This window comes from Phocoena phocoena, chromosome 8 (assembly GCF_963924675.1).
Source record: "Phocoena phocoena chromosome 8, mPhoPho1.1, whole genome shotgun sequence".
Taxonomy (NCBI): domain Eukaryota; kingdom Metazoa; phylum Chordata; class Mammalia; order Artiodactyla; family Phocoenidae; genus Phocoena; species Phocoena phocoena.
Window position 1 is genome coordinate 89,295,734 of NC_089226.1, and position 72,089 is coordinate 89,367,822.

At 34.7% G+C, this 72,089-nt stretch overlaps 2 pseudogenes; both read left to right on the forward strand.

The window, feature by feature from the left end:
- The first annotated feature begins 36,471 nt into the window (after positions 1-36,471).
- On the forward strand, positions 36,472-37,009 carry LOC136126994 (dynein axonemal assembly factor 11 pseudogene; annotated as a pseudogene).
- Positions 37,010-37,026: 17 nt separating this feature from the next.
- Positions 37,027-37,814, forward strand: LOC136126995 (dynein axonemal assembly factor 11 pseudogene; annotated as a pseudogene).
- Positions 37,815-72,089: the final 34,275 nt, after the last annotated feature.

The following is a 72,089-nucleotide window of genomic DNA, read 5'->3' on the forward strand; positions in this document are numbered from 1 at the left end:
CTCAAGTCTGTTCTCTACATCTGCGCCTTTGCTCCTGTCCTGCCCCTAGGTTCTTCGGAACCATTTTCTTTTCTTTTCTTATTTTTAGATTCTATATATATGTGTTAGCATATGGTATTTGTTTTTCTCTTTCTGACTTACTTCACTGTGTATGACAGACTCTATGTCCATCCACCTCACTACAAATAACTCAATTTCATTTCTTTTTATGGCTAATATTCCATTGTGTATATGTGCCACAAAGAATGAAATTAGAACATTCCCTAACACTATGCACAAAAATAAACTCAAAATGGATTAAAGACCTAAATGTAAGGCCAGACACCATCAAACTCTTAGAGGAAAACATAGGCAGAACACTCTATGACATAAATTACAGCAAGATCCTTTTTGACCCACCTCCTAGAGAAATGGAAATAAAAACAAAAATAAACAAATGGGACCTAATGAAACTTAAAAGCTTTTGCACAGCAAAGGAAAATGTAAAAGAAGATGAAAAGACAACCCTTAGAATGGGAGAAAATATTTGCAAATGAAGCAACTGACAAAGGATTAATCTCCAAAATTTACAAGCAGCTCAATATCAAAAAAACAATCAGCCCAATACAAAAATGGGCAGAAGACCTAAATAGACATCTCTCCAAAGCCTATATACAGATCCTATATTCTTAAACTCTGAAGAGACCTCCCTTAGGCCCTCAGAGATTTTTTTTTTTTTTTTTTTTTTTTGCCTGTAGCAAGGATTATAACTCTAATTAAGCAACTGTATCACCAAAAGTCAGCCAGGGTCAGAAGGAGCTCACTCATGAAATGGCTGTTCCATCAGATAGAAATGCATGCTGGGTCAATCAGTGTGTTCACTATGGGGCCTCCGGTCTGGAGACTTGAGTTCAAGTTCCACATCTGCCCCTAATTATCTGTATAACTTTGAGAAACTGATATAACTTTCATGAACTTCAGTTTCTTCTTCTGTAAAATTGAGACTAGATGGACCGTAAATTTCCTTTTATCTCAAAAAACACTCAGATGCTATTTCCTCTCCAAATGCAACTACCATATTCAGTCAAAATCTATTATAACACATTGATCTCCTAACACGGTTGGCGGCTGCTACTTATCTGGCTGGAACATCCTTACCTCAAGCACCAGTATTATAAAGGGATTTATATACTGTGTTATTCCTGAGAAGTGTGCCTTTGGTAGAGGGGAATAGAAACTGCAAAGCAAAATTCGGTTTGTGCATATTTTTTTCTGGAGAAAGAACACCTCTCTTCCCCAGCTTTTAAAATTTAATTTTTGCCTCCACTAGCTAAAGAAAACTAAACATGGTACAATTATTCAGTAAAAAGACAAGGGTTGAATAGAAAAACCTGGACAGTGTCATGATTTCATAAAATACAACTTTTTTATAGACTTAAAGAAATATGAATTTAAACTTAGGACAGTATCTGTAGCATTTCAACAACATAAACATAAGCTGTGCTTTGTCATAAACACATAAATAATCTCTTTTATGTTACTCAACTTTACATCTGAGTTGCAAAGATATGCCACTGTACTGGTTATACTAGTGGATGTTTCTGGGCTACCTCAAAATTGAATTGACTATAAAACGACTTTGATTCCCACTGCCTCTGTTTTAAGCTTTCCTACCTTAGGAAATGACACCACCATATCCCAACTACTCATGCCAGAAATCTAGGAATTGTTAAAATTAAAAATATAAATTGAGACTGGACTTGAGAATTCTCTGAGGAGACAAAACTGTTTAAGCCACATAAGCAAAGCTAAATCTAGCTTAATAAACTAGGACAGAAGTGAAACTTAACTTAGGTTATTTCTTGTCATGCCTCTGATAATCATAAGAGAAACTTAACTCATCTTCCTAAAAATGGTATAAGGTACTCACTTTTAACCAATCCCCCGCCATCTGGCAACCGCCACTGCAATAGCCAATCACTGTAAAGATTAAACAACTTTTTTATTTTCGCTTTATAAGCCATCCTGTAACATCAGGCCCCTGAGCTTCATATCGGTTTTAAATGGGAAAGCTCCCAACAGTTTGTGAACTGTTCTTATATGCACAATAAACTCTTACAAAGAACTATTTATTGAGTTGGTGGTTTTAATTTTGCTACTTCTGGATTTGGGGGGAAAGTTTATCAATTTCATTTATTTAATTATTTTATTTTCCTCAAGTTTACATACAGTCCATCAGCAAATCTTATGAATTCAACTTCCAAAGTAGGTCTTGAAAGGGTCGTCCTCTCTGTATCTCCCATTATCTACTATTTAAATCCAAACCAGCATTTTCTTATAATGTTCGTTTCTTATAATGAACTACTCTCATGAACTACTCTTATCCAAATCTCACCCTCCTCTATTTACCACTTAGTAGCAAGAACTCATTTTTAAAAATCTAAACGTATGTCAATCACTTCCTGCTTAAATATTTCCATGCTCTGCTGGAAAATAATCATGAAATTTCGTCCCTAAACCTTAAATCTGACCGGTCCTTCCTGACATGATCCTCTGTGTTTCCAAACTTATGCTGTCTAATGTCCACCTTCACTCGTGGACTACATCCTTACTGATCTTCTTTCAGATGTGAGGTATACTAAGCTCTTTCCTGGCTCAGCAATGGTTTACCTGATGTTACCTCTGCTTGGAAGGTTTTTACTCTCTGTTTCTCTGTTTTGCTTTCTTCTTTTTCAGCCTTAATGTTCCCTCTAACTGAATTTTAGTGAGCCCTCACCTGAATTAAATCTTGCCCAATTTATGTCATTATTGTCTATTCTAGCTCTTTGTTTTCTTCTTTATAACATATATAACCATTATATCAATAATCTATTCGGTTATCATCTATTGTTGTCTCTCGAACGTAAACTTCATATGGTTAGATTATACTTCTTTTATTGTTGTAGCTCCTATGCTAAACCCATTGCCTGTTTGGTAGTAGGCGCATAAAAAACATTTTTTTTTTTTGAGTGTTGGATAAATTACTGGACCTCACAAAGGTTGTGGAGTATTCATCCTGTGATGTTTTTATCTTAATATGTGGGGTCAGGGGACAGTGAGAGAATGGTTCTGCAGCAGACAGAGTGTGAAATAAACAACTGGAATTACGAATGCCAGGGCTACTATTTAACATACTAGAAGACAGAGGGCTGGATGGTACTTTGCAACACCCTCAGGCTATCTGCAAATCTGGTGTCCATGCCTAAAATGAGAAACTCACCTCTCTAAAGCATGCCAGCAACCACTATCATTTATCACAGACCATTCTTTCAAAGTTAGATGTCAGTAATAACAGCCGAGAGGGAAATGACACAGAAGACACATCAGCTTCCTCATCAGTATAAACAGACCGACATTATTTACTGTTTATGGTGTCAGAACAAATTTCCTCCTCAGTTTCCATTTGCACATTTTACTGACAGCAGAACAATGTGAACATTATTCCCAGAAGAGGAGAAAATGAAAGTGGGTATTTGACACACAAGGCATTGGTAGTTAGAAAATAAACTGGCTCGGAGAGTTGATGGCTATTCACAGTTCACATGCCCTTTGGAGAGGATTCAATCTATGAAAAGAGGCTTACCTAGATTGCAAAATCTTTTATACTGTTCCCAGGAAATGAAGGTGCTTGACCACCACCCCCTGTTGGAGAGTTTCGCCTCTTCTTTTCAGTCATCCACAGTGCTCACCCCCTCCAATTCTCTGGAGCCTCTGTGAATAGAAGAATGTCAGAGGCCGGTTTCATAGAGTTTACATGTGGTATGGAACTGTGAAGTGTTCTGCATTCTCCAAGCATGTGGTGTATAACCTCCCTCTACAGCTGATTGTCCAAGATCTGAGCGCTTTCAGTCTAATTACCACTGCATTCATATTAAGCTGACCCCTACCTCAGCTGAGGGCTGTGCTTCTTCCCCTAACCACAATTCTGAAACTATAAGGAATATAAGATCGTGTTTGAGTATGTAAGTGTGCTTCTGCATTGTGTTCGGATATACACAGGAGCAGTGAAAGAAACCAAGACAAGTACTAATTAGGTATACTGCTTCCCTTTTACTCATGAAGATGACTCTAAGAATGGGCATTACTATCTTCTCAGGAAACTGAGGTATAAAGTATATTGTACATTTACATAATAAAAAATCTTTAGTCTTATTTGACAAATTATAACATTTATATGTTTTAAACAAAGTAATAGTCTCAGAATCTGAAAAAAATATGTATATGTATGACTGAATCACTTTGCTGTACATATGAAACTAACACAACATTGTAAATCAACTATACTTCAATATAAAATAAATAATAATAATAATTATAAAAGGTGCTGCCTTTTTTACCTTTCAGAAATAAAGTAATAATCTCTATAAACAATTCAACGTCAAGTCTGAATGTTCATATCCTAGGAAACCTATTGCATATTAATTACTTTCATTGGACTGATAGGATTTAAGATATTTGCTCACCTCTTTCAAAATCCAAGTGATTTTTTTCACTTTGCTCTTTACGGAAAAAATAAATGACAGTTTTTCTTTTTCAATTACCCTTTAAAAGATACATTGGTTGTTTCCAATGTTGGGCAATTATAAATAAACCTACTATCAATATTCATGCACAGGTTTTCATGTGGACATAAGTTTTCAACTCATGTGGGTAAATATCAAAGACTGTAATTACTGGATCATATGGTAAGAGTAGGTTTAGTTTTGTAAGAAACTGCCAAAGTGTCTTCCCACCAGCAATTGAATAATTGTTGTCAGTATTTTGGATTTTAGCCATTGAAATAGGTAAACAGGTATGTAGTGGTACCTCATTATTGCTTTTATTTTCAATCTCCTAATGACATATGATATCAAACATATTTTCATATACTTATTTGCCATCTGTATATCTTCATTGGTGAAGTGTTTGTACAGATATTTTGCTTCTTTTTTTTTTTTTTTTTTTTTGCAGTACGTGGGCCTCTCACTGTTGTTGCCTCTCCTGTTGTGGAGCAACAGGCTCCGGATGCGCAGGCTCAGCGGCCATGGCTCACTGGCCTAGCCGCTCCGCGGCATGTGGGAGCTTCCCGGACCGGGGCACGAACTCGTGTCCCCTGCATCGGCAGGCGGACTCTCAACCACTGCGCCACCAGGGAAGCCCTGCTTCATTTTTAATTAGGTTTTTTGTTTTCTTATTTTTGAATTCTCAGAGTACCTTATATATTTTGAATACCTGTCCTTTATCAGATATGGGTTTTGCAAAGATTTCTCCCAGTCTATGGCTTGTCTTTTCATTCTCTTAAGAGTAACTTTTACAGAGCAGAGGTTTCTAATTATAATGAAGTCTAAAACTTATCATTTTTTCTCTCATGGGTCATGCTTTTCGTGTTGTACCTAAAAATTCATTACCAAGCTCAAGGTCACCTAGATTTTCTCCTATGTTATCCTCTAGAAATTTTATAATTTTGCATTTTACCTTTGGTCTACAATCCATTTGGAGTTAATTTTGTGAAGGGTGTGAGGTCAGTGTCTAGATTCATTTTTGGGTTTTTTTGTTTTTTATTTTGGTGGGAATGTCCAGTTATTCCAGCACCATTTATTGAGAAGATTATCCTTGCTGAATTGTATTGCTTTTGCTCCTTTGTCAAAGATCAGTTGATTATATTTGTGTGGGTCTGTTTCTGGGCTCTCTGTTCTGTCCCATTGACTTGTCTATTCTTTCACCAATGCCATTCTGTCTTGATTACTGTAGCTTTATAGTAAGTCTGGAAACTGGGTAATGTCAGTCTTCTGGCTTTGTTCTTCCTCAGTATTGTATTGGCTATTGTGAGTCTTTTGCTTTTCTATATAAATTTTAGAATCAGTTTGTTGATATCCACAAAGTAACATACTGAATTTTTTATTAGGAATGCTTTTAATCAAGAACTGACATGTTGACAATATCAAGATTTTTAAATCCATAAACATGAAATACCATTCATTTATTTGGTTCTTCTTTGATTTCTTTCATCAGTTTTGTATTTTTCCTCGTATTAGATATTGTACATATTTTGCTAGATTTTTATCTAAGTATTTCATTTTTAGGGTGCTAATGTCAATGGTGCTGGGTCTATTTGAAATTCCAATCATCCATTGCTGGTATACAGGAAAACAACTCACTTTTGTATATTAAACATATACCCTCTGGCCTTGCTCATATTGCTTGTTAGTTCCAGGAGTTTTGCTTTTTGTTTTTGATTCCTTGGGATTTTCTACATAGACAATCATATTATCTGCAAACAAGGCAGTTTTATTTCTTCCTTCCTCATTCAGTATACCTTTTGTTTCATTTGTTGTTTTTTTTGTTTTTCTTCTCTTATTGATTGAGTTAGGATTTCCAGGTACAATGTTGCATAGGAATGGTGAGACGGAAGAACCCTACTTTGTTCTCAGTCTTAGGGGAAGGACATCTAGTTTCTCATCATTAACCATCTTGTTAGCATGAGGCTTTTTTGCAGATATTCTAGATGAAGTTGAGAAAGTTTCCCTCTGTTCTTAATTTGCTGAGAGTTTTTAACATGAATGGGTGTTAGATTTTGTAAATCCTTTTCCTGCATCCATTAATATGATTATATGACTTTTCTCCTTGAGTTTGCTGATGTGATTGATTGCATTAATTGATTTTCAAATGTTGAACCAGACTTGCATACTTACAATAAATCCCACATGATCTTTTAGTACAATTCTTTTCATACATCGTTGGATTCAATTTGCTAACAGTTATGGAGAATTTTTGCATCTATATCCATGTGAGATATTGGTGTGTAGTGTTTTTACCTTGTTTGGATATTAGTGTAACACTGGCTTCATAGTATGAGTTGCAAGTGTTCCCTTTGCTTCTATTTTCTGGAAAATTTTATACAGTCTTCCTTAAATGTTTGCTAAAATTCACCTTGAAACCATATGGGACTGGTACTTTGTGTTTTGGCAGGTTATTATGTATTGACTCATATTGTTATATATTCATAGTTTTAAAATATATGATATTATACTTTCAAAACCTTTTCCAATAAGAAAGCAATTGTAATGGAATTTTAAAATGTAAAGAGAAACAAAAAGTCATTATTTATGAATTTATAAGAAAGAAATACATTCCCCCTACTGAAACACAAATGTCCTTTGAAAAAAAAACAAACAAAAAATGAATATTATGAACACACACAAATACACATGCATATAAATCACCTCAACTGAACCCTCTGATTCAAACCTCTCAGTGCCTTCTGCTTGTTTATAGGAAAAACACAATATACTTACCATGGCCTATGAGTTCCTACATGATTGGCCTCCTGCCACCTTCTTAAATTGCATTATGGATAGTTTTCCTCTCTTTCTAGCCCCATGCCAGTTATCTTTTATTCTCTCAAATCCACCAATACCATTTTACAGGGCATTTAAAAATATAAGTTTATAGAATTTCTGCACATAAAATGAACTTCTCCTGTCTTTCTATTAGCATCCACTTATATCCTTTGATGTCCTTTATTTATTTATTTTTGGAGTAAACTTTCTCATGTCCTGATCAGGCTCCTTTGTTAAAAGCTCCTACGAAAATGACTACTCTTCCTTCATAGCATTTTCTGCCATCTGTACTTACATATATCTGTGATTATTGGATGACTATTTGTATACCCTGCCAAAGAATAAGACCGCAGGAGAATAAGAGGAATATATCCTATATTGCTTATTATCTATCCAGGATCTGTGTAGCGCCTAGTAGAACACATTAGGCTTTTAATAAATAACTGTTAAATGACTGAAAAAGTGAAGAGATATTTCATGGGGAAATGTACACAGAGACAACAATAATATAAATCACCAGTAACTTTCATATTGGTATCATAGCAATATTACTTTCTTAATATCATAATTTGCAAAAAGAGTAAATCTTCTAAATCCATGAATGTATCTGTAGAAAATTCAACACCTAATGATGTTGAAGAGTAGAGCTTGTTAATAAAGCAAATAATTGCATGTATGTATATGTACATATTTATGTTTTGTGTGTGTGTGTGGGTGAGCTTCACCTCAATTATTATTACCCTTTTCTTGAATTTCCCATTTCTTCCTCTGAAAGTTTCAGTTCTTTTGAGGAGCATTTTGAATCGCTTGCAAGAAGAGTAGAAGTAAAAATGAAGCTGCATCTGAAGGGGAAAACAATCAAAATCCCTTTTTGTTAAAGACCAAAAAGTGAAATAAAACTTGTGAGGCATGCATCAGTAGAAAAGTGTATTGTAACAGACACAAAGAATCCAAGATCACTTCATTTGATATTAAGCTGTAGTGTTTCTCCCATTGTGTTGAGGTTTAAGGTTATACTATAGGTATAGGTATAGGTATTCTTGGCAGAGGCTGACATAAAACAGACAGTAGAAACATTTTCAGAATTGCAGTGATGTTTGTTAAGCAGTCTTAGGCCCATCAGAGGGTATTTTTCTTTCCTAAATCATACAATGCAGTTGGCTGAATCAGTACATTTAAAATAAGAAAGAAATGGTGGTTTGCCACAGCTGCTCTCATCAACCTGACATATCCACTGTGGATGTGGTATCAATGGACTAGATCAATAAGAAAAATAATGGGGGATGTTAATTCTTTAGTGAATATGCAAAAAATATATAGACAGACTGAAAAAAATCTGTCAAAATACATGCCTGGCCCTAAATTATATTAATAGAAAAACATATATTGTTAAAAGACTGAATAACTTCCTAATCAACTGTGGTGGTTTTTTTTTTTTCCATGTTAGTTGTTTCAGCCTTATGCTAACTTAGTTTTTTTTAAATGTGATTCCTTCATAAATCATGCAGCTATACTCAATAGGTAATATGAATTTCATCTTTCATTCATTTCGAGAGGAAACTTCAGTTGAAGTTAAATCGACTGGACTGACAAAATTCTCTGAAGAGTCTAGTGAAGCTAAAGCATATATATATATATATATATATATATATATATATATATATATATATAACATATGTATTATATGTAACATATATAAATATATATATATATTTGTAGAGCAGCAAGAAACCAGCTGCTAAAGTACAGTGCTAATACTGTCCTTGAACTTGTTAACACCCTCTATGTGTTAAAATGAATAATTAGTGTTGTTGTAAATCCAAGAATCCACAGAAAATCCTTTCACAGTAAAAAATGATATCAGAAAGTTACAGTCCATTTGCTCTAAAGTGGAGTTGTTGGTGGAAAAGAATTACATCAGTTGATGTATAGTTCATCTAAGTTTATTAGGTGTGATTATTCCCATTTTGAAGATTAAGAAACTATATTGGGGGGCTTCCCTGGTGACGCAGTGATTAAGAATCCGCCTGCCAATGCAGGGGACACGGGTTCGAGCCCTGGTCCCGGAAGATCCCACATGCTGCGGAGCAACTAAGCCAGTGTGCCACAACTACTGAGCCTGCGCTCTAGAGCCCACTAGCCACAACTACTGAAGACCGCAAGCCTAGAGCCCATGCTCTGCAACAAGAGAAGCAACCGCAATGAGAAGCTCACACACCGCAATGAAGAGTAGCCCCTAGAGCCCCTTTCTCTATTTGCTTGCCACAAATAGAGAAAGCCCACGCACAGCAACAAAGACACAATGCAGCCAAAAATAAATAAATAAAATAAATAAATTTTAAAAAAATCTATATAAAAAAAGAAACTATATTGGGATTATGAGATATTTTGTCCAAAAATGCATTGTGCAAGATAAGGGAATTTACTGTCCTGACTACAAAACAGACTCTTCTCCTAAATTTAATGTATATAGCATAGAGTAAAACACTTCTAAAATGTTGTAATTCTTGCTGAAACATTCAGTCACATTTCATGCACTGTTAAGGTTGATGAAATGATTATTTTGAGTAACTGTAGAGGATGAGTCAAAGGCTATTTTTGTTGTCTCCAAATTTCCACTATTGGGAGGTGTATTATTGGAAAGTAAATTACAGTCACCACTCTTTTGAGGACATGCACTGCACTAATACTTTATACATAGTATACATGTAAACCTCACAAAAAATTAATGGGGTTTATACTTCTCTCCATTTCCACATGAGAAAGTTAAAGTTTGGAGTGCTTGAGTAACTAGGTCAATCATACTAGTGATAAGTGATAGAATGGAGGTTAGAACCTACCTGTATCTAACTTCAGAAATTGGACTTCTAATTAATACATACCCTACTATTGTGTATCTCAATAATCATTCCTTTTCTTCTCTTCTCTTGTCTTTTTGCAGCAATTTAAGATAGTCACTAGCTCAACAGATCGTGATAACTTAATATCATTTATTTTCATCAGCATTTCCTTAAGAAAAATATATCCAGATGACATAGTATGTCCAGGTGATTATAAAATGGAAAGTCAATCACCCTGAAAAACAACAACAATTCAATAAATAAACTATGCTTTAAGAAGAACACAGTTATCATGATGATTTTAATCCTGTTGCTTTGTCAGCTCAATGTGTGAATAAGTTTTGACACAGAGATCTAAAACTGACATAAATTAAAAATGTGGCTATCTCTACCCTAGTCCCATCGATCACCATTTGTCACAATTAATTTTGAGCATTATTAATGTTACCAAGTCCAAGCTTGTACTTCTCACTACACAATAGGCCAATAAATTGAGAGATGAGTTGTTGGGTCAAGGAATAGTGACTTTATTCTGAAAGCCAGCAGACTGAGAAGATGGTGGACTATTATCCCAAAGAACAATCTTACCTGAGTTAGAATTCAGGCTCTTTTATACTAAAAGCAGAGGGGGTGTTGTTGGTTGTTGCAAACTTCTTGGTGTCAGAATCCTTTGTTCTTACATCTGTCCACATAGGTCAGGTCATAAAGTTCCTGTAAACCTCCAACAAGACAAATGTTATTCTCTGTTCTGCAACTTTTTATCTTTATATTAATGGGAAAGCGTTATACCTTTAAATGTCAGAGCCTTGAGAATGGGCTATCCTGTATATTTCAGGCTAGGAGCAACATTCTTAACTTGTAGCAAAAGCAATAGAATACAAAGGTTTAAAGTAAAAGAAACAGATCCAAAATGGAGTCAGATTTATTCTTCCCTATTACATTGACATATTTTTAAATATATTAAAACATTACCTAGGTACTTTTTATATTACCTCTCCACTGAGAACTTCTGGTTTATATTCTTAGTGTTTTAAAGTTTGAAGCCCAGTTTCTCAACCAGTTATTGCTCCGTATTTTAATATATAGTTTCAGGCAGTGATTTAACTTACTTATGGCTCCAACACTAATTTAATTGGCTCAGAAATATGCTTCTTTCTCTGCCACAAACACCATACTCTTCAGGCTCCCCTACTCTTTCTTTTCACTCCTTCATGTTTTGTGTTGAGAGACATGGTGGAAATGATTTATCTATATGATAGATGGCTTAACATTTGAAACAGGTTTCATCAATGGTAAACAAGTCACAGAGATTCCCGCTATCATGGCAACTGATGTGAACTCTAGTATCCATCTTGTAAGCATTCTTCAGTCTCATGGTTTTGATTATTGTTAAATAGTACACCATATGTTGGAAGAAAAACCACCGTGGTGTGGCAAATTGGTGCACACAATTGTTTCTAATTTAGAAGTCAAAAGAAAACAAAACAAGATAAATCTTTGAGGAACGGAAAAATACAGATATTTGAAAAAAATATTTAACTATTTCTTTGGAAGCCATGTGGTCATTCTTTACCTGTGTCTCTTGCTTCTGCCACCATTAGTCTATAAGTTCTTTGAAACAAGGGACCATGACCAATTCTTCTCCTCCTCTTCTTCCTCCTTCTTCATCTTAGTGCCCTGCATATTTTGCATCAATGGTAGGCTTAAATAAATGTTGACTAAATGAACAAGGATTACTAGAATGAAGAAAGTTTACTAGAATTAGATGTATATTTAAAATTAGAAGATTCCTTAGATCCTATCCAGCCTAGGAAAAGAAATGAGAGTTTTTAGATCTAACAAATTTAATGGATTTGTGGTGAATACTAGGAGCAGAGCATTCGGAAACATTGTTAGACAATCTCTGGCCTCAGAGGAAAAACCTTCTGAAGTTTGGCTGAACTTCTACATTTGTGAGCTCTGAAGTTTCAAATGCTGAGGTCCATCAGGGTGAAATGAGTCATGCTTAGTCTCATAAGCAGTTGGAAACAGTCCTTCTGTGAAATTTTTCTCCCCTAATTACCTAAATAATATCATTTATTTTATTATACAACCTTATTTGCCCTATATTAATGAAATAAAATGGATTCATTTGAAATCTTTCTCCTCTGGATGACTGCTTCACACTTTCAATTTGAATCCTCATAATTTAGTTCCAAAGAAATATGGAGGTCAAAATAAAAAGGAATTTTAATTTACAAGAAAGTAATTATAGGGACCTGCAATAAAACTTACGAGATGTAGACACTTTATTTGGCAAAGAAATATTGATAAGATAATTACACCCTGAATATAAGAAAAGATAGTAACACAAATATCCAGTTTTATCCTTTTGAGTGTACAGAAGGCATTAGACACAGTGGGTTGAAAACTAGAATTAAAAAATTTTCCCTTTTCAGTAACCACTCTTAGAGAATGATATTCCTAATAACATGGACTATGTTAAAAATGACATAAAATGAAAGTCTTATATACCACTTGTTTTAAATGCTTTCTTTCTAGAACAATTAATCTTCAAAAAAGATTCATTGTGAATAATTGCCTAACAAATATTCCAACCTTCAAATACTAGGCCTTTTCTCAGCCATCCTCCACTTTGCTCTGAAGGAGATGGCATTTAAAAATCCAAGTTGGATTATAATATCTCACATTATTATTATTATTGTTAAGATTTTAAGATTGTTATTAAAATCTTCTGAGTGTAGTCATTTTTTATCACCAAGTAGACATCACTTAGATCTAGTATGTGTGGCAGGGCAGGGAGGGGTGGCTTCTGAAGAGCCTCCTACCTGTCTTGACAAAGCAGGAGGGAATAAATAGGCCTTTGGAAAACAAATCTTGCAGAATAATAAAAGTATGTAAGAATGCATCCAGACTCAGCTGCAAGCCTGACCATTAGAGAAAATGGTTGGCAATCATAGTGCAAGGTTGTAGTTGACCAACTTCTGAGCCAAATTCCCTCCTAGATCACTATCCAGATCATTGAACCATGGCATCAGCATTGTTCTGCCTGATTTTGAACTTCTCATCACGTGGGCAGAAGAGACCCTACACTCCAAGGGTCTAGTGCCCAAGGTCTCTAAACCAGGTAAATTCTGATCAATAAATTATTCTAGCTCAGAGTTTAGAAAATTATAACATACATTTTGGGCTCTATGAAACTTTGTTTTACTCTAATCCCAAGCATTTTCCTTTCGATATGAAAGGTTTTCCATCATTTTAAGAGAATTCAGTGACCATGCATAATTTTTAAAAAAAGTTAAAAAGTTGCTTGCCTTTCATAAAGCAATAGTACATCCAAGGCTTCAAAATGTTTGCTTTATGAACTATCCCCAGCCTGTCACTTACAATTTCTGTTTTCATTATAAATAAGCAGCAAAATGTGCAGACTGCCTGTGTTGCAGTAAAACACAGCTGTTTCCATTTGCTCTCCCATCAGTTTTATTTTCACATCATTCTGCAGTGGAATTGAATTAAATCATTTCATCTCTAGAACAAGGAGTGTTCTGCAGCTTAGTAGCAGGCAGCCCTTAATCCTTAATTTCACTTCTTTTGTGTTTCCCAGTAGCCTAGAATTAGGACTTCAGTTTCCCACTGTATCATTTGTCGTATGGAATTTGGTGCTCTTGAATACAAATAAACACCTGACCCTACCTCACTCTCACAAAAAATTAAAAGAACCTTTGCTGAACTTTGAGTATCAAATGTAGTAAGATTCTTTCAATTCCAGGTAATCGTAGAAAAAAGTGTGAGCTTCCAAGACTAGGGAAAAATGTGACTTGTATATCAATAACACAAGTTAGGAAAAATAAAGATTAAATGTGAATTGTGTTTGTATCGAAATTGATGAATACATGACTATTATTATCCAACAATAACCATCATATTCATAGTGTATAGTCTTCAAGTATTGACAACATATTATATCACTCAGTTAAAAAAATCACTGTACTGATTTAGGCAGGCAATTATTATTAACACCTTCTTATAAATGATGAAAAATGAGGATTAGAAAAATGGCTAATGTTAGCTTCAAGTCATATAATCCAGTGTCTGGAAAATTGAACATACTTTTTTGAATGAATGAATGAATGGATGGATGGAGACATCAATTAATAAGTCTTGGAGCTGAAATTCCAATCCAAGTGCAGTGCTCCTTTTCTAAAGAGCACATTTTCTTGCCCTTGTTTACAGTACCAGTTTTTAGAGTTAGTTTCTGCCCTATACAAAATTGGTTATGTTATATGAACTTCATTTATGTCCCGTGCTCCTTCTTTGCCTGGTATCTGTATTTACACTCATAGTATGAAGTGTTCTAACATACTCAGGTAAACTCCCACCAACAGGTATGGGCCTTGTCACTTATTACTGATGGATGTCCTTGAACTTACACTTGCCAGGAAGATACTAATGGACATACTCTCTTGGGCATTGGCAGATAGCTGCAAAGTAAGGCTTTGTGACATAAGTCCCACTCCTAGGGAGACTGATAATTGAGTGAGAACTCTGGGTACAACAGGATTCCCTTGGTTTACATCTTGGACATTTGGCAAGTGAGGCCTTTGATTTTACTACCTCTTTGGATTTTTAAACATTGCTGTGCATGCGGATGTTTTACCATTCCTGCTCAGCCCCACTTAGGCAAAGATCTTTTGCTTGGGCAACCTTCTTGCTCAGAAATCATAGCTTTTATTTCCCTCTGCTACCTTTTTCCCTGTCCTCCCTTGGCTTCTTAAGATTTATTGAACTCTTTACAATTTTTTGTCAGAGTAACACTTCAAGCTATATCAACAAAAGGCCAATTGCCCATTAAAACCGGCATACAAATAATAATCAATAGAAAATTCAGAACCCCGTTTTCAGGTTAGAGACTGCAAAGCCTTTCTAAACTCAGAAAGAAGATTTAGGTCTGTGGTCTTTTTCACAGAAGACTAAAATCCTTTTCTTCCTACCAATAAATGGGCCAAATGATACCTTCTAATATAGCAAATGAAAAAAAAAATAAAATTTTTCTGATAGTTTAATATTCTTATCTTAAGAAGTAAGTTGTAACTACCGATTTAGAGAACTATTCTTTATAAATAGACTTTATTTTTTGAGCAGTTTTAGGTTCAGAGTAAAGTTGAGTGGGAAGTCCAGGCGGTTTCCATTATCACCTGCCCCCTCCACACAGCCTCCTCTACTGTCAACCTCCTGCACCAGAGTGCCGCATGCATTGTAATCAATGAACCTCCATTGACTCATCATCATCACTCAACGTCCAAGCTTACATTAACGTTCACCTTTGGTGTAATTCTACGAGTTTTGACAAATGTTCTGCCGTTATAATGTCCTACAGAATAGTTTCACTGCCCTAAAAATCCTCTGTTCCTCCCTCCTTCGCCCTTAAGCCCTGGCAACCACTGATCTTTTGCTGTCTCCATAGTTTTGCCTTTTCTAGAATATCACATAGTTGGAAGCATTCAGTATAGAGTCTTCTTCAGATTGGCTTCTCTCACTTAGTGATGTGCATTAAAGGTTCCTCATGTCTTTTTATGGCTTGACAGCTCATTGCTTTTTCCCATGAATAATAATATTTCACTGTCTGGATGTACTACTGTTTATTTATCCATTTACCTACTGAAGAATATCTTTGTGGATTCTGAGCTTTGGCAGTTATGGATAAAGGTATCATAAATAATCATGTGCAGGATTTTTTTGTGGACATGTTTTCAGCTCATTGGGTAAATACCAAGGAGTGTGACTGCTGTATCTTTTGGTAAGAAAATGTTTAGTTTTTTAGGAAACTGTCTTCCAAAATAGCTGTACTATTTTGTATTACAACCAGCAATGAGTGAGAGTTCCTGTTGCTCCACATCAGCACCCCGTTTAATGTAAAGCGTTTTACTAGGTGTGTAGTGGTATCATATTGTTGTTTTAATTTTCAATTCCTTAATGACATATGACATGGAGTATCTTTTCATATCCTTATGAAAAGATCAGTTGACTATATTATGTGGGTTGATTTCTGGCTCTTAATCTTGTTACATTAATCTTTTCCCAGTAATTTTATGATTATCTCATGCAATACAAATAGTGAATACATAAGACAGCCATTATTATACTTAATTTGTAGATGACAAAACTTAGGTTTTTAAAGGATAAGTACTTTGCCCAGTGTCTGGCTAAGTTCTGTTCAATTCAGCTCTGTGTTGCTTCATAGTTTCTGCTCATTCCACTAAACCAAATGTAACAGTTACACAACAGAGTTTGGATAGAGTACTCAAAAAAGGATGACTAGGATGAATTCAACATTATTTAATATGAAGTTCAGTTGTCCACTTCTTCTTTCTTTTATGCTCTCTTATTTTAAAATTTTATCTGTGTCTGGATCAATCCAAAAGAAGGTTATGGATTTTAATGCACATCGTGAGTATTTAAATCATAAAAGTGGCCACACCTGAAATTACTTTCTATTTAGTGCAAAAATTGTGTGGATAACTTGACTGACTTGCACATTACCACGTTTTCCCAACTCCATTCTTATGCAAGAGCCCAAATAAAGAAGATACAAATGCTCTTAAGCAATCTCAAAAAATATAAAACCACTTATTTGCTTTTATAAAGCTCTTTAAAAGCCACGGCATCAAGGTAGGAAGATAAGTTAGTTAAAAGGAACCCAATTTGCAAAAAGGCATTACATTGCATGTGCTTTTACTTCTGATCTATTTTTAAGGTATTCAGTGTACATGCCATTGCTGGAGATGCTGCTTGACAGGTGACTCTGTCACTAAGAAAAAAGATAATCATGTTTTTTAAAACTATCCTAAGAGAAATCAGAAACTCTTTGCAAGTAATGGGAATTTATCTGAAATAAGATCTAGTAGAGACCCATTAATATTTTTTGAGATGAATTCTTTATTTCCTTATCCTAAACTGCATAGCAGTAGAGATTTAAAGGACATACTATTTATTTGCAAATAGTGTTTTCCCCAGTGTTATGGGAGTAATCTGAACAGGAAAAAAATGGTGTTAATGGCTTAGAAAGAATGTCAAATGGTAAGATGGCTTTATTATTCACATTTTTGTATGTGAATTGGAGACTATTATGATTCAGGGAAATTAAAAGATTTAATAATCACTTAATAGGGCATTTAAAAAAATTTTCTCCCTTCAACAGATACTAAATTAGCTTCTCTTCTGTGCTATTCGCCGGTCCATTTCAGCATATTCAGAAATATTACAAGTGAACCAAGGACTAAATACATCAAAATAAAAGTGATTGTTGACTACTCAACTTGAATAGTAATGACTCTTAATTGGAGTCCTTTACTTTCTTCAAATCTTATTCTCCTTAAGTGTGATTGTAGTTTGAAAACTGATTGTAAAATTGTGTACTAGAATTTTGAGGCGATTTTCTCAAGGATCTCCCATGTTATATTTATTCCCCCCGAAGTAAAAGGATACTTTTCCTTCATTGCCAATATTGAAAATTCCATTTGGAATTTAAAGCAATATTTATGGCCCACTTAAAATAAATAAACATTCATTTAAAAAAAATCCTTTCCTTTCTTACTTCCCCCTTGTTAATGAAAAAGGGAAACTTATCAATGAGTTTTCTCTGTCAAAATGTTTAGTAGTCTTCTTCATTAAAATGTTTCTTATTAAAGAAAGTAGTGATAATAAAACAGTAATAATAATAATAATTTGGAGGGGTGATTACTTTGTTTTTGACCTTTTACTAAGCCCCTTTACATGGATTATTTTCTTCATTGCTTTGTTCTACAATTTTCTAAGTCATCTTATCAAGAATATACTTATGTCAGTGGCCATATAAGGAAGAGTAATGTCTAAATATTTTTCTGAGAATCCACTTAATTAAATGTACACTAGATTTTTTTCCCAAATACGATTCTTTTAAAGTCTTAAAACAGGTGGATAAAATTAAAAATTCAATAATGTTGAAAAAGACCACATAAAACATTCCTGGGCAAATAATGAACTTGAAGTAGGATGCATTCTAGGCAATGCAGAGTGTCTTCAACTACCCAATGCAGATGATGAGAACAGCCTGGATTTTGAAATATATATATTTTTTGTGTTGTGATTAGCGATGCCCAGATAGCTGGTAAAACATTATTTCTGGGTATGTCTGTGAGGATGTTTCTGGAAGAGATTAACATTTGAATTGGTAGACTGAACAGAATAGAAAATTGGAGGAAGAATATATTTGCTTTCTGTGTGTGCTGGGGTGTCCATCTTCTCTTGTCTAGGACATCAGCACTCCTGGTTCTTAAGCCTTCACCTTGGACCTGGATTTACACTGTTGGGCTCCCCTGGTCTTCAGGCCTTTGGACTCAGAATGAATTATGCCTCTGTCTTTCCACTGGTTCTCCAGCTTCTAGACAGCACATCATGGGACTTCTTGGTCTCCATAATGAATGGCCTGAGAGGACCTGAAGGCACACGTTATTTACATGAAGAAGTGGTCCAAATGCCCATGGTCCCCACTCCTGCTACATTGCTATCTCTCTCTAGTTCCCTCATCCTGCACCACTGGTCTTGTGGGAAATTCCCTACAATCACTTGGTAGAGGAAGAGAGGGCCTAGTTTATAGCTGGTTCTGCAGAATATACAGGCACCACTCCAAAGTAGATAGCTGCAGCACTGTGAATCCCTCTCTGGGACAACCCTGAAGTATAGTGATAAAGGGAAATTCTCACAGTGGATAGAACTTAAGGAACAAAGTGGTTGTTCACTTAGAAGGAGAAATGGTCAGACATGGAATTATACACTGATTCATGGGCTGTAGCCAGTGTTTTAGCTGAAGGTCAGGGACTTAAAGGGAACACGATTGGAAAACTGGTGATAGAAGAAATTTGGGGAAGAGATATGTGAATAGACCCCTCTGAATGGGCAAAAGACTTGAAGATATTTATGTCCTATGTCGGAACTCATGAAAGGATGGCCTCAGCAGAGGAGGATTTTAATAATCAAGTGGATAGGATGACCCGTTCTGTAGCTACCAGTCTTTCCTCAGCTACCCCTGTCATTGCTCAATGGGCTTATGAACAAAGTGGCTATGGTGACAGGAACGGAAGTTATGTACACACTCCATCTTGTATCTAGGTAGGTATAGTTTCTTAGAATCAAAGATATTTCCTATGCCTGGTCTGAAAGTGAGTAGATGGCTTCCATGCATCTGAACAGTACAGAAGTAGCGGGTGGCATTCTTGGACCTGAAGGAATATTTCAAGTGTAATTTGTGTTGGGCTTAGACCTGAAGTCTGAATAGATTGAAGATATCTCAGTGGAAGCTTGAGTGGATTGCTGGCTTTGAGAATTATACCCAACATTCATCTCCAAATCAAGTTAAAAACCATAAACTTTGACACAATCTCCTAGAAAAGTGTGGACTCTCAACATGAGTAATACCAAATTTCTGTCACCCTGATGGAAATGTAGCTCAAAGTAAAAGTTAGTAGAACTTCTAGAAAATAATCTTATATTAATCAAAATTCTAACACATAAAATCTCTATGATTTTTCATACTTAATAATTATTAAATTCTAAATGGTAGTACTAATTATCACCCCAGTATTTTAAATAATTTTTATTTGGTACTTGGATTGTCTCTTTGGTCCTGATCTTTCACTTCTTGGCTATAATATGGGTGTTAGAGTCTAAAAAAATCTGTCTAAAATAGTCCCCTTGCCACTGCTTTTTTGAAGAATTTACTTATGGATTATAAGACTAAGAATTTAGGACTTCATCTTCCACATTCTGCTGGTCAATGAATATGTACTACAGTATGTAATAATACCTAAGTCCTTCCTCCACTCTGAACTCAATCCAATTCTAATATTAGATTTTGGAAGTGGATTTTGAACATGGCCTGTTTGACTAATGAGATGATCATTTTTCTATTCTTTTCTATTTAAATGCTGAGTGGCGGAGCTGTATTTGGGAGGGCAATGATTTCATTACACCGACAGAGGGAACTGCATTTCCAAAAAAACAAAAGCCAAGTTGGCTAAGGGAAAATGTTCCATATCACATTGAAGGAGCCACAAGAGAAATGCCGACAAAATGTCACCTCACACACAATGACTATAGGATTACAGAAATCTAATTAGCCATTTCATTAACTGAGTTCTGTATGTGGAGATGGTAAACAATGGGGACTCCGAAGCCTCCATTTGTCAGAAATCTATGGAACTGTCAGGGAGGTTGTTCAATAATTTGTTCCCTGTATTTTTTCGGGCAGGGCTAGGAGGATTGAGTGACATTAAAAGTGACTTATTACAGGTTTTTAAAAACAGGGCACTTTCGGGGTGCTAAATCCAGTATTGTGAATATATTGACAATGATGCTTTTAAATTGTTTCTTTTTTTCATCCCACACAAGCTAATTAGGTAAATTTATAGCTATGATGTTACAAGGGTCACATCTGTCAAAAGTCATCCAAAAGATGCTATTTGGCGCAATTGCAGGTGCTATTTTCATATAGCACTTAACACTATCTACTGATTATCCAATTAGCTTAAAACTCTTTGAAGGCATGTGTCTCGTCTTACTAGATTCCACAGGTTTTAGTGTCTGAGACATTTTTGAAGTAATGAATAAGTGAAGGAAACAATTGTTAAAGGAACAAAGGATTTTAACCTCAAAATAACAAAGCAGTATAGATCCAAGAAAAATGGAAGGAAATTGATGCACTACTACAATTTCCAATTTATTGAAACAACTCAAATGGTCTTCAGTTTAGTTTCCTAGTAAAATGCTAAGAATTGCCACTGAATTTTCATGAGGATGTTATTGCAGATGAAAAGCACTGAACTCGACAGCAGTCAAGCTTCTGTCAATTGTAACATTTTACTTTGGGGCTGGTTAATGTATCTGCAAAGGTTATTGCACATCAGCAAAACACACGGTGAATGATCAAGCCAATTGCCACTTCTCTGGTGTAATTGGTGGCTGCCAACTTGTCACTTGACCTCTCTCACTTTATAGGTCATAATTATAGATTGAGTCCATGGTGAGATCTGAAGACTTTATCCCAGCTGCCTTCAGGGTGTGGTTTTCAATGCTTCAGTGAAGGAGAAATTTTAAATGTTCATATTGAGAGATATATAGAGAAAAATGAGGGAAAGTTCCTTCCAAAACAAACAAACAAAAAAACCAAAACCCAAAACCCTGACTCTTAGATAAAAAGCAATGGGAAGAAAGGGTAAACCTAAATGGGAGTTGAAGGATGCTGGAAATGGCCATGCAAGGTAACCAAGACTATCAACAGAAAGTACCTTTAAGTCATCTACGGTTGTTTATACAATGGAAGATACATTAAAGAATGATGTATTACTAAAGTTGTGTTACTAAATTACTAAATGATGTGTTACTAAAGTTGTGGGGGAATTTTGAATTTTAGACCAACTTCAAGTTCACATGAATGCTTGGGTTCTGATTACACTTACATCAAGGGTGGATCTACATATAAAGTATGAGAGCTGTTACAGTCACTGCACAGCAATTATGAAGTGAGAATTTCCAATGAACAGGTTGGCTATTTTTTGCACAGAATGCTGTATCAGCCCATTTGACTGATGTCTGGGGGGCAGTAGTTTAGGTATCATGAGCACAATGCAAAGATTCTTCTCTTTAGAACCAAACTTTTATTTTCCCATCCTATATTTATATCTCAGAATATAGCACAGGACAGAACAAAAGGCCAAAGCACTTACATCTCTATAAACTCTCCCTTTGCGGATGAAGAGGCTGTGATTCAGCCCCAGAAGTTCAAGACATTGACACTTGCAAAGTTCACCTGCAAAAAAATAAAATTCTGCTCGAATAACATAATGGAAATTCAGGACATTTAATTTGTTTCTAGATATATTGAATTTGTTCAAAAACTAATTTTCTACCTAGAGCAGGCACCAGCACAAACAAATATAATAGAATTTTGGTTTAGAATACCAAACAATGAGATTAATGAAGTAATGCATTGTATTGGAGGAAACTGCATTAAAGAAACTTCGAGTGACAGAATTGGTTACTTTCAGTTTTAAAGTAAAAAATGAAAATTTTTTTTTAAGTTTTTGTCTTTTGTCTTTACAGATATTCAGGAGAAGGTGTCATTTTAAAGACTGAATTTGAGCTGGTATCTTTATAAAGGGATTTATCTATTAGCCATTTTATTGACTAGGATTAACAATGACCTCCTTCAATTAAGTACAGTTACGTCTTTGTTTGAACTAAGGTCTCCTGGATATTTTACTGTCATCAATGTTGATCAGTAAGAGATAATGAGCTTATAAACATAAATATTATAGTTATTTTCATAATAACACTAAGATATTAGTGGCCTTTTTTCACTGTGTTGACATTTATCCTGATGTTACAAAAGCAAAAGTGGTCAAACAATGCCATAGAAAGAATCATGACAGCCACACCAGACTGCTAAGTAATCACCGTGTTCTCCATCACAACACACTAACAGAATGCTATGCCAGTAATACACAAGAATGTCCTTAATGAAAGTGAATAATATTAACTTTATGAAATCTCAAAACTTTAGTACATTTTATTTTTTATTCTATTTTATTTAGTATTTTGTGTTACAAAATGAGGAGCACTTTGTTGAAAACCGTAGTAGATTGTTGCCTATAGGAAAAACGCTTGTACAGTCGTTTGAGTCGTGTGCTGAGTTAGCTGCTTTTTTCACACAACACCGTTTTTACCTGAAAAAGCATCTGAGAGGGGAACTATGCATATTGACAAGTATTTGTGGACTTTTCTCCAAAAAGGAACAAAAAGTCAGCCTATTCCCATAAGGAAAACAGTAGACTTTTTTTTTTTTTTTTTTAATTTATTTATTTAGCTTTTGCTGTGTTGGGTCTTCATTGCTGTGTGCAGGCTTTCTCTAGCTGTGGCAAGTAGGGGCCACTCTTCCTTGAGCGGGCTTCTCATTGTGGTGGCCTCCCTTGCCATGGAGCACGGGCTCCAGGCATGCGGGCCTCAGTAGTTGTGGCACACTGGCCCAGCAGCCGTGGCTCGCAGGCTCCAGAGCACAGGCTCAGCAGTTGTGGCGCACAGGCCCAGTTGCTCCATGGCACGTGGGATCCTCCCGGACCAGGGCTCGAACCCATGTCCCCTGCATTGGCAGGCGGACTCCCAACCACTGCGCCACCAGGGAAGCCCAACAGTAGACTTTTTAAACCAAAGATACAATTTGATATTTCAAGTGAGAATTAGAATTTTGGAAGACCTATATCTGCCATATGAGATTGACAACTTCTCAGTACTTAAAGGTGTATCTGATAATATCTGTGGGATTTTAAACAATTGCAATTTTTGATACAATGAATTGAATCAATATTTGGAAGTTGTATGTAACTCAGCGAACCAATATTTTCTAATTGAAAAATTCATGTTGGTACAGATCCTTGCAGGAGTAAAAGATCTATTCAATGGATTTTAATGTAATACAGCAAGAAAAGTTCATTGATAGGGTCTCAGATTCTATATTAAAACTAACCTTTAAGAAACTATCCTTTGGTGTTTTTTCTCATAACATGAACAATGATATCCAAAATAATATTAACAGACTTTACAAGTACTACTTCCATTTCTAAATACATATCTGTATGTGTGGCTGTTTTGTTTTTTTTTTTAAACATACCTCAACCTAAGTAGCATATCACAGCAAACTGAACATCCAGCTGTCCTCTATTAAACAAGTCCTTCAAGACTTGAGATTTGCAAAAAAAGAAAAAGAGATAAAAGAATGTTTCTCTTCTCACTAGTTATTTTTGTTTTGAAAACTACAACTATCTTTCGTAATTATGTTATTTATGTCAATGATTAATAGGTTTTTTATTTTAAATAAATAAAGTATTTAAAAAATTCTCAGTTGTAATGTCAAATACAGATAGTATTGGTAGATAAAACCACATTAAAAAAAATGCTCTTTGGGATCCTCAATAGATTTAAGACTGTAATGGATCTTGAGACCAAAATATATGAAAACTGTGACTCAGGTACATTATGTACTTTTGTTCCCTCCAAAAGAGAGGACATGAATTTCTAAACCACTTAATGTCTGTTGTGCTTGTTATAATTAGATAATTAATAAAACGTTATTCACAATGTTTAATTATGTGTCAAGTGTTTTAATTTCTGATGTTTCTATGAAAACTAATTTGAAAGTAAACAGATTTTTTTAAAGAAAAGTTTATAAATTAGATATGGTTGAAGGAAGTGTAAAATACTGAGGGGAAATAGTGTAAAAATCTGGAAGGATTCTGTCCTCAGTTTGTAATGCCTTCAAATTCTTACTACCTCTTCAAAAAATTCAAATTAATAATCTTCTTATACATAACAATTTATGTTATGTAAGAAAATGAAGTGAAACTGGAGTCAGCAGAACCACACCACTAGAAACGTGCACTGGAAAGATCTTTCCCTACAATAAAAAAAACTGGCTATTGATCATCCTATGTATTTTAACTAACAAGGTATTCAAAGTAGTTATGCATTGTTTTTAATGACACCAGATTTTGACCAATTTTGAAATTAATTGAGCAAATACTCATTATGCTAATACTTGTATTGAGCTTTTAGTTTTGTTACAGTTCACAGAATTCAATAATCCTCCATAATGGTTCTTGTAACGAATATGCCATAACATATAAATTTAATTCTTTGCTATTTAAGTCAACTTCACTGAGAGATTATTTACATAAAATAAACCCATTCATTTTTCGTATCTGTTTGATAAGTTTTTGATAATTACTTCCAGATACAACCATCCCACCAATCTTGAAATAGAACATATCCATTATCTCAGAATAATCCTGTATGTATAAACCACTCTTAATCCCTATCACATAGAAAACCAGTATTCTGATTTCTTTTGACATAGATTAGTTTTGCCTTATACTGAATTTTATATAAATAGAATCATACAATATTATAGTGTAAGCCCTGACATTTTTAATTTTTTGCAATACAAGGGCATAACTTCAGGTTTAATTGCTGAGGAATCCATTACAAGGAGATATTTCCTTCAAAGATGGCCATGGTAAATGAACACAGGGCCAGCCACTCCACTAGATAAAGAGACAGGCCACTTGCCCCCACTGAGGCTTCTTTGTTTTAGAAATCTTGGTTGATTTCAATAAGAGGCCATTTGGGCAACCTGTTTTATTCTCTTCCCACGCTTTAAATTCCCACCCTTAGGTTTTTAATTCCCTGACGAAGAATGAACTTGAAAAACCCTGGATGGGTCCCCACCCTCAACCCCAATAAAAGCAGAATTCTAGGTCCATGGGTTCTCTATCTCTCCATCAACTTGCTGTGTGGCTCCAGGTGTGCTGTGTACTTTCCAAATCTTGTAAGTAATAAACCCCTATTTCTTTCAAAGTTTCCTGATGGTTTTTGCTGAAGGGCATCTTGCAACCATAATAAAAATCACAAGAGCTGATCCAACCACAGCATTGGTTATTGATAGGCTGAGACCAGCACAGAACAAATATATACTATTTTCTGTCTCACTTTTTTTGTTCATAAAATTCTTTTGTGTATTAGCAGTTTTTATCCTTTTTGTTGCTGAGTAGCATACCATTATGTGAATGTACAGTGATTTTTTTATCCATTTACTTTTTGGTAGAAAATTGAGTATTTCCAATTTGGATCTACTAAGAATAAAGCTGCTGTGAATATTCATGAACAGGTCCTTTTGCACACACACACACATATATATATATGTGTGTGTGTGTGTGTGTGTGTATATATATATATATATATACACCTTGGTCATGTACCTAGGAGTGAAATTGCTAGGTCTCATGAAAAGTATATAACTTAAAGGTATCTGGTAAACTTTGAATCAAAATGATCGTACAGTTTCACACTCCCACCAGCAACGAATAAAATTTCTAGTTGCTCAATGTTCTTATCTAAATTTAATATTAACAATTTTTAATTTTTATCTTTCCTTTTAGGTAAGTAGTCTTATCTCTTGGTTTTTTTTTTTTTTTTTTTGCCGTACTCAGGCCTCTCACTGTTGTGGCCTCTCCCGTTGCGGAGCACAGGCTCCGGACGCGCAGGCTCAGCGGCCATGGCTCACGGGCCCAGCCGCTCCGCGGCATGTGGGATCTTCCCGGACCGGGGCATGAACCCGTGTCCCCTGCATCGGCAGGCGGACTCTCAATCACTGTGCCACCAGGGAAGCCCTCTCTTTGGGGTTTTAATCAACATTTCCCGATGATTAATGATGTTGAACATCTTTTCATGACCTCTTAGATATTCATATATTTTCAAATCCTGTAACCATTTTTCTTCTTCTTATGCTTTAAGAGTGCTTTACTTATATATTACGGATATAAGTCTTTGTTATATTTCTATCTTGTATATATGCATATGTATTTTTGTGGTTTGCCTTTTAATTTTATTAATCACATATTATTCATTGCATCTTGTAAAGACCAGAGTTTTATTTTAATGCAGTCCAAATCATTATTATTTTGATTATTTTATGCTTGTTGTTTTATGTTATTTAAGCAATCCTTTGCTATCCCAAAGTTATAAAGCTTTTCTCTTATATTTTATTGCAAAAATCATATCACTTTACTTTTTACTTTTAGGGCCATGGCCCATTTTGTGTTCATTTCTGGGCACGATATAATATAAAAGTGAATTTTTAAAAAAATGTTGTTTCAGAACCCTTGTTGCAAGTAAAATCATTTTTGGTTTGAATTATCTTTGCACCATTTTTCACTGACAGTCTATGTGTAGAGTCTTTCTGGACACTGAATTATTTTCTATTAATCAATACATTTACCTCAAGTAACATTTTCTTCACTATTATTTTTACAACACCTCTTGTTTACAAAGAAACAAATAAAAAAAAAACATTCTATCCCCATTGAATTCCTTGAAATTTTGTGAGGAATCCACTCCCTGTGTGGATTAACTTCGGGACAATTTAATCTGTTCTACTAACCTATATGTCTATTTCTATGCACTATTTCTATTTCTGTCCACTATCATTATTAGTGTAGCTTTCTAGAAAATCCTGAAATCCAGGAGTTTAACCTATTCATCTCTGTTCTCTTTGCAAAATTTTTTAGCTATTACAGAGTTCTTTGTTTTAAGAGTTTACATTTTTTGGAGCAGTTTTAGGCTTACAACAAAACTGAGAGCAAGGTACAGAGATTTCCTGTATAATCCCTGCCCCACGGTTACAGAGTTTTTTCACATCCATATGTTATATTTGAGAAACAGTTTTCCAATTTCTACAAACAAGCATGCTGGAGTATTAAGAGAAAAACACTATTTCTTTTACTCTACCCACAATACTTCTGACACCAAATGGTTGTGCATTTTTCCCACACCAGCCAATCCTCCTACTCTCTGGACACCAACTGTGTGTCCTAAAATTCAGTTATGATACTAACTACCTGGAGTGACCACAGATCCGACAGGTAAAAGGCTTAATCCTACAAGACTACTCCCCACTTCAGATGCTGGTTGTAAGTCCTGGGGTTGTAAACAGACTATAAATTGGAGGTTCCCACAAGCCCCTCCTCAGTTTCTATGATTTGCTATAAGGCCTCACAGAATTCAGGGAAACACTTATGTTTACCACTTTATTATAAAGGATAATGAAGGATACTGATGAACAGCCAAATGAAGAGGTACACAGGGAGAAGTCTAGAAGGATTTCAAGCACAGAATCTTTGGTCCCTGTGCATTTGGGGTGTGCCACCCTCCCAGCATCAACCCAGAAACTCTCCAAACTTTGTAATTTATGGATTTTAATGGAGGCTTTATCACACAGGCATGATTGATGATTAACTCTATCTCCAGCCCCTTTCACCCTCCCAGAGGATAAGAGGTGGAGTTGAAAGTTCCAAGCTTCTAATCATGGCTTGGTCTTTCTCATGACCAGCCTCTACCCAAGAGCTCACCCAGAGTTGCTTTATTAGAACAAAAGATGCTTTTGTTACCCAGGCAATTCCAAAGGTTTTGGGAGCTCTGTGCAAGACATTCCTATCACTCCCATCACTCAGCAAATTATAAGGGTTTTAGGAGCTTTATTTCAGGAATCCAGACAAAAGGCCAAAGTTAGAACAAAAGATACTCCTAGCACCCCTATCACTTATGAAATTACAAGGGTTTTGGGAGCACTGTCAGGAACAGAGACAATATATGTCTTATTATGTCAGAAGTATTAATATGGGTTGCATTATGTCTATAGAACAATTAGGAAGAATAACATCTTAAGAATGTCATCATTTTGTCAAAAACATTTTCTACATCTGTTAAGAAGATCATGTACTGTTTCTCCTTTATATATTTTTGATATGGTAAACTACATTGATTGATATTTGAATTTAAAGTCAATTCTGCATATCAGGAATACACCCCTTCTTGGTCATGAAGTGTTAATTTTTAGAAACAGATGATTAATTTTACAACAGAATTTTGTATCTATTTCTTGAAGAATATTGGTCTTTGGGTTTCTTTTGTATTCTTTCAGGGGTCTTGATATCAAGGTTGTAGTTGTAGAATATTCTTTGTTCTTTCAAGCATTTGAATTTTTTGAAACTATTTTTATGGCTCACAATATGATCTACTCTGTTAAATGTTCTATATGCACCAGTTAGTTGCTAGAGCTTTTCAAGTATTGTATAGTCTTACAGATGTTATTTGTACTTGCTATTCATTCTATCAATCACTGAACCCAACCTGTTAAAACTGCCAACTGTAGTTATGTTATTTCTCCTTTTAATTTTGTCATTTTTGCTTCATATATTGTGAAGCTTTGTTTTTAGGTGCATACACATTTAAAATTGCTAAATATTCTTTGCAAATTGATTATTTTATCATTATAAAGTGTTTCTGTTTATCATTATGATCCTTCCTCATTATCATTCCTTTTTATCATTATTTTAAGGTATATATATATATAATACATATATGTATATATTCTTTACTTCACATGCTCTTTTATTCTTTTTATTTGATGTCACAGATAGCTACATGAAGGTTTAAATGGGATTTTAATTAAATCAAGTAGTATTATTGTCAGCTAAGTACCTTTGCGGATGTCTGATGGCCAAGAAAGCATACACCTCTGATTTGAAAGTATCATTGTTTCCTGATGTATGCAACTGTCTAGAAACAGTTAAAATTATTGTATCTTTTTTAAAGGAACTTATGTCCTTTATTGGTGTCTGATACATGTTCTGTCAACAACTACATGGTGATATTTAAGGTTTTCATTTTTAGTTGGTTGTTAGAATAATTATTTTGATAAGCATTTTAGGTATTACCACTAGTTCACTTTGAAACAAAGCTATTTTTTTCATATTTTATCCATTGTTAATTTTTTCTTTCTTAAGTTATTTTAAACATTAATAGTAATTACAAAAAATTGTAATTACATTACATTTTTAAAAGGCAATGTCCTGTGTTTCCTGCATTTCCTAATTTCTTAAACTCTGGTAAAAGCTTTCATAACTTTTGCTCAATCAGACTTTCCAAAGGTTTTTTTTTTAATCTCTAATTCACTCTATTTAAGCACTTGCTATAATATCTAGAATTGTTTCTGTATTCCTGACTGATCAAAGACTAGTATATTTCCTACTAGAAATGATTTCAGAAAATATGTTCTCAATAATGGAAATCTGAGATTAGTTTTATAATCAGTGGGAACATGTGATACCAGTGGTCACTGGTATGCAGTGGATAGACAGTAACTTGTAATATACGGTTGTTTAGAATGGCATGTCTATTGAAGACAAGGTTTAGGCGACCAAGGTGCTGATCCAGCAGAATTTTAGGTTAGAGATAAGGCTAAATGATAGTAGATTAAATGGCTGCTTCTGACTTCACCAAAGATATTACAGATATAAAATAATTTCAGAGCTTAAAAATCTTAGCTCTATCCCCATTAGAGAACCAGCAAACTTATAAAACTACTCTAAAAGAACCTCTTATCTTATAGAAAAAGTGTCAATAATCTTTACCTGAAACAAAGAGTTCCTTTGCTTAAAGCAGAATGTAAATTCATAACTTCATTACGAATGATATGTGAGTTAAGAAATTCAACAAGAAAGAGTGGAATCCAGGACATTGTAATGGGAATATCTGAATGAATCAAGAGGAACAAAAAATCATAAATCCACAAATTCTTTAAGACTCCCTTCCTAGCTGGGTAGCCCTTTCATATATCTTTGAGCCTGTATGGTTGTAGAGACTATAATGTTTTAATCTGATGCAGAAACACTTCAAGAGGATACTGTTCTTCACAAGATCCACAGTCAAATCCAGATGCATAGCTAGAATCAGACATCAGCAATCAGCATTCTCCATGCAGATGAGAACAAAATCTGGATTAGGAGAATATAGCATGGACACTGGAAGAATTGAAAGAATCTATCATCAGTCTATCTATCTACCTATCTATGTCTCAACGGAAATCTGGGGAATATTTTTAGGAATTGATTGAATTGATTTTAAGGATTTAAATCAAGAAGTAAGGGGCATCACATTGGATTGGACCAAATTAATCAATGTGGGTGCACTTATCAGATGATCTGGATTCAATAGGTTAGCTTGAGAGCTGTCAATGGCTTTCCCACTCGACTTGAAAATTTCTCCAATTTCTCTCCTCATACATTCCCTTTAGTGGGGTTTTCTTCAGGTTTTGCAACTATTCTCAGAATTTTATCCAAGCCCCAAAATAGCAAGTTTCCTCAGGGTAGAAGGTGTTGCAGTCTGCTCACCCGTCTGAGACTCTGAGGTTCTGAGCTTCTCCCAATGCCAGTGTCTTAAGCCATTTAGTTATCTCTAGAGTTTTCCACTACCTTCAAGTAGATAACTTGTGTATTTTTAAAAATAAATTTTCTACTTGCTCTATGAGGAAGCATTGGTCTGCTGGCTAACATTTTCTAACTGAAAACAGAATTTGAAGATATGTATTTAATTTCAGTATATCCAAAGGGAATTGTAAGTGAATTAAAAATAAATTAGCATCAAAAAGATGAGTATAGTCATCTTTATCTTAATCAGACTTTATGCTTCTTTTAGCATAAAGAGAAGGAGAAGGTGAGCACATCTAAGTATAAGAGACAGTTGCATCATGTTTGATTAAAAATTTGGTTCTTATTTTGTTGAAGAATTACTCACAGTTAGAAGAACCAGTACAGATGATTGTAGGAAGGGACACCTCTGCTTATTTTACCCTCCATAACAATTAATTTGCTTGTGTTTGTTGAACTTACTTTTCTGCACTTATAAGAATCGCAAGTGATTGAAACTTAGAAACTGTTTTTCCCAGACTCTGCAGCCAGCAGATTCAAATTTAGGTTATACTAAAGAGAGATATTCACAGAATAAGAGATAAGTAGAAGAGAGGCAAAAATGGTTATTATGCATATTTATGCACTTCATGGGATGGTTGATATGTTTTGATGGAGGCATTTGAGTGTCCTCTTGAAAATCACACCATTTGGTCCCATAGGACCAGAGATCATTGCGGGCAGTTCCTTGAATTCCTTGTATTAGTTTGCTAGGGCTTCCATAATAAAGTACCACACGCAGAATGACTTTATTTTCTCACAGTTCTAGAGGCTAGAAGTCCAAAATCAACGTGTTGGCAAGGTTGATTTCTATTGAGGCTTCTCCCCTTGGCTTGCAGATGGCCACCTTCTTGTCATGTCTTCACATGATTTTTTCCTCTGTGCATGCATATCCCTGGTGGGTCTCTCTGCTTGTCTAGATTTTCTCTTATTATAAGGACACCAGCCAAGTTATATTAGGGTCCACCCTAACAGCCTAATTTTAACTTAATCACCTCTTTATTGGCTCTCTCTCCAAATACAATCACATTCTTGGGTACTGTAGGTTAGAGCTTCAACCTATGATTTTGGGTGGGTACAACTCAGCCAGTAACTTTGGGTTTCTGATCATCAAAATGCTACCAGAGGCTTTACCCAAGCCTTTTCACACTTTTGTAAACCTCTCTTCCTTCTATTAACATGCTTCTATTTGATACACTTAGATTGGTTTTTGCCTTAACTTTGGCTGATAAAGAATCAAATATATTTTTATTTTGAGTCAAGGACTCAATCAAGAAAACACTCTAGAAACTATCTAGAAGACTGTTGTTAAACATTTCTCAAAGGGCTAGATAGTAAATCTTTTAATTTTTATGGGCCAAGAGAAAGAATTAAGAATATTACTTAGGTATTTGTGTAGCCATTTCAAATGAACGATTTAACAATGTAAAAAACATTCTTCGTTTGTGGGCCAGATTTGGCCCCTGGGCCATAGTTTGCTAGTTCTTGATTTAAATTATTGGTTCATTTCTAGATACAAAATTCTGAAGCACAAAGAGAAAAAAAAATCGATTGTTCAAGTCACAAAAACTATTGGGACAGCACTTCGTGAACAAAACCCAGATCATCTCTGTCATGCTGCTTCTTCATCTTAGGTTCTGTCATCTGCAGAATGTTATTCTCAGTAGTACAACCTATTGTGCAATGTGGATTTACCAACCACAGGAAAGGATTTGGATTTGTTGAATCAAACAAATGTGTATGCTATAAAAACACGAGAAGAGTGCATTCCTACTGGAATTTGGTTTAGACAATCTCTATAAGGAAGAAGTCACTTTAAGGAGTCTATGTTATCCCAAACATATGCCCCTTCAGTTCCCCAGGCTAGTGCTCCAGTTAGAATGCTATAACAATATAGAGCTTATTTTTTTACATTAAATATATTTAGTGATGGTTTTATATATTCTCTCAGGTAATAATTTAAAGATATGTATTTTTGGACATTATAATATACTCTTTATAGCACTGTGCTACATACACCTGAAAGAAAAGAAATGAACATGTATCAGTCCTTATCCATGTGGGTTAGCCATTTGGATAAAAAACCAAAATCATGCAACAGGTAAAAGCTGTCGCTTTTTCTATAACTGTTTGTTAAAAAAAGAAGGATAAGATATTTTCTCTCTGGTTTCTGTGCCTTTGTTTTCAAATGTGAACAAATGTACTCAATATGAAAAATAACGTTCTAAAATAATTTATTCTAACAATTATTCTTAGTCTCACATTTATACATCAATGTTCTTGGAACCACTAAAGCAAAAATTTATAAGTATTTCAGAATTATATTTTGATCTTCATTATAAAAAGATTCTGAGAAAAAACTCTATATGGAGAAGCTTTTGAATTTGTATAGATTTAACTTAAAATGTATCTTACCTATTAGTTGCTTTTCTTAAACTTATCTATATTTTAAGACATAATAGCTAGTTGAATGCTTTGTCTTCTCAAAGTAATAGTGTGTTATAATAGCCACTATTTTCCTAATTAATTTTCTAATTATGACTTGTACTCTCTGGCTTCAAGTTCTGCATTTCAGCCAAGCTGAACTAAATAATAGGGGATTTATAATGTTTTATATCCATACTAATGTATGGGATACAACCAGGAAGAGAGATGCTAAGGTAAAATGTTGAAATAAAAATTTTTTATATGAATTAAAATCTTAGTTTTAAAGAAAATCATCTGTTGAAAAGATAATAGTTCTTATCATTTGCCCTTTTTTATTGTTGTTCTCTTTACCACCGTAAAATTATTTATAAAGTCCTAACAAAAATAGATTTAAAAGACCTTTTGAATATATAGGTCATTGTGTCAATGTTTCTATCTTCAAAATGTAGACATAATTAACAATTTTTGTGTTTCTAAAAAATTTATTACTCTTAAAGACTTTTAAAGTGTAGGTTTTAAGTCTTCATATCTTGGGAGAAAGCCATATTCTCCTACAATTTGAAAAAATAAATACTGGATAAATTTTTTCTACTTTTTTAAAAACAACAACAAACAAGCAATGAATATATAAACTGACAAAGACTAGAGGACTAGCTATATCATGTTTTCTCTATGGGATACACTACTTATTAATGAGTTTCCTTGGACATGTTCCTTAAGTTCTCTAAGATTCAGTTTTATTTTATTTTTAAAATTAGAGTAGGATAGCTACCATATTGATTTTTCAAAATAAATATTTCATGAGTTTAGATATATGCATGTGTATATGTATTAAACATTTTGGGAATAGGCATACTTTTAGTATATAAAAAGTATTCCCTGAATATTTCCTGACCATGTCCTGTGATTATTTTTGATTCAACCATTTACAGAATGGATGGTTGATAGTTGGATAGAAGAGAGAAAGTCAGAAAATGAGAAGATAAAAATGTATATACCTCGTACTTCATTACAGAACACTATATTAAGTGAACATCATTGGGGAAAGGGTAATGGACCTATTCTATAATATAAATGAGTTTTTTAAAATTAAGTAAAAGAAAAAAGTTTTTTAGATGCTTCTCTTTGATATCAAGTTGGATTGGATGTTTGAGGTGTTTTTATAAAAAAAGAAACTCATAATTATTCATATCTGCTTCTAGTAAGGTAAAGTACCCTACATTTTAATAATTCCTTGTCCAGGAAAATGAAATGTAAGCTAGAATAATCAGAAAAAAAATAGGTTATTCCCAGATTATGTAACTGAACACGTAGAATATATAGAAAATCCAAAAGAATTTGCATATATATATTTATAAGTAGTTACACAAGGTAGCTGAATACAAAAGCAGTGAAAAAAATCAAGAGAATTTCTAAATAATAACAACAAATAAAAATAGTATTATATAAAATACCATTTTTAAAAAAGCACAAGAACATATCATATAAGTAGGAATAAATCTAATAAACACAGTACAGGACTTCTGGATAGGCAAATGAAAACTATAATTGAGAATAAAGAATATAGAGATGATAGATAGACAAATAGAAAGATGATAGATAGATAGTAGATAGCTAACAGATACTCCATGTCCATGGGTTGGAAGATTGAGTATTACAAGCATTTTACTTCTTTCCAAATTGCTTTATAGAGTAATGCAAATCTGATAATTTCCAACACTTTAGTTTTTCATTTGTAAAAGTTGAGCTGATTCTAAAATATACACTGAAATGTATAGAGGGCCAAGAATAGCCAAGAAATCTTTCAAGAAGAACATCATTGGAGTATCTGTTGTACTAGTTAGCAGGAATTCTTTAAAAGCTGTCATAATTAAAAGAGTGTAATATTGCTGCTAGGTTAGACAAATACACCGATAGAACAGAATAGAAAGTTAGTGAATAGACTAACACATACATAGGCATTTAATATACAGTAATGTGGTAATACAGAGCACAGAGCAACATACCAAAAAAAACTCAATTAAGATGTTGTGTAGATACCTATATATTAAACAAAGAAAACAACCTGACCCCAACCCCACATAAAAATCAAGTCCAGATTGATTTTAAATCCAAATACTAAAGGAAAAATAATAAAATTTCTAGACAATTGTATAGGAAATTTTTTAACATCTTAAAGTATGGAAAGAATTTAACAAGACAATGAAAGCACTGTTTATAAAGGAAAAGATTGATACATCAAGCTGTATTAAATATAAGAAAACCTGTCATTCACTAGACACATTATATCTAATAAGGACATTTTAGTTACATTGTGGAAATTTGTTCTTATCCTTTAGAGGTTCATGGTGACATTTTTACAAATAAAAAGAGATATGATATCTTGGAACCTTGACTTTAAAATAATCCAATTGTGGGTAAAAATGGATAGGGTAAAAGTGAAACTAGATTGTCCATGGAGTAATAATTCTTGAAGCTGGATGATGATAGATAAAGATTCATTATACTTTTCCCACAAATTATCCATCAAATGTTTGAAAATTTTCACAATAACATATTTAAATCAACAGAGTAGGAAAAATCACTTACCACACATATAATAGACAATGGGCTCATACCCCAAATTGTTAAAGAATCCCTATAAATCAGTAAGACAAAAAGATAAAAACACATAGAAAAATGACTAAGAGACTTGAGCAAACACTTCACAAAAGAAGGCATTCAGATTTCCAATAGACACAGGAAAGAAGATCAACATCAATAGTCATAAAAGAAATGTAAATTAAAATTACAGTGACAGACACATTCTGGCACAGCCATCAGAATGGCTAAAGTTTTTAAAAATATTGACATACAAAGTGCTGGCAAGCATGTGGCACAAACAGAACATTCATATATTAATGATTGAAGTTTAAATTATTACTGACAGCCCTTGGGATCCCAGGCAGGCTTCCCGGGCCCCAAAACCAGAAAGGTGCTATGGATGGGATAACAGAATACTTCATTAGACAGAATGCCAAACACAGTAACTGTGTAATTTTTCCCCTGGAGGAGCTCTCCTTATATCAGCAATAAACAGAAAGAGATCATATTGATAAATGGTACCAGAATTTTCTACCTTTAAAATAATCCCAGTGGAAAAATTTTTAAATGTTACCAACCTCAAGAAACTTAAATGTTTTGATTTTGCTTTAAATAACATTGAAAAGATTGAAAACTTGGAAGGATCTGAAGGGCTAAAAAAAATTAACTTGATAAATTTCACTGGAGACCTGAGCAACAGTAAAACCCTGCAGCACAGTCTCCATCTGAAGGAGTTCTTTTGCATGGGTAACCCACATGCTGACTTTGAACGTTACTGGAAGTTGGTGGTGGCAACTCCTTAACAATTAAAGTGTGGGATGATAAAGAGAGTTCAGAATGAATCCAAGAATGGCAGAATTTACCCATTAATTGGGGAGGAAAAGTTTATTGTTTCAAATGGGCAAATACAGAAAAGTGGTTCAGAGGAAACTAAGAACAGCATAAAAATAGATGAGAAGAAAAGTAACCCTGGCTTTGACAGACATTGGCACACAGATATCGTCACCACTATCCTGTTTTCTTTAGTGAACAAGGAACATCAGACACTAGAAGTATGAAAAAAGGGTCCCAACCAAAATAAATTAGATGAAAGCAAAGAATAATAGCATTCTGGTATAAGCTTTCTTCAGTTTACTCCTGATTTTAGATGGGAAACTCTTAGACATGGAAAAATGATGGAAAGACCAAGACACATTAAGTATTACAAAGAAGAAGCGTAAACCACCGAGAACTTTGATCACTAAAGTTGGAAAAGCCCTAAAACTAAATGAGCCCAAACTTGATTTCTCTTGAAAGATGATGGAAGACAGAACCAGATCATCCTGGATCTTGCTGTCTATAGTTATAGGTAATTGATGTCAATGCGCAGTCAGTGTATGTGAGAGGAATGCTTAAGGGAAAGTCACATCAGCTTATATTTCCTGAAGAGCTCAAACCTCACAGCAACTCTGCTAGGAAATCTTTAGTAATCTGCATGCCCAAAGTAGAAAAAGTAACTACAGGTGGTAGAAAACATCCAGGTCTTTGAAAACTACCTTGGACATAGGCAGAGAACAAACAAACAAAAGAAGCAAGCAAATTGAGAAACTAGTAGTAGATTCTAACATGCATGTATTTCCTGATGTAGCTAATGTAGTTCAAGAGGAAGAACACACTCCCCAAAGCGTTGGATCTGAACCAAAATTATACCAAGTAATGAAGATCAACGCTTTGTTGTTAACCATGGATGTCTCCATTGATTTGAAACATTAGGCTGCATGGTCATTGACTGTGACCCAGGAAGCTCAGTTTTACTCAACGCAAAGAGTATATGCATAACATTTATGGGTTAACAGAGTTATTTATCAATATTACTAATATAATGTTTTAACTTCTAACTTTGTATAGTACTACTTAAACTAGTTTAAAATTAAGATGTGTCCCTTGGGGAACGTGGCCACGATGGCAAAGTATGAAGACCATGAGCTCACCTCTTCCCACAGGCACACAAAAATCACAAGTACTTAGAGAGCAAATATTTATGAGAACAACTGAAGACTAGTAGAAAATATTTTCCAAAATAACAATATAAAGAAGGAACCACAAGGAGAAGGGAAGGAAGGGCAAAGATGCAGTATAGTCAAGATCCATACCCCCAGGTAAGTGACCCCCAAACTGGAGGATGATCACAACTGCAGAGGTTCTCCCCAAGGAGTGAGGGTTCTGAGCCCCACATTAGGCTCCCTAATCCAGGTGTCCTGCACTGGAAAGATGAGCTACAAGAATGTCAAGCTTTGGAGGCCAGTATGGTTTCAGTACAGGGGAGGTAGAAGGATACAGGAAAAATAGACCCCTCTCTTACAAGGCATGCTCAAAATCTCACAGGCTCCAAGTCCCAGTGCAGAGGCAGTAATGTGAAAGGACCCTGGGTCAGACTCACTTGCTGATCTTGGAGAGTATCCTAGAGAAGGAAGAGGCAACTGGGGCTCCCCCTGGGGACATAGACACTGGCAGCAACCATTTAGGGGAGCTCATTCTATCATGAAGACACTGGTGTTGGCAAGCGCCATTTTGGACTCCTCCTTCTAGCTTATTAGTGCTGGAAAATGGCCTCGCCCACCAGCCTGTCTCCACACGTACTGGGATGCCTCAGGCCAAGCAGTTGGCTGGGCAGGGACGAATACTGCATGATCTCACTTATATGTGGAATATAAAAAACAAAACAGAACAAACAGAATGAAGACAGACTCATAGGTACAGGGAATGAAGAGGGTGGTTGCCAAAATGGAGGGGATAGGGGAATGGGAAAATGAGGCAAAGGGGATTAAAAGGTACAGACCTGCAGTTATAAAATAAATAAGCCATAGGGATGTAATATACACAGCATAAGGAATGTAGTTGATAATATTATAATAACTTTGTATGGGGACAGATGGTTACTAGACTAATTGTGGTGATCATTTCATATTGTATGCAAATGTCAAATCATTATGTAGTATACCTGAAACTAACGTCAATTATATTTCAATAATTTTTTAAAAGTTTAAAAATGTATCTTAATATGCTATAGCTGATTATTTGTCTATATAAAGTGTTGGCTAGTAAAAATGCTCAAAGCGTTACTACCAACACTTTGCAGAACATTTTGGAATCATCCATTGTATTTGAATACATGCATATCTTACATTTTAGCAGTTTTATTCTTTGTGTGTACCTGAGAGAAAAGCATAACAGAGAAGAGAATTAGAGAATTGTACAGCATAACACTATTTCTAAAAAGACAAATAAGGAAAAAAGAAACATAAATATAACTAAATATATACAAATATATTTATATATAGATCCTTCTATATAAGTGTTTATTAAATACCAATTAATCTACAGTGTTAAAATATATGGTATTATGTACCTATGGCGAGAAGGAGAGGAGTGTGATTAAGGGAGAACCAGGGGCATCAGGTGTTTTATTTATCGTCGTTTTCTTTCATAAGCATCCATGTTTTGATAATTTATGAGTATGTACATTTAAGTTTAGTGTTCTTTTTATGCGTGGTATACTTTAATAAAATATGCTTGGGAAAAGCGAGTTAGCTTAAAGTGCATTTAATAAGTGTGCGATGTACTTGAAATGTCAAGAAGTACAAATAAACAGTGCTTGGTATTTAAGGTGTCGTCGTTACTTGGAGAACGATAGAAAAATTTTTTAAATGCCAATTTCCCTGGATTCTAATGGACACGGAGTTGTTTTAGTTTGGAGCTTTAATAATTCACTCATAAGTTAAGAGCAAGAGCCCTGCTTGATGTCTAAGAGGGTTATTCTACTTAAAGCATAAAGCAGCTTTGTAATGTTTTTCCTTAGCAGTTTTTGCTTAAAAAAATTTAAACTTAATCTTTAGATAGAAATTATTCTAATGTTTATCCCAGCTGTGTCTCAAAAAGTGCTAACTTTATTTGTGCCTTTTCTGAAGATCCAAAATCCTTAATCTAAACATATTGATTATTTTACCTTAATGACTATTCATCTTGTATATTTATTTGTAGCACTTACTACTTCATACTCTCTAAATCCCTGACCATAATATTTGATCTCCTATTTGTCATGAGGGAAGCCTGATTTGTCTGTGTGAACCCAGTACCCAATATTAGCCAAAAAGGTATTATATGTTTTTAAAGATTCAATGTTGAGTGGTATCTAATTGGATTGGAATCAGGTCAATAATATTTTCATAACCCTGAAGTTACTGTCTTCGATAATAAAGATTAAAAAATTCAAACCATCAATTTGGAAACCAAAACAAAAAATGCCTAAGTATTGCTGGGATAGATAGCTTTACTTTATAGTCTTATAGCAACAGAGTACTGCTTATTTAAAAGTATATATTTTTAAAAGAAGTTGAGGAGAGTAGTTGGAAATCATACAATTAGAGTCATTGAGCTACAGTTCACAGCTAGAAAGGAGTGATACTATCATCTCCTTCATTAAAAAAAAATTATTCTAGAAGTACCATTTAAAAAAAAAGGAAAGCTAGTTTAATGTATAGGAACTCAATGTTTGATGTCTATTTAGGAGATATAATATGGAACATGAAGGATTATTTATACTACTAGTAAACACATTTAGAGTGCTGTATAAACTGAAAACTATAAAGGACTTCAATAAAGGGCTGTCACATTGATTATACATATATTGTATGTATATATACATATACACATTATACATCATGAGGAGCTTTCATATACATTATGACAAGTACTCAACATAGCAAAGTGTGTATTTCTCTTATTCTGGAGATAATAAACTTGAGACCCAGATGGGTAGTGTTTGTCTAAGATCTTCTAGTGAGATGCCAAGGTGGTACTCTGTCTGTGCCTGAAACTGAATTAAGAAGTTTCATATAATATTTTATCTAATTACATACTTGCTCACCTCACACATATACCTACACATATACATGCCTGAGTCCATTATCATTACTCCAGTTTTACTGATGAGAAAATGAGACTTTTAAATTACATCACTTGAAAATTTAGAGTGAATTTTTAAGACTATAGATTAGTAGTAAGACCTGTCTGAGTTTGCACTCCTATTTCTGTCACCAGATACTTAAGCTCTTATAAGTGTATAACTTTACAAATATGATAATGTATTTAAACAATAGGGTTTCTGTGATAATTAATGAAATAATATACAAATAATGAGGTAGAGTACATGACCGTTTTTAATAAATGCTATTTATTTAAGATAATAATCTTTCATACTCACTAGAATAAAAACTGTTACTGAGGAGCCTTTGAATTATGGATATTTGGGGTACTTGCTATTATTTTATTTAATTTGCATAAATATATCTTCATTTTTTTCCTAGTTGCTTTAGCTAAATTATACATACTACTGCAGACTTACATTCTAAAAAATCTATTCAGAAGATAAGAGAACATACTCTAACTGACTGGTATTTTCAACTCTATTGAAAGGAAAGCAACAATGGCTAGTTTTAATTCATTCATGTTGTCAAAACGACTTATTATAATTTTGAAAAAAATTAACTTTACCAAGAAAGATCGTAAAGTCTTAAGAAATATTTGAGAATAATAATTAAAAGTAACCAAAATAATATCTGAATAAGAGACTCATATTTTTGCTTAAATATGTGCATATATTTATAGATATATAAGAGTAAATGCTTATTTATTTTAAAAAGTATTTCTTCTTAAAAATATTTTATTGCTACTTGTAAAAGTTGTTATAGTTTTTGATGACCTGAAGTTGCTTATTATGGCATAGTCTCATTTCTTCTCCTTTAGAAGTACATAATTTATATACTTTTATATTTTTCAAGCTACATATGATTTTTTTTTTTTAAACATCTTTATTGGGGTATAATTGCTTTACAATGGTGTGTTAGTTTCTGCTTTACAACAAAGTGAATCAGCTATACATATACATATGTTCCCTACATATGATTTTTACACAGACTGTTTAGGTACTATATCTCTTATCAAACCTTCCCCCCATCCCACTCTCTGGTTTACCTGATAAAGAAAAATGTTTTTCATAACTGTGGATAACTGCCACCAGAGTTTGGGTTAATATTGCAAGTGGATTATTGTAGCATGGATAGCTCTCTCCTAGGTATTCCTGAGACCTCTAGGGAATTCCATGGAATTAACAGCTTTTGGTCACTAATGGATCCCCAAGTAAAAGAGAATTTTCCTGCCTGGCTGCCTTGATCTGGAGCACTATTCTTTTCCTGCTTTGGGACTCAGACTGGAAATACACCATCAGCTTTCCTGGGTGTCCAGCTTACTGACTGTAGACCTTGGGATTTCTCAGCCTCCATAATCATCTGATATAATTTCCTAAAAGATATACATATATATATATATATATATATATATATATATATATATATATATACATATATCACGTGGCAATGTCAAAATTTATTTTATTCTTTCAGTTATGTATTCAGAACCTCCAAAATACCCTGGCTTAGTTATAAAACTTTTATGCTTCATTAAATATGTTCTTCCTATATATGTACTCTATACAAATTTACATATTTTCTAAATAAATTATATTATGTGCTTTGTGTATAAATGAGAAGGTGTTAATGTATTTATAAGGGTGTGAGACAGTCTGGCAAAAATGGGTAGATAATAATTATTTTTTGAATATTGGTAAGTAAATTTTACACAAACTTTTTCCTGGTACTAAAATTGCCCTTGATTATATCTGTTTTATTTAAAAAATGAATAAAGAAAGAAGATATGGCTTATTTTGGAAGTGATCCCACCAGTTCCCAGAGAATAGCTGGAAGGGTCCAACTTCATTTTAGAGATAAGGAAGGAGATGATGCTTAGGTAAATCACCCAAGGTCACAAACCTATTGTGGGGTAGAATTGAGATCGTTATCTAGATGGTCTAAGGTAGCTCCATATTCCCTTGGATTACACCATGCTCCCTCTCAGTTTCACAAGTTCAACATGTGAGAGGGTTTCTATTTGCTTGTTTGTTTTGTTTCTTTTTCAGTCACTATCATAGGATTTGGGGCCATGGAAACAGCTGCTACAGTGATGCTCCTTGCTTGCCAGTTCTCTGGGATGGCTGGCCATGTAAATGATAGTTGATTATCCTGTTGGCACAATTTTGTGCTTCTAACATCTTTGCCATATGGTCGTGTTTTCCCATTGGAAAATCTGACTAGTTTGTAAACTTTTTTCCTCAAGAGCAGAGACCATGACTCCCACTTCTTTGAAAATTTACTTTGGGCTGAGTATAGTACACACAAGAGCAACCATTTATTAACATACCCTTCCCCCTCGCCATATCCTCAAGTCCATTCTCTAGTAGGTCTGTGTCTTTATTCCTGTCTTACCCCTAGGTTCTTCATGGCCTTTTTTCTTTTTTTCTTAGATTCCATATATATGTGTTAGCATATGGTATTTGTTTTTCTCTTTCTGACTTACTTCACTCTGTATGACAGACTCTAGGTCCATCCACCTCACTACAAATAACTCAATTTCTTTTCTTTTTATGGCTGAGTAATATTCCATTGTATATATTGCCACATCTTCTTTATCCATTCATCCAATGATGGACACTTAGGTTGTTTCCATCTCCGGGCCATTGTAAATAGAGCTGCAATAAACATTTTGGTACATGACTCTTTTTGAATTATGGTTTTCTCAGGGTATATGCCCAGTAGTGGGCTTGCTGGGTCGTAGGGTAAGCTGTGACAAAGTGAGAGAGTGGCATGGACATATATACACTACCAAACGTAAAATAGATAGTTACTGGGAAGCAGCCGCATAGCACAGAGAGATCAGCTTGGTGGTTTGTGACCACCTAGAGGGGTGGGATAGGGAGGGTGGGAGGGAGGGAGACACAAGAGGGAAGAGATATGGGAACATATGTATATGTATAACTGATTCCCTTTTTATAAAGCAGAAACTAACACACCATTGTAAAGCAATTTTACTCTAATAAAGATGTTAAAAAAAAAAAGAGCAACCATTTATTAACATAACTGGGATTTAGGCCCCTTCTCTTACCTGCCTGTGTAGTTAGTACATATGGTTCCTCTATTAGCTTTCTTTTACTGCTCTACCACAAACTTTGTAGCTTAATATAATGCAAATATATTATCTTATAGTTCTAGAGATCAGAAGTCTGAAATGGGTCAGGCTAAAATGAAGGGATCAGCAGGGCTGCACTCCATTCTGGTAGCTCTAGGGAAGAATCTATGTTCTTGCCTTTACCAGCTTCTAGGCTTCCCATATTCCCTGGATCCTTTCATCTTAAAAGTCAGCAATGGTAGATTGAATTTTTCTCATATCACATCACTCCAACACTCTGTTTCTACCATCCATTTCCTACTCTCACTCAGACTCTGCTTCTCTTACTTATAAAGTACTTTTGTGATTATGTTTTTGGCCCCGTCTGGATAACCCAAGATATCTTCCTTATTTTCAGGTGAGCTGATTAGCAATCTTAACTCCATCTGTAACCTTAATTCACCCTTGCCATGTAACCTAACATATTCACAAGTTCTGGGAATTAGTGTGTGGATATCTTTGGGGGTCTGTTCTACCTACCTCAGTTCTTTTTTATCATTTGAAAGTTATTTCCTTCCCTTCCCATCCATTTTTATACATATTAATCTTAACATATTCCTACAGCATAGAAGAGGCTAAATACTTTTTGATGAAAAAGTGGAAGCATGAAGAAATACGCTGCTTAAAAATATATGTCTAGAAACAGAAATATACACTCTACATGTAAACGTTGCTTCATTCATGCAACAAACATTTTGAATTCTTACCATCTACCAAGAGCTGTTCTAGGCACTCTCAACAAGAGCAACAGAAATCCTTGAATTTATATTCTAGTGGTTGGTGAATGTCAGCAAGTAATTAACAGAATAAATAGTACATTTATGACATGTAAGAAGGTCATGGATACTGTAAAACTAGAGTATGGGAAAAATGAACACATATGTCCACACGAAAACTTGCAAATGGATGTTTATGGCAGCATTGTTCATAATAGCCAACACATTGGAAACGACCCAAATGTCCATCAACTACTGAATGGATAAGCAAAAGGAAATATATACATACAATGGAATACTATTCAGCAATAGAAAGGAAATAATTACTGATACATGCTACAACATGGATGAAACACAAGAGCATCATGCTAGATAAAAGAAGCCAGACACAAAATAACATGTATTTTATGATGCTACTTATAGGAAATGTCCAAAAAGACAAATCTCTACAGACAGAAATAGGTAAGTATAAAAGTTGCCTAGGGGAATAGGAGCTGATTGTAAATGGACAGGGAGATACAGAGATTTTAAAAAATTAGATTGTGGTTATGGTTGCTAAAATCTGTAGATATGTTAAAAATCATTGAATTGTAAATTTAAAGCAGATGAATTTTATGGTTTTTAATTATGTTTCAATAAACCTTTTAATTAAAAAGGAAAGAAAAAGAGCTATAGTAAGGTAAGAGTGATCTGGAAGGTTGGCTGGGTGCAGGTGTAATTTTCAGTAAGGTACTCAGTTTGGGTATCATTAAGAAGGAGATATTTGATCAAAGACTTTATGGAAATGATCAAAGTTCAGATACATAGGGGATATGGATACCAACCTGAAAGAAAATCCTGTGAAATGTTTCTGAGGCAAGGTGAGTATGTGGTATGTTGCACATATAGCAAGGAAGCAAAGGTGACAGAAGTAGAATGAAGTGAGAAGATGAAAACTAAGGGAGGTAAAGGGTGGTGCACAGAAGGAGTGGGCCTCTGTAGACCATTATAAGGAATTTGGCTTCATCTTCAGTGAAATGACAATATGGAAGATTTTGAGCATAAGCATGAGAAGTTTTCACTTATATTTTAAGGTGATCTTCATGGCTGCTCTGTAGATAATTATTGCAGGAAGGCAAAGGTGAACACAGGAGAAGCAGAGAGATCAGGGAAGAGGCTAATGGCTGGAACCAGGAAGTTTAGGAGAGCACATGATTAGACTTAGTCTGAATATTTGTGTGTGTGTGTGTATTTATGCAAAAGAAGAATTTTCCTTGGCTTTATAAAAATAATATGACACCAAAGTCTCTTCATCTAAGAAGCTGGTTATGATTTTGCCAGTCTGCTCTAGACCTTCAGACACCCTAGCTGTCTGTCATCGGGCAGTTTCCTTGCCCTGACTCGTGACTTGTTCTTGCTTCTATTAAGCAGTGATGGTGCACACTTACGGAGTCATAGTAGTGATGAAGAAATAAAATAGATGTAAAAACACAAAATTTTATCAACCTTGATAAAATGTAATTTATTTTATCTAGTAAACCAAACAAATAATGAATTAAGTTCTCAAGACTGTCTGCAGAAAGAAAAACAAATAAAACAAGAATTTTAGGTGTTAAAGAGTGATTATCTGAACTCTAGTATGAGAAAAATAAAAGTTTGGTTTTCACTTAAGAGAACTGTTCAGATTTATACCTTAAAATTATTTAAAATTTTAAAAACGGCATTTATTTTATCATTTTCTATTGAAAAAATCTAGAGAAAGATGAGCAGTTTCATGTTTCAGAAAAATTATAATTGCTTGTTAGAATTCTTTGAAAACTAAAATGATTTTTAAACATTAAATGTAAATATTTTTAATGAGCATGAACACATTCTAGAGCATGTATGAAAAAATTCTCTTTTGAATCATTCTTCTAATACTGAAAAGAGGATTTTTTTCCTTGTATGTGATATTTACTATTCATACACATATGAACACCTCAAAATGAAATTACTCAATCTTTTAAATTACTATGTACAAGATACTAACACACACATAATATTCCATTTTATATCTAACAAATAGAGAAACAAAAAAGACAGAGAAAGAGAACCAGGGCGATATCAATTATTAATAATCTAACATATTAGTATTATTCACTACACTGTAACCATATATTTTGTATGATCTACTGGTAGTAAATGCTCAATAAACATTTGTTCTAATGAAATACTGAAGATAACTACATTTTTAAATGCAATTAAATCTGCAACCATGTATCTGAAGATTTGGCTTCAGTATAAGAAACAAATCATGATTAACAACAGCATATCATAGCCTTTCAAAAATTAAAAAATAAAATATTCTTAGTTAAAAAACTTTTACCTCGATCATGTTTGTAAATTTATTTTCAGTTTATTTCAAAAGTACAGTATTGTTTTAATGTAAGTATAGCCATTTTTGTGATGACAGTTTTACAGTTAAATTGAATCCAACAGGCTAGCATTATATTTGATAGTTATACGAAGGATGTAAACACAAAAAATAGCTCAGGTTCATTTTCTAATTACACTGGAGACTTGTAATGCTGTATTTGATTCAATAACCATAGTTACCTTATGTGGAAGTAACAGCTTTGAGATGAATCTGTTGTAGTGAATACCAGTCTATATTAAATTGCATCAAAAAAGGTTAATGAGTTTATCAATAAATAATTTTCCTGATCTCTATCTCATTTTATAATGTGAATGGACGTGCAGTATTTGCTGTATAACCAGCTAAGTGAACATTGTATTAGAAAATGTGTGAATATAAACTTGTAAAACTAGTTGGAAAGAAAATCCATTGTTCTTTACCAAGTTGTGGAGGAATCTTAGCAATGGTAGTTGTGGTTTCAATCTTCCATTAAGTTGTCACTTTGCAGTTATTCAAAGTTATGAAAAAGTTTGATGGTAATATTCCCCCAAATAAGTCATAAAACCAATGTAATCAGGAGCAAGAATCCAGTTTAACAGTCTAGTGTCACAAAAGCAAAACAAAACAAAACAAAACACCAGGGATCCGGATTTCCATCACAGAAATCCAATTCATGTGGAAGAGTTTCATATGTAGCACTAAGGCACTGTGCACCCAGAACAGAGTAAAATATCTTGCCTAACTTCAAATTGTTTTTATTAATCAGTTATCTAGAGAGCTTCAATAAATGTGCCCAAATTTCCATAATTTAACACAATAGAAACCTGTTTTTTCACTCACACACTCAAAGGATTTGGTGTGCCCATTCCATTGGACCTCTTGGGCACCTTATTTTAAGTGGTGATTCAGGTATCCTGCATTTTCCTTTCTTCTGATTTCATTATCTCCTTGAGTCTTGGAGTCCTCTGCTGGATTGTCTGCATTCAGACAGCCAATGGGGAAGAGAAGGGTGAAAAAAAGAGGCAGTAAACAAGATGTGAATTAAGGACTATAGAAAATTAAAATGTCCAAGAAAACTACTATTTTAATAAATCATGCACAAGTCCAGTGCTGTCCATAGAAAAAAGGATATATATAGTAGGGGTGGCATAGCTGGGTTGTAGATACCAAATTCCTTTCCACCCCGTACATTTCTCATCCTTTGGAACTCTTCTGTTAACTACTAATTCTAACACTTCTGAAATTATAACTCACTCTCTTAACACTTTAAAGAACTATCCCAATAAGGAAAATGCTTTATCATTTAATTCCCTATTATATATCTGAGGATATATATATATATCTCCAATTATATATATCCCTATATCATTTAATTCCCTATTATATATCTGAGATGGGTGCTTCCAGAAGATTTTATCAATGGAAGGGCTGGTGATCAAAATAGAGAAATAGGGCTTCCCTGGTGGCGCAGTGGTTGGGAGTCTGCCTGCCGATGCAGGGGATGCCGGTTCGTGCCCCGGTCCGGGAGGATCCCGCATGCCGCGGAGTGGCTGGGCCCGTGAACCGTGGCCGCTGGGCCTGCGCGTCCGGAGCCTGTGCTCCGCAATGGGAGAGGCCACAACAGTGAGAGGCCCACATACCGCAAAAAAAAAAAAAAAAAAAAAAAAAATTGTAAAAATAGAGAAATAATCCTAGAGTTGGTGCCTGCAGGGGGTATTTTAATGATCTTTATTTTAAATTCTTTGCCTTTTTACCTAGCTTCCCATTTCTTCTTTCAGTTTCATTATTTTTATTTTGTATATCCTCAAGCCCTGTTATTAGATGCATGCACATATAGAATTATAATGTTCTTTGATTAATTGACTATATCATTATAAAATGTCCCTCTTTACCACTTGCAAGTGCTCTTATTCTGAAGTCTACTTCAACATTAATATAGACTCTCCAGTTTTTTTTTTAAGTAATATTTGCAGGGTATGTCTTCCAACTTTACTCTTAACCTACATGTGTATTTTTATTTAAAGTTTCTTGTAGACAACATATAGGTAGATTATGCATTGTTATCAATATGCTTTGGTTGAAGTTTACCACTTTAAATCAAAGTTAATTTGTTGGTTTAATCATACTAATGCTCTATTCCTTTCTTCTTTCCTGCATTAATTTTTTAAAGGTCTTTTTGCCATTATTTCATATATTTTTTTCTCTTACTTCTGGGACTCCAATTACATATATTTTAGTCCCATTGATATTGGTTCACAGTTCATTGGACTCAGTTTAATTTTTCACACTCTTTGTATTCATTTTAAATAGTTCTGTTGCTATGTATTCAAGTTCACTAATCTTTTTGTGTGTTGTTTCTAATCAGTTGTTAATCTCAGTTGTCATATATTTTATTTTAAATTTGGTATTTTTCATTTCTCGATATCCTGTTTGGGTCTGTTTTAATAAATTCCATTTAGCTCCTTCTTGTGTTCACATTTTCCTTAAACACTGGAATATATTTGTGTATTTATAATTTTAAAGTCCAATTTTTCTAGTTCTGTATTGCTAGAGGAAACTTGAATGATCCCATGGTTGTGTTAAGTTCTGGAATTTATTCATCTTATAGCTCTTCTGTGATTGTTATTTCTTGATTTTTTTTTTTTATCCAGGTTGTGTGCTTTCTGACACACATACGTGTGTTCATTTTCAGTTAAAGTCTCCTCTCTGAAATATTTTACCTGGCTTGTTCTCCCTGACCTACCTATGTCTCCTTATCTCAGTGAGACTGCTGGTCTTTGCTTGGCTTTCCCATGTGTTACTGAAGCTGGAAAATGCTTTCAGACAGTAAACTAGAGAAAAGTCTCACCTTGTTTGTTTCTTTTCCTTTAGGGATTATTTTCACACTGTGCCTATTATCTAATGTTCAAGAACAGTTATTTAATATATTTTGCCAATTTTCTATTTATTAAAGCAGGAGGGCACTTATCATTATAGATAATCTTTTGTGAATGGAAATGGAAACCTCCTCATTATATTTTAAGTGCAAGAAATTGGTAGGATGAAATTGATATGCACTTTACCAGTATGTTTCTAATTCATATAGCACATATCCAGTGTATTTTATTAAAACCAAATAATATACAATAATATACTTTAAATAGTAAGATAGATGTATAATGAAGCAAAACACTCTGAATTGTCAACTATCCTTTGTTCTAACCTTATTTCTACTACTAAATATTGGCTAGATTTTTGTTTAACTGTCCACCGGGGGGAAAAAAATGCACACAACGTAAGATTTTTGAGTTGAGTTTATTCAGTGTATTACCGAGGACTGTAGACCAGGAGACAGCCTCTCAGATAGCTCTGAGGAACTGCTCTGAAGAGAGAGGGGGATAGCTCTCAGGAACTGCTCTGAAGAGAGAGGGGAGGAGCCAGGTTATATATGAATTTTGGTTAGGGAATACATGCAGACAAGATCTAGGTGAATACTGGTCACAATGGCCATAATCAAAAAATCTAGAAACAATAAATGCTGGAGATGGTGTGAAGAAAAGGGAACCCTCCTGCACTGTTGGTGGGAATGTAAATGGATACAGCCACTATGGAGAACAGTATGGAGGTTCCTTAAAAAAATAAAAATAGAACTACCATATGACCCAGCAATCCCACTACTGGGCACATACCCTGAGAAAACCATAATTCAAAAGGATACATGTACCACAATGTTCATTACAGCACTATTTAAAATAGCCAAGACATGGAACCAACCTAAGTGTCCATTGACAGATGAATGAAGATGTGGCACATATATACAATGGAATATTAGCCATAAAAAGGAATGAAACTGAGTTATTTGTAGTGAGGTGGATGGACCTAGAGTCTGTCATACATAGTGAAGAAAGTCAGAAAGAGAAAAACAAATACCGTATGCTAACACATATATATGGAATCTAAAAAAACGGTACTGATGAACCTAGTGGCAGGACAGGAATAAAGATGCAGACGTAGAGAATGGACTTGAGGACACATTGGGGCAAGGGGACGCTGGGACAAATTGAGAGAGTAGCATTGACATATATACACTACCAAATGTAAAATAGATAGCTAGTGGGAAGCTGCTACATAGCACAGGGAGATCAACTCGATGCTTTGTGACCACCTAGAGGGCTGGGATAGGGAGGGTGGGAGGGAGGCTCAAGAGGGAGGGGATATGGAGATATATGTATACATATAGTTGATTCACTTTGTTGTACAGCAGAAACTAACACAATATTTTTAAGCAGTTGTACTCCAATAAGCATGTGGGGGAATTAAAAAAAGATCTAGGTGAAAGGTTACCGGTTACCACTACACAAGAGGATCAGACAGGTCCGTTAATGATTTTAGTGCTTTTGTGTGTCTGGGAAGATGTAAGAATCCAGAACTGAAATTCTTCCTTAGATGTGCATGTTAACTATCTAGTAGTCCATATATCCAAAGCACAGAATGCGTCATCCTGAATTCCTCTCAGGGTGAACTTGTAGGGCAGTGGCTAGAACTGGAATGGTGGGCAACATTCATGGTTCACAACACCAGGTACTTTGGTTCCTTTCTGAAGTGCCCCTGTCAGAGAGGAGATTAAAAGTTTGACTCTAGAGAACTCAAAAGCGGTCATGAGATTGATACAGTTAGGGGAATATGGGCAGGGATGCTAAGTGTTATTTCTGGACAGGAACTTTAAGAGTAGCACGTATCTATCTTGTGTTTCTCCTTTTCCATGTAGAAGTTGCTCTGTTAGAGTGGGATCCCGGGTAAAGACAATACGGAATCTCAGCTAACTCAAGATGCGCATGTAACTTAAAGAAGAAATAAGCGTTAGTTATTTTAAGCACTCACATTTTGTGACCATTAGTTACTGCAACACAATCTAGCCTTTTATCTGATACATCATGCAAATTTAGTCAACCTAATAAATTCATCAATCTCAGATTCATCAATTGTAAATTTTAATTGCTATCTACAATATATTATGTAAACTATTATTGTGATAATTTAGTTCATGTAAGATAATTTAGTTCATGTAAGAACAATTGCTAAGTATAGATACTGCATAAATATGAAGAACTCATCCTTACCCATATTCATATTTAGTCCTCAGTTTTAGCATTTTAATCTATGTCATTAACCTTATGAGAATATAAGCTTAAAAAAACCTTGCAGTTTAATGGACTATAATTTCCACTTAGTAAGTGTCTTAAATTTTTAAAGCAATTTTTTCTTTCAAAAATTTCCTCCAAATACCTATCAGTGTTCAACCATAAAATACATTGAATGATTAGGTATTCATTATACACTTTTAATTTTTTATCTTATTTATTGAAAATTTCTGTTCCTCTTCAAAAACTGTAAATTCTGTTTTTAAAAGGGTCGTTTTGTTCTTTGATGTTTTATTTTCTGGCTATAAAGATTTGGCAACCTTACACTGCAAAATAAACTCAAATTTAATTATTTCCTTAAAAGATATAAAATTTAATTCATCTTAACCCTCCCGCACATTTTGTAACCCCTACAAACCATTTTGCTCCTCCTTTTAAAAAGACTTTTTCTTATACATTTAATCCCAATCTCTCTTTTGAGGGATGATCCTTCTAGAAAAATTACTATATTCCAGTCATATTTTCTAGCTATAATAAACGATTCCCTAAAGAAATAGAAACCACTAATGACTTTCTGACAAGAAAGATAAGTAAAAAATGTTGGTAAGACATTTATTTCATCATCTCAGTTCCTTATTTTGATCTCCAATATCTTTTATCATCATATCATACATGTGTCAGTTCTTGACTCACTCTTGTAGCCTTAAAGAAAGAGAAGATTTTCCATTCTGTTTTCAAATCCATTCAAGGTTTATTTAGGCATTCTTTTTTTTTTTTTTCTTTTGTGGTACGCGGGCCTCTCACTGTTGTGGCCTCTCCCGTTGCGGAGCACAGGCTCCGGATGCGCAGGCTCAGCGGCCATGGCTCACGGGCCCAGCCGCTCCGCGGCGTGTGGGATCTTCCCGGACCGGGGCACGAACCCGTGTCCCCTGCATTAGCAGGCGGACTCTCAACCACTGCGCCACCAGGGAAGCCCTAGGCATTCTTTTGAATTCCATCTAATCACACTTTTTGAAATGAAAGGGGTGATGCTAAAATTGTGCTATGAACAGAACATAAGAAAAATATATTTTAAACTAGCTTCTTTGGGTTAATAACTCACACGGTCTCTTCAATAGGCATACTATGAAACCTCTTAGAGATTCTCTAAATAGGATGTACAACATGCAATAGTTTTTGAAATAATTTGACCATGGTGTCATATTATTTATAGAAAATCTTGCAGAAAGTCACTCCCTGGATCTTCTTTTACAAACAAAGGACTATATCAATGGCATGGTGTTTCTAAAAGAAAACAGTACTTGTTTACCATTGAACGAAAAAGGTCCTTTCTCACCTTGAGAGAAACATCCTCTTTAACAGAGATTGTTGTTTCAGGAGTAAGTGTGATTGGATGTGACATTTGAAGGACCAGTAAGTTTTACATAATATTTTCTGTCTGAACTCTAACAAATGCTCAAAAGCTATATCATTGCAGCTTGTCCTGAATTAAACTAATCATTTCATCTATCCTTGTCAACAATGAAAAAGAAGCACCCCGCTAGTTTCAAAAACTGTTTTCCTGCAATAGCAGTGTTTACTTCATTTCACCAAAAAGAGTCATGTTTCCTTAAATCTTTGTTTAAAAACCTGCCATCACAAGGAAGTCTATCTTTTCAATGACCAAATTTAGTTTTCTTTCTGTATGCAAATCTGACATCCAGTATTTACTTATTATTATTCACATCAGATAAACAAAAATCCCATCAGTTTATACCTTCTGCCTAAAATATCTCTGGCTTATCCAGCAATTGGGATAAATGAGTTTCATTCTCTGTCTTCTGAGCCTGGTGGGTGTATATTGTTCCTCCTTTCAGATGCAATTCATTAAACAGGCACACCTAAGTCAGAACAACAACAAAACGTTTTTCCAACTCATCTTTTCCTTGCTTTATGTTATAAGCCAATGTAATAATACTGGCTTTGACTTTGGGAATTGAAGGTGTCTGATATAAAATATTTATTTGTTCTCATTTCTGCCTTTGGCAAAGCCAACATTTAATGGATTTCTGGAAAGTGAGTGCAACATCAAAACCCATATGCATTTCCCAAATTCTTTTTTATTCTGGACTTGTTGGGAGTTTCCTAGATTGCCTGCCGTAATGAAAAATGCCTTTTTTGAGTTCCCTTTGAAGTCACATCACTGTCTTCTCCACCTTTCCTGAAGCTGTATGTTCCACATTTTTGGTCAAGTCAAAGAACATTAGCAAAGGAAAGCTACACTTCCGCAGGAGGAAGTCTAAAGTCTAGCTCATATTAGATTACATTATTTTGCCCTCTTGCCACTACCAACAATCCCTTCTGTACTTTGTCTGACATTTAAAAAAAAAGGAAAATGTAGTGGAGACTGATTCTTAGATTAAACTAGGTATAAGCTAACTAGTGAAAATTTTAGTAAAAGAAGAGTGAGCAGTTATCCTTCTCTCACTCCATGCTTTAGTGGGTCCATTGTTGTCTATTCCAGAATGGGTCACAAGATATCCAAGATAAACATTCCATTTTAAAAATGTGTATCTTTTTCTTTATTTTCTTTTATTTATGTCTTCCTATTTTTTCCTTTGCATCAAATAATAGCAACTTTCAGAAAATTTCTTTTTTGTTATATGCCAGGCAATGAACCAGTCACCCTGCCCCATCACTGATATTGTGAGCATCCAGTTTTGCTGAAAGGGAAATTCAGAAAAGTCACAGGACTTCTCCAACCTCACCAGATGAATCTGTATCAGATTTTTCACACTAAAGAATGTATTATTTTCACTTAATAACTCTATCATTTATAAAGAGAAGGTAATGTATATAGCACCCATTCCTCATGAGTCATCTGCTAAGAAAAAAATACGCCTGCGATGGAAGTTCTTATCAGTCTAAAATTACTGAGTCAAATGGCCCATTTGACTGTCCTCGTGGGACTACTAATCATTTGGTTCCTTGTGTGTGAAAACATTAACTGATCCAAACCCATCTGAATTAAGACTAAATGATGCATTGGTGAAAGGGGCACTGTCAGGAAACATTTCAATCTCATGGTTTTGGAAAATATAGAGTGATATCCCAAATCATTGTTTTGGGCTGTAGTTTTATTAAATCTTACACAGATAAAGGAAATGAATCAGAAATAAAGAAACTTAATATCAGAAAATATTAAAGCCTAGAGCTGGCCATGTGTAGCATATCTAACCTTTCTTTTTACACACAAGAAAAGTATTTCTGAGGTCGGGCAACATTTACAAGGTCAAACTGAAACAGAAGGGAAGGAGGCGGGGCACAACCTTTAAAAGAATGACATATCCGAGGACCTGACATAAACTGATTAGAACAAAATAGGTCCAAGAAAGCGGACAGTTGACTTCCACTAGAACTTGAACCTCAGTATAACGCTCATTGTAACACATCAGAAAGCTAAATGACACACCCGCAGGTGCCATGACAGTTCCAAGGCTGATCATAGAGGTCAAAAAGTGGGTGGTGGCCCAATTCCTGGAAATCCCCGCCACTTCCCCAAAATAGCTGGAATACTCCTCCCACTCATTAGCCTATGAAATTACCCACCCCTATAAAAACTGACAACCCCATACCCTGGTGCCACTCTCGCCTTCTGAGATGGCCCACACTCTTCTCCCTGGAGTGTGTTTCTCTCCAAATAAATCCACCTCTTACCTATCACTTTTGTCTCTCAGTGAATTCTTCCTGCGATGAGACATCAAGAACCTGAGCTTCATTAAGCCCTAATACCAGGTGTGTGATCTCAGTTAAAAGAATGTGGGTTCAAGTCCCAATCTGGGTTTTGGCTGTGTTCGAGTCCCGGAGGAATCTGAGTTCGTGCAATCTGAGTTTCATGGTTTCAAAACCAGAAGTCCTAATAGAAACATGGGTGGCTTGATTCCTATCTCACTCCTTTTACACTTATATCCTGCCAAACATGTAGGTTAAGAAATAAAAGTATTTTGGCCCGAGTTACAGGTGTATCATTGTATTAAAACTCCCCAGGATAAAGAGAGTTGAGAAACTGTAGACTATCCAGATGTTGGTAGATATTGAAATGCCATTTAATAGGGTATTATTCTTCTTCTCATAGGACATGCACACTTTATCTTTTAGGACTTTTTTCCCTCAAGTAATAGCTAGTATATTTTAGTATCAGTAAACAGTGTGAAGAGGAGCTTGCTTGCAATCTTTAATAATAAAATTCCCATAACACCATTAACTAAAAAAAAACTGAGAGTTGTAGTAGGGTTCTAGAATTATTTTTCAGTTGAAGGAAGAATTATTCCATATCAAGAGTCAATTTATTTAATACAGATAAGTAAAACATAAATATGAGAGAATAACCCCTTAATGACCTTATCATTACAGTGACCTACAGATTTCAACTTTGAACATTTCATTTATTTAAAATATAGTTTGAAAACTATAATAAATCAAATGTGTCTCAGAAGTAAACCACTTCTTTGCTTTAAAATGGAGTTTGAAGAATTTTGACTTACCACTGAATGGTATCTAACAGATATGTAGTGTGTTTGTTTTATTGTTTGGGGCATTTTTGTGTGTGTATGATGAGTTGGCCAAACAATAATTTTGAGTATCTACTATGTATCAAGCATTGTTCTAAATGTCACCAATCAAGTTATAAATTAGGTGCACAATGTCCCTATCCTCAAAGGGATTACTTATTTGTGTACCTGCATGTGTGTGTGTGTGTGTGTGTGTGTGTGTGTGTGTGTATTTGTGTAGAGGGAGGGTAAAATAAAGTGGGAAAAATATAATAAAACCTAAAAAAGAAGATATATACCTCTGCATAGGAAATGTGCTATGTGGATGACAAGATATGCTATATCAGTCATGGATCATTTAAGAAAACAGAATCTGCTCTATGTGTTCCAAACAGGGAAGGGTTTATTAGAGGGATATATCTGATTTCAAGGCTGTAGAAATTATTACCTGTGATTTACTGGTGCATTTTAAAGAACCACAGGTGATGATCATAATAGATTCTATCACCAACTCATGTAATTTGTAAAAATTTGGTCCTGCAAAATGTCATGTATGCTGAAACCCATCCATCTGCCTGATGTAGCCAGATACTATTTATGAGTTTCACTTCTTTTCCTCCTTCCAAGATTTTATGAGTATATTGAAAGTATTGGGCTGCTGAGGGAAGACACTGGCTGGATTCCACTAATTGAGTCATATATGTCTCCCCGACAAATGAGAGTCTCTTCTGCAGTGGGTCCACTCACACTCTGTGTCAATTCCCAGAGCTACCCCTAGATACACCTACTTTTCACTGATTCTTCAGTCTTATTTTCTTTCCCAGCTATGTATAAAGATAAATGGTCAGCCAAAGCACATTGATTGTTGAAGATCCATACCTCTTGCCATCTTTTCTTCCAGGTAAAGAGGATAACCAGATATAATGCTCAAATTTCTACCCACAGGGGATTTTTTTTAACACTAAATAGCAAGGCCACCTATAAATAGAGATATAATATGGCAGCCATCCAATTTAAGCAGCATCTATATTCATATCAATCTATAATCAGGTCTCAATGAGATGTGGATGGACCTAGAGTCTGTCATACAGAGTGAAGTAAGCCAAAAAGAGAAAAACAAATATCGTATATTAATGCATATATGTGGAATCTAGAAAAATGGTACAGATGAACCTATTTTCAGGGCAGGAATAGAGATGTAAACATAGAAAATGGACATGCGGACACAGGGGGGAAGGGGAGGGTGGGACAAATTTGGAGATTAGGATTGACATATATACACTACCACGCATAAAATAGCTAGCGGGAACATGCTATAAAGCATAGAAAGCTCAGCTCGGTGCTCTGTGATGACCTAGATGGGTGGGATGGGGGTGGGGAGGGAGGTCCAAGAGGGAGGGGATATAGGTATACATATAGCTGACTCACTTCATTGTACAGCAGAAACTAACACAACATTGTAAAGCAATTATACTCCAATTAAAAAAAAAAAAAAAGGAGGGGAGTAGATCAGCCCCACCAAGTCTCTTAAGGGTCCGGGATCATGGACCTTCTGCTATCTTAAACACATGGCTTCCAAACTCATCTTGTTTATATACATTCAGCTCTTAGGGAAGCAGATATTGAAAAGAATATTGTGTCAAAAGTTTTACATGAGTCAGGCCTGGTACCTAACACTTAATATCTACCTTCTAGTAAACAGACATGTGGCCACATCTAATTGCAAGCAAAGCTGGAAATGGTATAGAGAGACTCTGTGCTCAGAAGGAAAAGGAAAGTATTTTGGTGAATACTTAATCTCTGCAATATTCACTGTCTTGGTGTCTTAGTCCATTCAGACCACTGTAACAAAAATATCATAGACTGGGGGCTTAAACAACAGACATTTATTTCTCACAGTTCTGGAGGTTGGGATGTCCAAGATCAAGGTGCTAGCAGACTTGGTATACAATAGTGGCCCGTTTCCTCGTAGATGGTGACTTCTCTCTGTGTTCTCACCTGGTGAAAGAGATGAGGAAGTTTCCTGGGTCTCTTTTATAAGAGCTCTACCTTCATGACCTCATTGCCTCCCAAAAGTTCCACCTCGAAATATTATCACATTGGGGATTATGTTTCAACATACAAATTTTGGGAGAACACAAATATTTAGTCTATAGCACCTGGGTACCAAAGAGTTAAATTCTATCTCCCACATCAGGACACATTCACTCTCTCCCCAAGGGAGAAAAGTCAAAGCCTTGTTTAATCACTGAACCCCAGATAAAGTTCAGACTCTCCAGAGAATGCAGAATTCTTCTCATTAGGTTTGGATATATCATCTCATGATCTAATAGTCAATGAATTAACAGCAGAACAAATGAACAAAAAAGTTCACCTCCTTACAAAAGAAAAGGTCTTTTTATTTGAAATCTAAACATAAATGAATAAACAAAAACTCCTTATTTACTATACTTGTTCAAAAAAGTAAATAAAACATATTTTATGTAATATATAAATATAATAAAAATGAAAATAAATTAAAATCTATGATATACAATCAAAGTAGTGATAGTAAAAAAATCCATAACATTAATTCACATAAATAAAAAAAGTGAATATAAACAAAATGAATTAAATCACAATTACAAACATTAGAAGAAGCACAAAAAATCAGAAGGAAGTATAAAATAAAGGTATATTAGACATTTGCCTTAGTCCATTCAGGCTGTTGTAAAAAAATACCTTAATCTGGATGGCTTATAAACAACAAAACATTTATTGCTCACAGTTTTGGAGATTAGGAAGTCCAGGATTATGGCACTGCCAAATTCAGTGTATGGTAACAGTTCATTTCCTCATAGAAGGTGTCTTCTCTCTGTGTTTTCACATGGTGGGAGGATGAGGGAGCTCTCTTAGTCCTCTTTCATAAGGGAACTAATACCATTCATAAGGGCTCTGCCCTCATGGCCTAATAACCTCCCAATGGGCCACCTCAAATACCATCATATTGGGGATTAGGATTTCAACACATGAATTTGGGAGGACACCTTCAGACCATAATGCCATTATAAAAGACACAGGGAGGTAGAAAGAGAGATACAGGGAGAAAGGTGGGGGAGGGCAGAGAGGTTGAGAGAGGAAAAGAGAGATTTATTTTGAGAAATTAGTTGAAGCGATTGCGGAGAAGCTGCGAAGTTGAAAATCTGCAGGGTGGATCAGTGAGCTAGAGACCTAGGGAAAAGCTGATGTTGCAGACTGAGTCCAAAGGCCAACTTCATGTTGAATTTCCTCTTCTTCAAACTTTTTTTTTTTAAGGCCTTCTACTGATTGGACAAGGCCCACCTACATTATGGAGACTAACCTACTTTACTCAAAGTCTACCCATTTAATCTCATCCAAAATATATCCTCACAGCAACATCTAGACTACTGTTTGATCAAATATCTGGGTACAAAGACCTAGCCAATGTGACACATAAAAATAACCTCACAGTCCCACTAAATCAGGAACAAAGCAAGGATTCCACTATGTCCACTATAACTTAATACCATATTGCATATTATCCTATGTGATCATGTAAGAGAAAAAAACAGAGATGTAATAACTGATAAATGAATAAAACTATCTCTATTTGCCTATCATAAGTATGTATATTTGGAAAACTCAAAAGAATAAATGATAAAAGTAACACAGATAATACAGACCTTCAGTAAGGCAGAAGAACATGAAATTAATAAACAAAAATAAGTATTTTTTGTTTCTACAAACAATAACCAGTTATATAATGAATTGGAAAAATATTTTCAATAGTAAATTTATAAAAATTTTAGTAATAGACTCAATACAAGATGTACAAAACCCATAGGATAAATCTTTAAAATGCAGTGTAACTTAGCCTAGCTTTACTAAAAAAGATCCAGGATAGTAAGCAGTGAGAAATAGCCATGTAATATTATTTAACCCTAAAATTAAGAAAAACATCATCCAGGTCAAAAAAGAAAAATCTTTTTGACAAAATAAGTAAATTACCTATAGAGTGTATGACCATATTATTTATTATCTAATTGGGAAACTTTGGTAGTAAAATTTCATGTTATTAATAATCATAGTGAATACCAGGCAAAAAACAGAATGTGTGGCATCTTGATTTTTAAGGGTAAGAAAATCAGGCTAGCCTCACACTCCCCCCCACAGTACTGAAACACCAGAAAGATGAACAAAAAAAGACCATGTGAGCCAGGGATTTTATATCAAACAAAATTAACCTTCAAGTGAAAAGACTACTGACAAACCATTTTTTAAATAGAAGAGCTTAGGGCTTCCCTGGTGGCACAGTGGTTGAGAATCTGCCTGCCAGTGCAGGGGACGCGGGTTCGAGCCCTGGTCTGGGAGGATCCCACATGCCGTGGAGCAACTGGGCCCCGTGAGCCACAACTACTGAGCCTGCACGTCTGGAGTTTGTGCCCTGCAACAAGAGAGGCCGCGATAGTGAAAGGCCCGTACACCGCGATGAAGAGTGGCCCCCGCACCGCGATGAAGAGTGGCCCCCGCACCGCGATGAAGAGTGGCCCCCTGCTTGCCGCAACGAGAGAAAAGCCCTCGCATGAAACGAAGACCCAACACAGCCAAATAAATAAATAAAGTAGGGGTTGGCAAATTTCCCGCAGAGACAGATTGCAAATATTAAAAAAAACAAAAACAAAAACAGCAGAGCTTGGGGAATATCATTCTCAGGAGTCAATGAAACTACTAGAGGACAAATTTGAACTAAATAAAATAGGACAAGGAAAACTTTTTAAAAAGTACTAGTAATAAACAACGGATATATTTAAATGTAAGGCAAAAAACAAACCAACAAAAATGAGTATAAGGTTGACAGCATAGAATACAAATGTTATATGGTCTAAAACGGAGAAATAACTTACAAAGTATGAGAAGAGAAGAGAGAGAGATGGTGGAAAGTAAAATAGCTCACAAATTGCCTCTTCTATAATAACTAAAATAAAGACTAGTCTAAGCTGAAAGAAAGAAAAAAACTGTAGGAAAGGGTTTTTTTTTTTTTTTAGGAAAGGTTTTGAATATTGAATTAGTACAAAGGTAAAAACTAAGATAATATTTTTTAATTAAATGGGGGATAAAGTGGAAAAGGAGGGAAAAAGCATAAAAGTAATTATATTTGGATACACAGTAGGGAAAATGTAAATTGTCTAAAGAAGGAGGAAGAGGAGAACATTTTATGATATTAAGCACAGAATTAAATAACTGGTAAAGTAGAGAGGATTAAGGAAAATATAGCACTGTATGTTACTTTAGGAACTGTCAGCTTTAAGAGATAGATGATGATACTAAGCAGGAATCATAGAGGGCAGATACGGTAGCGTGCCATCAGGAGCTTGAAGATGCTCGGGGTGTTGACTGGGAAACAACAGCACTTGGCTGGCACAAAGTCATTTCTGAGGACAAGTGAGACTTCCACTGGTGCCCTCAGATGTTTCTGGGAGAAAGAGCTGTAGTTTGGAGTCATGCAGATGAGGGTTTACAAGTCATCCAAAATCAAATTATGATCCCAAATGTGATCTCATCTGTATCCATGAGCTGATAGATTTGTAGATCAAGAAAAATTTCAGATAAATATTTAATACTAGGTATATATTACACATACACACACACACACACACATACATAAAAAATATATGAATATATATATACTTATATACTTACTATACATATATACATATGGGAAAAAGTCAAGGTCTGTTTCATGTTAATGTGAGGAACAGCTTAAGTCTATATCAAGAAAGTTCTATTGCTATATCTTATATTTTTTATGTGTCATATAATAAAGTTGCTATTAGGTTGTAATTTAAAGGCTAATAATCTGAAGTGGAATCTTGAATTTATGCTACCTGCGTGACTACAGTAAGTGTGCACTTTAGGGTCTCACTTTCTTTTCTGTATATAGGTACTAATAATACTGACAATTACTTCACTGTGATAATTAACTAAAATCATATATAGAAAGCTATGGGGCAAAAAGGCTGACACATAGCTGGTGTTCACTACCTGGCTATAAATTTAATCTTAATGGTACTGAAGATAAAGTGTTACTTTAGTATTCAGTTTCTTTCACCTAGAACAACACTCATTTCCCTGTACTCTACAATTTAAGGCATCCTGCAACCTACTGGCAACCTATTAAGCAGGACATATAATTCATGAGATAAAATATTGTCCTCTGTAGATTCAACCTTATATGATAGTAAAAAATGTCACATTGTATCCTCATTTTTTTGCACACCTCCTATCAAAAATTTTGCTTTGTTTTACTGTGTTTAACCATATCTGCAAATATAGTAACTATTTTAGCAACTTGGCCTTGCTTTATCATACTGTCACTTTTTTGTTTTAATCCTCTGACCTAGTGGCAGCTCTTGGGTTGGAATTTCTGAACAGTTCCCCCCTGTGAAATACCTTCTTAGAAACCCTAGTTGAAATGCTGTCAGCTGGGTTGATTATGAAAATTTTACAATTTTGACAAGATAAAAACAACATATCCAAAGCAAAGGTGTGAATAAAATGTCTTGTATGGCCAATCAGTTCTTACTACCTTAGAAAACCTACCAGTCAAATGGCAATCCATAGAACAGGACAGGCAAGTGCAGCCTCATCGTATTAATAATAAAGTAAGTGAAGTTTAATATGAAGCCAACTTTTATTAACAATTATAATTTACCTGTAATATTTGGAAAGAGTAATGCAATTATAATGTCTAATGTAATGAGGATATGGTGAGACCGTCCTTAAGCTGCTGTTAGAGAATGTAAATTCATGAACCCTTTATAGAAACAATTTAGCAAAAAGTATCAATGTGTATCAACAAGCTTTTACATAGCTATATCTTTAATCCAGCAGTTCCCCTTCTAGGACTACTGTATATTCTATGGGGAAAAAAAAAGAGGTTGCATGTACATAAATGGTAAACATCTTATTATAAGATTTATTTATATTCGTCAAATGCAAGCAATTAATATTCAAAAATTGGGAAAAATTATATATGTGTGTCTGAACTTCTAGCTTCCAACAAACACCCTCTTGCCTGCAACAAGCATAAACTTTGGAAAAGAATCAATCAAATAAACAGCTGTTTGAAGGCACTGGAAAGCAAACAAAAGCTGGCAGAAAATAGAAGTGGAACAGCTCTTGAAATGAAGGAAGGACAGGGGGCAGGATCTACGTTTATCTCACTTTCCCTGTGAAGGAACTCCACAGTTCACAAGGCTAATGAGGAATAGAGCTCAAGTAGAAAGTGGCAGACTTAATGAGCTGAGGACCCAGAGGTCAGAGTTTCCACATGGAGTAAAATATCAGGAGAGTAATGGAAACTCTAAAAAAATACATAACATGGAAATTCTAACCCCAAAAAATGCAATACTCAGAATCAACATTTCAGTGAATGGGCTTAACCTGAGATTGATTGGACAATGCAGAATAAAAGCACTATAAACTCAAGGACAGGGAAAGAGAAATTGTCCAAATTGATTCACAAATTATAGATTGAAAATATTGAGAACTTCAACAACCTGGTCACTGTGTTAAGTCATCTAACACATGTCTGAATGAAATACCAGTTGGGTAGGACAATGAATGACATTAAAGAAATAATGACAATTTTGTACATTCATGAAACTGTAACCATCCACAGAATTCTGAAGAAATAGTTTTCAGGGAACTGGCTGCCCATTGAGTGAGTTGCTTAAACACGTATGCCCTCCAGAATCAGTTGCTAATTTTCTACTTTTTTGTAATTGAGATTATTAGACTTCCTTAAATTATATTGCAGGCAATAAAAATTAATTCTAAGTCATTATCCTTTTAACTAAAAATTACATAGCTCAGGCATTAGGATATTTGCAAGACAGCAATTAAAAAAAAAAGATTCATTTTTTACTAAATAAAACTAAAGGAGAAACTGCATATTGCCTCAGAAATACAATATATTAACATCTCCTTAGAAGTGAGTTAAGTTCAGGGAGTAAATGGAAATCCTTTTTTTATAATAATTTTTGTTAATTAATAAGTACTTATAAAAATAGTTTAAATAAGTGATGCTTATAAAAATAGCAATGATATAAAATCATTTATACTTACTGATCCACATAAGAAATGGAACAATACAATTTACAGAAAAAATTACTATTCTGATTTTGTATATTATCCATAAGCAATAAATCTTACACAAATGAGCACTAATAAACATTCAAGAAACAATTCCAGTGTTGCACACATGATTCCAGAGTGGGTTAACTTCCTAATCCTGAGCTTAGGATCCACAATCTTTCCTAATTGCCTGGAGGTAAAACTACCCACCTGCCCAAACTTTAACACAGATGGAGAAAATATGTATTCCAAACAGAGACACTAATTTTATCTTCCAAGGTTGTTTGCTATATAAACATTCCTGAAAAGATAGTCCAGAACAAAAGGCTGTCAGTGTCTCTGATCACCAGACATGCAGAAATGTAAGTGACATGTGCAGTATTGTCTCTCAATACATAGGAAGTACTCACTAAGTGTTAATTATTGATTTCTCTATAATATCAAACATGAGATTCATTTATAGAAATCCACTCCAACTGAAATAATAAACATGTTGAAATATTATAGTTTTTTTCTGTATTATCTTTTAATGGAGAGATCATTAACCCAATGTGAAACATTGCCAAACACTGCATAAGATTAATTTAAAATTAAACAACAAAAGTTAATAGACATTTTTCTCTCTTTCTGAATGCTTTTTCTGTTTGTTCATTTTGATTTTTTAACCAGGTACTTTTGCTGGTAGATCGGCAGTTTAACTCAAGATATGGCTTAACTCTGAAGACCTTTGTGCATAACCTAGAAATGACAGAATTAAGGGACACATAATGAGTAAGAAAATATGAAAACTAAAGCAAAGCTGCAAAGGTTTACAAGACAACCTTCCTTTGTTCAGATAAAATAACTAAATGGTTAAAAGCTCTACTTACATTATTTTAACCAAGTTGTGAGAGGGCAGTAGACATAAACTTACCTATATCAAATTCAACCTTGTAAAAGCAATCTTAGCCACTAGATCAAAATGCTCAGATTTTGGAGTTTAAGTAAAACCAGAATAAGATAATTCCTTTCTGACCATAAATTCATTATTATATTAGGGCCCTCTTTTTTCCCCCCTCTGATTAAATCATCTTCTTTAAGCTTTTTAATTTGCCCACTCACCAAATGTGTTCATTGAATTGAGTTAGCTGGCTACTCAGTCCTCTGGGCTGTCCTTACATATGCTCAATCTTTATGCCCATAAATTCAGTTATGAAACAATGCTTTCAATTTATGAACCGCAGTTTGCCAGATATTTTGAGGGGACTTTGAGTGTTTGTGCTATCTCTGAGTGGGTCACCCTAAACATGACACAGTATTCATGAATGATATAACAGCAAAAGAAAGGGTAGAAATGATTGGTGATATCATAATCTCTTTTAGTTAATCACATGATTTCTCCACAAGGGAAAATAATAAAATTGGAAATGCTGAAAGTCTAGGTTTTAACTTGAACTTCTTACAGTAGTTTTAGTTGGATATGTCTCTTAAACTCTTAAGAAAAAGGATATGTTATAAGTTATGTGTGTGTCTTAGTCAGCCTGGGCTGCTAACAAAATACCGTAAACTAGATGGCTTACAAAAAACAAACAATAATTTCTTACAGTTCTGGAGGTTGGAAGGTACATGATCAAGGTGCTAGTAGATTTTGTGTCTGTTGAGATCCTGCTTCCTGGTTCCTAGAGGGTCTTCTCATAGTGTCCTCACATGGCTGAAAGGGAGAGGGAGCTCTCTTGAGGTCTCTTTTATAAGGGTATTAATATCCTTCATGAGGGCTCTACCCTCAGACCTAATTTACCTGCCAAAGACCCCCACCTCCATTAAATACCATTACACTGGGAACTAGGTTTCAACATATGAATTTATGGAGGACACATTCGGTCTATAGAATTAAGTTTACTGACATGTTTTTACTTAGTGAAGTGCATGACCTATGATATGCATCCTGTAACTATTTTAGGATTTGAATTGAATAGAACTGATGTCAGGTCAAAGAACTTTATTAAGACATGCACCTGTAGTGCCTAAACTTCTACTGTTGTTAAGAGATTATGATTATCTGATATGATATACTTTAAAAAGAATTTTAATAATGGTTTTATGATATATGATTATGTATATGTAAGAAAAATTTAGAGTTACTAATTAACATATATGATAGTTTATTTAATCAGGTATCTGTAGAAGTAACAAAGAAAAAAATTTTAATGTTTTAAATAAAATACACAAAAATTACACATCATTAGGAAATGCAAATTAAAACAAAACAAGTTACCACTGCACACCCATTAGAATGGCTAAAATCAAAAGATTAGCCATATAGAATGTTGATAAGGCTGTTGGAACTTGCATAGAGTACAGGTGGAAATGAAAATGGAACAATCATTTTAGAAAACTGTTTGTCATGCTTATAAAAATTTAGAATACACTTGCCATATGACCAAACCATTGCAATCTTAGGTATTTGCTCAAGAAATGCTAATAACATTTGTCTACACAGAGAACTTATGTGAATATGCATAGCAGTTTTATTTGTGATAGCCAAAACCTGGAAACAATGCAAATGTCCATGAACATTTGTAATGTAAATGTTTTACACAAAATATGGTATATCCATATAATGAAATACTATTGGATAATGAAAAGAAAACAAAAACCTGCTGATACTTGCACTATGATATTTGATTTTTAAAATCATTAAGTTGGTGGAAGAAATCATACACACACAATTAGAAAATAGATGTATAATTTCCTTTATATAAAATTCAAACTAAATTTTTATGATATAAAGCAGATTCACAGTTGCTTAAAGATCAAAGGCAGAGGGAGATCTGGGCTACAAGGAGTACAAGAATATTAGAGTTGATGAAAATGTTCTGTGTTGCCATTGTGGTAGTGATTTCCTGGGTGTATATAACTTTCAAAACGTACAGGACTGTGTAATTTAAAAACATGAAAGTTACTGTATATAAAATATTCTTCAGTATTTTTAAAAAGGAACATATATATAGTATAGAGTTTGTTAATTAGCCTAAGATATATTAGAAGTATTTCTCGTTGCTGGAATGGCTATCAATGGCAAATAAGACAAAGATTCCCTGCACTCATGGCATTTTCAGCAATCAAGAATTTTGAATGTGCACAGAAAGGGCAGGGAGACTCCAAGTAAGAAATGTTTGGGGGCTTCTCTGGTGGCGCAGTGGTTGAGAGTCTGCCTGCCGATGCAGGGGACACGGGTTCGTGCCCCAGTCCGGGAAGATCCCACATGCCGCGGAGCGGCTGGGCCCGTGAGCCATGGCCGCTGAGCCTGCGCCTCCGGAGCCTGTGCTCAGCAAGGGGAGAGGCCACAACAGTGAGAGGCCCGCGTACCGCAAAAAAAAAAAAAAGAAATGTTTGGGATGTGCAGACTGGAGAGAGGCCTAATTCTGAGGCACATATTTAAAAGAAATAATATAATTCTATGGAAATATTATAGGAGGAGTTGTGAGCGATATTCTACACAGCATGAAGGTGGGAGAATATAAAGAGATGAGAAGGGAGTAAAGGTTCTTTTGGGGAATCTATTGTATTGCAGGAGGAGGCATAATGAGGAGTGAAACACCACCAGAAAGACTGCTTTGGGGGCACATTTGTCACAGTTGTCATATTGTATATTTTGAAAGTGTAATTGGGGAATTTCGATTTTTAGATAAGTTTCTCTCACGTCCAAACATCCTGTAATAATAGGAATATTTTACCTACATTATACCTTGTATCACATTTAAGTAACTAAAAACAAAAAAGAAATACCAAGGAAAACTTAGTATGAACTAAAAATTAGAACAAGTACTTACTGTATCCCCACCCTTGTGCAGAAAGTTCTCCATTATAAATAACACAAAATGGAAAGCCTTAAATGAAAAGAATTAAAATGAGCTACATAAGAATACATATTTTTATGCTTACTGTATCCCCACTTTGGGGTCAGAAAGATCTGTTTTGTAAATAATGCAAAATGGAAAGCCTTAAATAAAAAAGAATTAAAATTGGCTACATAAGAATAAATTTTGTTTTATGGCAAAAGTTACAAGGCAAGCAGTTTTCATGGAACGTTTGCTTCCTGTAGTGATGTAGTAAAAGGTTTTGTATGTATTATTCCACTCTAACCAACTATAAAACTACCAACAGATATGGTGCCATTGCTTTCAGGGATAGGACCATAGTTAACACTGAAATGTGACACTTGAGCAAAAGGAAATCCACACTTACTCTGGATTTCTGCTTGGTGGCACTTTCTAAATAACAACATAAAGAGGTAGAGTTTGAGGAGAGAGCTGCACATGAGCAAGACTTCATGAAAGGCCAAGTAGAGAGCAGGTTTGTGAGGTTAAGAGCTCAAGAGAAGTATCAGAGTTCACTAAAGCTTGGGAAGTTTAGGGAGCTATCCTAGGAAGGATGTAAAGATCTCACTGTGATCCATGGATACTAAACTGACAATCGAGAAATAACATAATTTCAAAGTAAAGATTATGCCCTAGATTAAGGGCAATATCAGAATAAATTTTACCTCATACACTGAGAAGCTAGGTTTGACAAGATCAAGAAAATTTGCATCCAGTAATTTATACACCTGCCAGAGGAAAGCATAAAGCCTGAATCATGTTCTTTTCCTCCTTAAAGGAAAATAACATAATTCAGGCTCTTTATAACATGTTTTCCACAATATACAGCATTTAATAACAAAACAAAACAAAACATTAGACTTGCACTTAAAAATCAAAGCGGGGGAGGATTCCATGGAAATTCAATGTAAGATGCCACTGAGGTTGCAATTAGCAGACAAGGACTTAGTCAGCTATTATCATTATGTTCAAGAACATAAAGAAATAGGGCATAATGACTATAAAAAGTATAAAAATGCATCAAATGGAAATGAGAGAATCGAAGAGTAGAGTAGGTAAAATGAAAAATTCCTAAAATAGGATTGAGATCAAGTTGGAGAGTAGATAAGAACAGAACAATGAAACAGAAACAAGTAAGAAGAAATTATTCAACCTAAAAAACAGAGGAAAAGGATTGAAAAAAATTAGAGTGTTAGTGGTCTTGGGACATAATAGCCTAACCTAAGTATAATTGGAGACTAATAAATGGAAAAAATAGAGAATTATGAAGGAAAATTTATTTTAAGAAATATCTTAAGCAATTTAAAAACGTGTACTCTGTAGTTTATCGTTTTTGCAAAATTTTATTTTGCAAGAGAATACATAAATAACAACAACTAGAAACACCTAAATATCCATTTAACAAAATTGTAAGCTCACACTTTTTTACATCTATAATCTGTAATAGTTCACTTCACTCAACATAGAAACATTTCCAAGGTATATTGCTGTGTTTAAAAATAAAGTTGGGACTCTAATTTCAGCTCCAAAAAGCAAGAAAAAGCTTGGAAATCATTATTCCTGTTCTTGCAACAAGAAACAGCTGGTCACACTAAAAACAACAAATTTGTATGGACCCATTAGAAATTAGAGGTTGCAGGGCAAACTATCACCCTGAAATCTGGAGACAGTTTCATCCAGAAAGACACAACCAAGATCTTCTTACATAGCGTAAAGTGAAAGGAACACTTACTGTCAGTTTTTTGGTGACCATATTTTCTCGCTTAATGTCAATTTTGATAAATTTCTGGAGGCTCAGTATGAAATAGCATGAGACTGAGAAACCCCTGAGGATTACAGTATTAGCAGGGACACAAGACTTCCAGGAGCTTTATCTCTAGGAATAACCCCCACCCCCGCCCTGGGTTCTTACAGTGGAGATCCAAGAAAGATCCCCACGTAGATCTGACAGGGGTAGGGAGAATTAATAATTCTGAAATAAGCTCAGCATCTTCTCTGTAAGGAAAGTTTATGCTCCAGGTGATAAGACCTCATCATAGCCTTCTCCCAGCTAGGAAAATGATATTCCTTCCACTCCTGCCCTTACTAGTTTTCCAGACTCACCAAGGTAAGGAAGAGTATTCAAAAGGGGTCAAGGGCTTCAAGAGAACTTATTGATAATGCTGTAATCCCAGAAAAGAGTAGAGTACAGAGAGGGAATGTATGTGTGGAGGTGGGGGGCAGGGGGAAAATATGCCAAAGGAAAAACACTTGTGAATGTTACATATCTAACACATAGGACCACTGACTGAGATTTCATCAGAAGATTGTATTGAAGGTTCCCTTCTCTTCCACCTCATCACCACAAAAGAGTTCCAGTAAAGCAATGAATTACAGCAATAAAAGCTTCAAGAAAAAGACTTATTCTCAGTAGGATTACTAAGAAAATCCAGAGACAAGAGGAAAGACAAAAAGGAGGACACTAGAATAATTTGAAACCACTTTCGTTCATAGGTATGGCAAACATTGAAAACAATCCAACTTCTAGACAGGTTACTATAACTTCTCACAGGCTTGTTTACCTAAGTTCTTATTACAGATGTATACCAGACTTTCAACAAAAAAATACAAGGCCTACAAAAGACAAGAAAAAACACAATTTGAAGAGAAAAAAAGAAGAAATCAGAACCACAGTCAGATGTGACAGAGATGTGGATTTTTCAGGTAGGAATTTAAAAATAACTATGGATAGTTTACCAAATGCTATAATGGAAAAAGTAGACAGCATGAAGAGGAAGTGGTAAAGGAAAGCAGAGAGATACAAACTCTAAGAAAAAAATCAAGGGAAAATGCTAGAGATCAAAAGCACTGTAGCAGAAGTGAAAAATTACTTTCATAGGGTCATCAGTATACTGTTGCAGCCAAGGAGAAAATCAGTGAGCTTGAATATAGGTAAACAGAAACTTTCTGAACTGAATTACCAAAACAAAAAAGAATGAAAACATTCAAGAATGGTGCCAATTTCAAAGGTGTAACACAGGTACATTTTAATTACCAGAAGGAGAACAAAGAGAAAAGGTCAGAAGAAATATCTGAAGTATTAATAATAAGGTCTTAAACTTTCCAAACTTAAGGACAGAAAAGAAACCACAGAGTCAAGAAGTTACAAAACCAAGTGGGATACACACCAAGGCTTGTCTGGC